Here is a 72,089-nt window from a genome sequence, read left to right as displayed (position 1 = left end):
AATTATAATTAATAGTATTAATGTTAAATTGATAATCACTGAACAAAGATGTTGAACATTCATCTCTCATAATTATGTTACAAATATATTACTAATTCAAAATACATTAATCAAATAAATACTATCATAAACTATACATTAACCTTTACCATTGCTATAAACTATAAATACTTTCAATTCAATTCAATAAAATAAACCTAAACCTAATTAATTATATAACATTCAAAAACTTTGGTAAAACATATATTGAGACATGATGTTTCAATCATGTCTACCCTAAACCATATTTATTAGGTTTAGGGCTAATTCGAAAAGGGGTAGAAGAGAACAATTACAACGGATATCATAAGTGTGAAAAAGCATAGTATGAATGTGAGGCAAGTGAGCATCCTCCACGTCCGATATAGATCTACACACAAGTACTGTTATCTTCCAGCGCTAAATGTCTAACAACCTCAACATTACAGTTTTGTCAACCTCTACGTACAAGGAGGTAGTACTCACGCTCCCTGCACAAGGGCTGACGTCGGGTACAACAGGTATGAATGCCATCAATTTCATACTATTCTATATATATATATATGAAACGATTGACATTAATGCATGGAAAAAGATATAAGCATTAATTTGTATTTGAAATTCCATTCTTGAATTATACATTATGAAATATGATAATTCATAAACTCATCCAATTCTATGGCATTCAGAAAATATAGATAGAAAAAATTAAGGAATTATACTAAGAAATTCATATGAGTAAAGGAGTAAACATTAAAGTGATCTTGGATCAATACATGCTATAAGTTATTGAGTATATATATATATATATATATATATATATATATATATATATATATATATATATATATATATATATAGTATTTTAGGTTAAGGGGTTAAAAAGGGGTCATCACAACTTCTTGCTTGGTTAATATTTGAACGGGGGAGATGAGATTAGAATATTTCTTAGTTATCACCTAAACATGAACTTTGACTTGATTACCCTTGACTGGACAATAAATTGAAGTTCAAAACTGGGGAATTGAAAATGCTTTAAAAGTTGGCTCTAACTTGGGGACTTAGGCATGTGAATGCCTAAGAAGGAACCTAGATGTCTCATGGTTTTGCAAAGAGCTCCAAAAAAATCACACACAACAACACTATCCTACTTCCTTTATTATAGAAAACACCAAATAGAAAAGATCAATGCCTTAGTCCATTGGGTTGCAGAGTCTAAAATAACACAGGAAGATGTTATGCATTTGGGTGGTGGAGAAGTAGGATATCCAACATAAAGGAAACACAATCACATAGAAAGAAGGAAAGCAAGAAAAATGACTAAACTAAGAAAGCAAGAGAGCACACAGACTACACTAAATAACACACCCTAAAAATTAACTATAATATAGAAAGGTGGAATGAATCCCACCTTAAAACTAGTAGTTATAGATTATTCAAATGAAACCATTCACTAGCTCAAAGAAGTATGAGCCCTTCGTTTGCAGCTGCTTTCATCTTTATGATGTAGTTCCTTTAAACAACATGGGTAAAGAAAATTTGATTAGGTTCATGATATGTAGGAAACACTTGAGTTCTCACTCTAGTCCGAACAACCATGCTTCATCATATACTTCAATATCTTTATTTGCACCTTTCATGTTATTCTTCTGATGGGATTTTGTTGTACCATGGAAGGGGGGAAAGACATACACTTCTTCTAAGAAAATGAGCCCATTGTTATAGTTGTCTATACTTTCCTCATGAGCCTAAGAGTAGGAAGATGCCACCTTCACCATAGGATCCACTAATTGATGACTAGTCACCACATTTATTTGAAGAACCAAATCATCCTCATATCAATGCTAGTTTCATTCCTTCCATCTTTTAGTATATCATAATTTCTTTCACAATTTGAATGCACAGAAAGAGACTCACAAGCCAATGACCTTTCTTCAAGTTTTAGTTCCATACATGGGTCGTCTATTTTGAGGGATGATAGGAACCCACAAACAATCTCCTCTTCCTCACTATAAGAAAAATTTGTATCTACTAATGAAACTAATTCTTCTTCAGACTGACAGTTGATTCCAAGATTCTTTTCCTCAACCACTTCTTCATCATTGACAAGAGTCTTACCAATGGGTTTTTGAAGTTCCTCTCTATTATTTCTTCCTTCTACTAGAGGGAGAGTTGCAGTTGTTGACTATTGGATAATGAAGATATGTAATTGTTGTCATTTATGGAAACACATGATGTAAATGCTTGTAGAAAACCTTAGAAATTTAGTATGTCTAAATCGTAAAAATCTAGAGAATGTTTTTCTACACGTGGAAATTACAAAAGTCATGAAAATTTGTTGAGAATAAACTATGGAGAAGATTTTGTTGGAATATTTAATTTGTCCCACGAACCTTCTAGGTGCCCACCTACCAAGTCTGATGGCTTGTAGCTCCAATAGACATAAAATTTAATACGAGTAGGTGAGTTCAAATTTTGAAAATGAGGGGGAAAATCATGAGTGGGAAAATGGAAAAATGAGGGAATGTTCCTTCATTGTATAAGTCAAAACCCAAACATTGTGAAAGAGAGAATTGTTTAGTAGAATAGTAGAAGTAGAAAGTTCTATTGGAATCAATAATAGCATGCGTGGATGACTTTTTGAGGGTTTTTTTTGTGAAAGTGAAGTTTTATCTTATATGAGTAGTGATTGCTCCAAGTTTATTCTATGCAGTTATACGTTGTTGTAAGTTTGATTTAAGTTTTTTAGATATTTTTTCTTCTTCTAGGGTTTGTAATTCATTCTCCAAATTATTTCAATTTGATTCAGTTAATGGAAAGCAAGAAAACATACTTGAAAATTTCCAATATATTGTGTTTATGATCTTATCTCCATTCATATATTTTGTCATGCATGTTAGTAGTTTTGGAAAAATGAAGGAGATATATATAAGTTTGCTTACACATTTTTTTTAGAATGCTTCAAATTCTCCTTGCGTTACTCAGCTTGCATTTGAGCTAACTCAACTTCCATTGACTGAGAATCTTAATCTCTACTTCTATCAAGCTCCCTTTGGTGACCAAGAAAATTTGTCCCTATTGGTGCCAAGCAACTTGGCACTGATATGTCTTGGCTCCTTATAATGTAGAAGCATCCTAGGCTTACTTGCAATACTGCAGGGTTGGAGCTATTTTGACTAAGTGTTGTGAATTCAATCACCAAATAGTGATGCTCAGTCACTGAAGGGTGTACTTGTGGCTGAGAAGCTTGGTCATTGAAGGGGTCTTGGTCATTGTTGGAGATTAACACTCTCTATAATGCTTGGCTTGTACTAGGTGCTCGACACTCTCTGTAGTTCTTGACATGCATTGGGAGCTTGACATGCTTTAGAAGCTTAGTAGTGCGTGGTAGTTTATTGATGCTCGGCTTGGTCTTTCTGACGCTCAGCCTCATCTTGGCTCCTTTAAGGGTCAATTTTTCTATGAGCCAACCTTTGGTATTTACTTCATGTTGTAGTTGACTTTGGGGTATTTAATTTGTGTTGTAGTCGACTTGTGGCTCAACATATATTTAATGTATGGGTTTTAATTTAATTTTTAATGATTGATGAATTGGTATGAATTGTGGTTTAGTGGGGTATAAGTGACGTATTGCAAGGCAAGAGTATCCCCAAAAGAGATGTCCTAGCACCCAGCTATACAGCCATACAACGGAAACACAATAACAAGAAGCAATAATGCAAGATCTGATACCAAATTACAATAATTCATTCATAGAATATAACTGATTACGTGCAATGTCTTGAGCTGTAAGGCCTTTCTGATTATAGCCAAATATAATAGCAAGTGATAGTTTTGCAACATTCCTCAAGATCCAAATCAAACCCTAGCTAGTCTAGATCCACACTCTGGTAGAAACCTCCAAGGAAGATCTCAACTTGTGCTCGCAAGCACACCAAGAAATCTCTTTGTTTTCCAAGCCATAGCTACTAGCTTTTCTCCAACTTCATCCATTGTAAACTGCCTCACATTTGGCACTCTATTCATAGACTCAGGAAAAATTTCTCTTCAGCTACTCCTCTTCTCCATGATGGATGAATAATGAATAAAGACTTCCCCACAACCCCTACTTATACCAATATAATCCACAAGTCAGCCCATAACACAAATTAAATACAAATACATAAATTAAATGCCACAAGTTGGCCTGCAACAACAATTAAATGGCCAAAATCAATATCTGAGTTAAATCATGATATCTCGTAGCTCCGAAGGAGTTAGAACTCATGCTTCAAACCATAGGTAGAAATCTAGGCCCTCTTCAATCTTTGAAATTTTTATCCTCTAACTCAATGTGGAAAATTAGTTACATGGCCTAAAATAGGAACCAAATTCCTAAGCAATGTTGAGCTCCACAGACCATGTCGAGCAACCAAAGACCATGACGAGCTCCAAGACAATGCCAAGATCCAAGACCATGCCAAGATCCATAGACTAGGATGAGTTCCCAAACCATGCTAAGCTCCATAGACCATGCCAAGCTCCAAGACCATGCTGAGCTCCATAGACCATGCCGAGCTCCAAGACCATGCCGAGCTCCATAGACCATCCGAAGCTCCAAGACCACTAGACTTATAGAATATAGGAGGCAATTAAGCCATGTCACAAATCCTAAAGGGGAACATTTCCAGTTAGTCCAACAACAAGTGTGGATTCTTCTTGGTGTTCTTATCCAGTTGTGGATCTTGACTAGCTAGGATTGGGATTATAAGTTGGATTTTGCAGAACTGATATTGTAATTGTTGTTTGTAAATGCCCTAATCTAGAAGGCCTTGTAGCTAGGCATATTGCATGTAATTAGTTAATAAAGAGTTGTGATTTGGTATCAGATCTTTCTTTTTTGTTGCATTATTGTTATATTTCCACTATGTGGTTATTTTCTGGGGGCTTGGACATCTCCTTTGGAGAGAGCCCTATTAGAACTAGGGCCAGTCGATTTGCTAGACCTAGATCTTAGTTGAAGCTAAAGCACAAGATGGAGGTTTCTAATTTCTCAAGTATCAATACTACATTTGGACCCGAATTGTGATGGCTAACCATTGCCCAAGCGATACTACAAAGAATTGGCTCCCATCGGATAGGTATCAAAGTTTTGGCATTGGACATTGTAACGACAACCTTGTCCATCAAAATTACAATGCTAAAAGTCATCATAATTTGGCAAAAGGCAGGGCCAATAGGTCATTGTGACATTGTCATAATTGTGATAGGCTAGCATTGCAATTATGACATCAAATAGTTTTAATTTGTCATCCTAATAGCGATGATAGTGTTGTATGGTTGACAGTCAAGTGTCGAAATGGTCGTCACAACTATGATAGTATGCAAAAATAGTGTCGTGGGTGCGACAACTCTCTATCATCTTTTTCTATCACAAGTGCGATGGATATGTGATGATAGTGCTCTTGTTCCAATGATGTTCCATTAGACCTGACTGTTGCAATTGTGGCAACCTTTTGATATATTAAAAAAAATTGTTCTTTGTTAGAAATAAATTTTACTATGTTGATCACATGCTTACACTATTTAGCATAGGTCATGTAGTTTCCTCTTTGGCCCCGCTCATGGAGGTTATGTTTGACATTCTTCCAAGTTGTCTGATTGATACTGCTTCTACTCAAGAATTTCATAGATAGTGTTGCATTTCCATTCCTTTTTATATTGTTGTAGATAAGAAGCCCAATGTCATGATTATTTCTCCATGCAAGAAGTCGTGGATTCGACATACATTTTGTGTGTAACATTAGTTTATTGAGGACTTCACATGAAAATAGGTGGATCACCGCCAAATGTTTCCAAGTGGCCTTTTGGCAATGGTCCACCTATTTTCATGTCAAGTCCTCAATAAAGTAATGCTACACACAAAATGTATGTTAAATCTATGGCTTCCTACATGGAGAAATAATCATGATGTTAGGATTCTTATCTACACTAATATAAAAAAGGAAATGAAAATGCAACACTATCTATGACACGCTTGAGTAGAAGAAATATCAATCAAACAAATTAGAAGAATGTCAAACACAATCTTCGTGAGAGGGGCCAAAGAGGAAACCACATGACCTATGCTAAACAACATACACATGCAATCAACATAGTAAAATGTATTTCTAAAAATGAAGAACAATTTTTTTTAATATGTTCTTCAGATGTTTTCCTTGTGGTATACTTCAATGTTATATCTCATGTCTTGAGACATGATGAGATACTGTGTTGTATTTACTTATCTACACATCTCCCAAGGGATTTACCATGCCCTTTTATTGCTTAAAATTGCTTTTATAAGGTCCTTTCAATGTGGTGTAGTTTCATTCATGTAGCACAAATTTCCTCCTTTTGAAACACGCTCCATTTTGTCTTCGATAGGTCCACCTAATATTGCAAACATCCTCAATTGTACAAGGTTTAATTTAACTTTTTTCTTCTAAATCTATTTTTCTTTTATTATCTTTTTATAATAGCTGATTTCAATAGAAAATATTTAATACATAGCATTATATAAGTATCCCCTAAAATCAATGAGCAATGAATGTGATTTTTTGGAGTGTTTTCCAAGAATCACTTGCCTCTAAATAATCTATACTAACATATTGTGAGTATGATCTTAAAAACATGCTTAATAACTCACAACATTATGTAGAAGGTTGTGTGATTCAAGAACCCATTGTGATGGTTCTAGTTGCTTCTATCATGATTCGAGTTCCTCTTGTTATTGATGGTGTCACTAGAGCTACTTTTCTTTTGTTGATCCACTCTTCCTGTTGGTGTTTCAATGGGGGATGTGTGTCTTCCTTCCTTTTCTCTTGCTTGGAGATTCCTCTTTCTCATATGGTTTTGGTCTCAACTTCTATTGGTGTGGCTGTCAAGGCTCATTGAACAGAACATAGATCTAATTAATATTCAATATCTAGGTTATATGAAATCAGCTCACAAAAATTAATCAAAATGTAGTAAAAAGATAATATAGACATATAAAAAGGCAATATACAACAAGGTATGAATAGGTTCTTGCTTTAGTGGTAGGTACAAATTGCATGTAGCATGTCTCATAAGATCTATGCAATAAACTCTTCATCTAGAAAAATGACTTGTTTTGAATGTGAACATGTTCAATAGAGTGATCAACCATGTACTCCATGATTGTCTAGATTAGAGGCCTCTCAATAATAGTATAAATCTTCTTCAGCTCAGATCCCCCAAAATTATCCAATTACAGTTTTCTCTTGGAATAATTTTGCTATGCTGATACCATGTGAGACTTTGGGTAGAATTATGGAAGCATGCAAAAAAATTTCACAAATAATATCTCACTTTGATTCTTCATCTCATTTTAATAAGAATAAACATAATTCTTTTCTTTTTCAGATCCTATATTATAGAAACCACCCTAAAAGGACTCCCTAATATATGAATTATTTCAAAAACTCAAAAAAAAATCCTATTTAACCTTAAAATAACTATGAGAATGGTGTATTATTCCCAACACCTGGTGCATGCATTCAAAATTTCAAAGAAAGTAGAGACAATACATTTTAGACACCTCCCAAACAACCATCTGTCAAACACCACGACACTTATGCCATCCATTCATGCTTTCTCCATTTTAAATTCATGATTCAAATTTTAGACATTATCAATAATTGTAAATATAGGTCTACACACTTTATAATCTCCAATGACATTGTAAATAACAAATATACAGAATTACGGTAGCATTCTCTGCCATTGAGTTCAAAGGGGACCATAAGTTTTTGTGGAAGGTGGCTAGATGGTGTTGTGATAGGGTCTTGATCAATATAAGTGTTTGCCAAAAAAGCTATTGGGTTTTCCCGACTTTTCCTTTATTTCTACTCTATTGCTCGTATCATTTTCCTTTGTTTCTATTATGACTGACATTTCTTTCCAATTTTCATGGTTGGGAAAGTTTTCTATATCTTTGGTGTAGGAGAACCTTAGCCATCTCCTTGGAATTCATACCATAATTAGTATTTTTTTTAGTCTTCATAGGTTAGTGTATTAGTTGTTTCAGTTCATGTTATTAAGTGTTCGATTAAGGTCATGTTGACCCAATTCATGTTTTAAGCAATGTGGGTCAAAGAGAGTCTAAATATGGAAAATGTCATTGTAAGGCCATAGGTGTAGTGTTAAAAAGTCATAATAAGATTTTGGAGCTATTTAGGATGCCAAGAAAGCATGTGAAATCCTAAAATACAAAAATATACAAAAAAATAATAAAATTGTCAAAAAAAAGTTGGTGTCAACATTTTTGTAAAATGACAAGTTTTGGGGAGATGGAAGGTCATCCATCTTGGACGAGCCCTTAAAGGAGGTGAAAGGTCATGTTTTTGTATAAAATAGTGTAATCTCATGTAGAAGATATAAAGAGATGAGATGTGGAGAAGAAAGATGAAAAAAATATGGTGTGTAATCTTGTATAATAAATTAGTTATTTTGTGAAAGTCTACTGATGTACTGGTGTTTGAATTACAATCCTTGTATCTTCTCTCATATCTCATGGCTATGGTGATTCTTGAGCTCCTTATGTGTAGTAATTAAGTTTAGAGTTATTGTTGATGTTATAGGTGTGCATAACATCATTGGTTTTTGTTAAGGTTCTCACTGTTCACTGTTTTAGATAGTAAATTATGTACCTCGTTAGAATGAAATACATCTCTAACTTCATATCACCATTGAATGAAATTAAGGGAGTTGAGAATGTGTTCTTAGTTTCTTTTTATTTCCATCTAAAATTTTAACACCAAAACCTTGTTTCTTGTATTGGAGGTGGTCGAGAATTAGTAGATATCTAATGTTGCATGTGTAATACAACAAAACAACATTATGGAAAAAAACGATAGAAGTTCTCCAGAGTTGCATGTCAAAAGGAAAGTTTTTATCCACTCGTGGGATGTTGGAGAATCTAGTGGAAGGGTTGGCAGTCAAGATAATGGAGGTTTGAGATTGGTTTCTTAAAATAATTGTGAAACCCTCATTGAAGGAAAGGGTTTGAAGGTTTGATTATCTCCTCAATAAGTAGGAGTCCACAATTTGGAAGTTGAAAATCTTTTGGTAAGGTAAATGCATATGCAAGTTCATTTTTTAGGATTCTTTGAGATTTTGGTGAGTTGGTAGCTCAAATATGGGTTTTAGGTAGGTATTAGCCTAGAATAGGGCCTATGAGTTATGTGCCTTACTGAAAAAGTTAAAACCTAAGATTTTGGAATTGGAGAGAGTTCATTTATGGGTGTTTGAATCTGCCTCTAGTTTTGGTAGATGTTTGTAAGAGTTTGATTTCTTACCTAAATCCCAAGGTAGGGCTACAAGGAAGAGCCCTAATTAGGTCTGTTTGCAAGAATTGAAGTTTGAAGCCCACCAATGTGTGTAGAACCTTATGTATGCTTGAAATCTCTTTATTGGCAATGTGTTAAGGCTTTGAAAGTAGTTTTTATGTATGGTGTTGTGAACAATATTGGAGGGTGTAAGGTAGTGGAGGTGTTGTGTGTTGTGAGAGATAGTCAGTTGAAGTTAGTGAAGGTTTAGGTAGAGATATTTGGAATAGGTGAGTGTGGCATGAAAAATAGGCCAACCACCTAGTCTCTAGCTTGGAAGAATCTTGAGGGTTTGATGGAATGTGTTTGGAAGGTTTGGAAGAATCCCAGTTATAGAGTTTTGGTAATTAAAAAAAGTATAACATCTCCTCCTTACATCAATCTTTATGTTGAATAGTCATGTTTTAGTGATCAACAGTCTTCAGTGTGTGTTCAACTCTATTATGGAAGTTTGATATATGGTAGAATGATTACTCTAAATTGATATATAGTAGCTATGATATTTTTCATGTTCATTATATTGAAGGAGATCTCCAATGGTCCAAATGAATTTCATCTTTTCTATCCACCATCACATCCACAATTTGATAGACTTTATGGGCATTAAGTCTCCTCCATATTGTTTATATAATGTTTTTTATGTACTTCTAGACAGAAGCTGTGAATGAAAGGTTGTAAGTTGAATGTAGAAATATGTAACAAAGTTATAGAATGTAAGAGTTGAAGCTCAGTCAGATGTTCAATCAATGTAATGCTTTATTTTGATATGTAAGCTTGTGTGTGTCTTTTTGTGGCCCCTCTTCATTCCTACATTGTAGATATGGAATAAAAAAGGAGTGGAGGATCCATGAACATGGTCTTGACAAAAAGCAACAGATACTTAAGGAAAAGAAAAAGATATAAACATGACCTTTGTCATTGAAAATGGTAGAAAATGTTGATTAAAAACCCTTGAGAAAGATCAAAGATTAAAATATGATCATTTTTCATTGAAAGTGATTTAAGATATTACTTAGAAAACTTAAGGTGGGAGGATTAAAAAAGAAACATGGTCTTAATCTAGAATCATGTTGATCAGAAAGCCAACACTATGAATTGAAAAGAAATCTCTTTTGCATCAAATCATTAATGAAAATAAAATAATTATAAATTAATGAATGTAGACAGCTAAATCAAAAACTAATCTTATAATGATACTTGATGAAGTGAAGAATTCACAGAACTCACCGATTCCTCGGTACCCCTAGAAGACCAAAGAAGAAATTTCTTCTTTCTATATCATCTGTGTTAGTTGGCAGCATATTGTGCTCTCCCTCGAATGTCCCTGAACTAAAAAAAGTTCAAACCTTTTAAAGAGAAATAAATGTATGGGTAAAGAGAAGAGACCATACTATACTTTACTGTATTAAAGATAGGTGCCAGATTGTACCTCCTGATAAATTTGGTGACAAGAAGAACATAAAGGATGGGAGAAGTGTCTCCACCTGCAATGCATTGAATGTGAGTTTTCAAATCTATAGAAGATTGTGATTTTGACTATTATGCAAGGATATCAGAAATTTCAATGATATTAGTCTGCATTTGAGTGTGGCTTGCAAATTGACCAACAGAAAATAATGAAATATCATAAAAGATTAAAATGAAAAGGTGAATTTGGCATTTGGAAACAGTAACTAAAATATTCACATATAAATTAAAATTTAACCAAATTATTTTGAAAATAAAATTCAAAATCCAAATAAGTAGATATCATATATAAACCTAGGTAGAGATATAGCCAATGAAGTTTGACTTTTGCACATTATAATTTGCAACAAGGATTATAAATTGTGAAATAATAAATGTTACCAGTTTTCTCCATTAATCATTGCATGTCATATAGAATTTATGATCCTTTGCTTCCTCCCTATAATATTATTCAACATATCACCACACTCAAAAGAAACAATGAGAATAGTTCATGAATCAATGTGTACTTTAGAATGATCTAATATAATTTGTTTCTACTATTCAAATTATTCTTCATGTCTCCCAATTTACAACAAAATTTATCAAATGCAATCAAACATTATTGTAGATAAATAGAAACAATAGAGTAACTTGGAGATGAATAATTTGAGGCAATCCCATAAAATGCCATTCTTTTGAATACTTCATACACTGCAACTAAATTTTAGAAAATAACAAGTTTGAATATGACATCCTTCTGCATTGCCTGAAACCAAGAGATTCACATAGTTAGTTATCACACAATAATAAAATGTAACATTCATGAATTATCACACGATAACATTCATTAACACATTAGTTTCATTAGAACATTCACATTAACATTGAAACATAAGATTCATTAGAACATAAATAAAACATCTATACATAAACATTATTCATTATCAAATAAGTTACACAACTTCACATGAATATTTTTTTTTTGTCCTTCCCTATATTGTTGCAGAGGCATATCCATGTCATCATTGATATTTCTTCTCACCCATGGACATACACTTATTGCCCTTCACAAAGGTTGGTTCTCTGCAATAACAAATAAAAGGGTTAATTTTTTTTAAAAAAAATTGAGACTTTAAAGATTTTAAACAACATTTTAGTACTCTTTACCTTGTCCAACCACATCATCTTTCCTTCTGGCTTGGACCTCAACACGCTCATCATCTGCATCCCTTGCAACTGTAATATAAGATGTTTTCTTAATCCCAACTCATATTATAGTTAAATTTGTATTACTACACCAAATTCAATTTAAAATGTTTTATTGAATTAATAATTTAGAAATAAAAGATCAAATAAAAAATGTCTACTTGTATATAGATTGATATTATTCTTCATCCATCTCATCATTAGGATCATTGTTATTGTCAACGTTGTCACCACCACTATCCTAGTCATCATCATCATTGTCATCACCACCACCACCACCACCACCACCACCACCACCATCCTCCTCCTCCTCCTCCTTGTTAGCTTCTGATTTAACAGTTTTGAAAATAACCAAGAAACCAGACCAATACACCTAAGGTTAGCAAATTCCTATCACGGATGCACTTGACTGCAGTCTTGGGCCAACTATAAGGATAAATCCTTCTTCGTCTTCAGGCTCTGTTAGACCTAGGAGGGTGAACCTCAGATTCTTTATATGGTACCAGTGCAAGGCATACAACTAAATCTGGAAAACAGATAAAATCCCTTAATCTTCTATGTTTATGCAAGCATTCATGGGTGAAATAGCTAATAACAGAGCACATGAACCCGATAAACCAAGTGAGGGAAAACCTTTTAACTCCTTAAACAGGAAGGAAAAGATATTCAATTAAAGATTTTGATTTAAGATTTTTATCTTAGCATAACCTGGTATGCAACAACAAAGAACATGCATCCTTCAAGCTGACCAATCCCTTATCCATTGGGCATCAACTGAACCTTCACATACAGATGGGAATATGAAGTATACTCGAATATCCAGAAATCTAATCTATCTATTTGACTTGCAAACAGACATCACTATTCATAACAACTCTCATACTTATGAAATATCCTCCTGGTGTAACTTGCAACCCTATCAGTATAAACAAACATTTACATGAATTTTTGTTCCACTAGCAAATTCATTCTGATATACAACCTTAAGGGATTGCAATTGAATCTAAGCTCTTCATTCTCAGACACAAAACATTACAGATAACATAGGAAAGAGACGAGAATCAAAATGAAACTAAAGAAATGAAACTCTTTGTATGAACTTCCTTGAAACTAATACAACATCTGCATATCAAACACTCAGAAACTACACAAAGAATGACTATATATTACAAATGCCTCAAAAGAAATACACTGTGCTGTTCATAACAGAGAAACACTAAGAAACATGGTATCTCAACTCTCAGAAAATCTCCAAAAAGTTGGAACCTTTACAAACAGAAAAGAGGAAGAATATATAAGAGAGAAAAGAAGATATTTCAGAATTGTAATCTGGCTAAATATCTTCAATCTGAAGGTGCTGGAACTGATCTTCCTCCAACTGCCTGCAGCTGAAAACATTAATTGATGCACAAAAATATCTGATATCCCCTTTATAATCTGCAAATATCTCTATAAGAAAATATCAGATCCATATTATAAACTATCCTAAAGCCTCAAAATCTGATCATGCATGTCACTTCTGCCCCTTTGTCAGCAATACTTCAACTTGCAACCTGTTGCATTTAATACTATCAAATCTCCCTTAAAGTTTCTGATGAAGTCAAATATGATAAAGTTATGACCAAATCTGATATTACTTGAATCTGGAAACAACAAATCTGAGTTTTTCACTGAGAAGCTCCCGGGAACACAAAATTGCCTGTAGCCGTTACCTGCTGATACCTGCACCAAATCTGTCCTCGGAAACAAAGAGCTCGTCTTTTTCCGATTCCGACGGTATATCACACTTCATATTTTTGACAAAAATAGCCCCCCTACGAGCAATTTGAAAAGCTGACTCCATGACTGAAATGCGCCCAGTCGTATTATCGCGGCCTCACGATGGAACACACTGCATTCAACATTAAAAATTCGCCCCTTTAACCGCCGCCCGGATGGGCCACTCCACAAGCAGCGGCCTCAAACATGGAGGCGTGTCTCTCAAGTAAACTAAAGGTTCGCTTAAGCAGGTATAAAAACAAAGCAGAAGTACATTGCATTGCGTATGTGGGATAATGACCCCTGCGTTTTGTTTACTCTGCCCTTGCTGCGTGGACGTGGGCTCCCTGCTCCCTCTCTGCCATGCTTCAAAACGTGGGACTGGTGACTTCCCTTCCGCCTGCGGCTTCACCTCCATCTGCCCCTGCAACTCTGCCCTTCCTTTTGACGTGGAGTGCCTCCTCTGCAAGGAACTGGACGCGGACGCCATTGATGAAGCCGTTGAATGCAATCTTCAAAGGTGGGAGGCCCTTAATATGGGCGTGAGACTCCCCATTCCTGTCGATGCAATGTGAAAAAATATATACACATACTCTCCCAACACTAATCAAGCCTGTACATATGCGTGGACTGCAGATTTGGAAACATGGGCATTGCCTGCAGATGTGGAAGCATCCCTTTCTTGCGTGGAGTGCAGATCTGTGGGTACTCCCCTTATCCTACGTGAATTGCCCCTGTTTTGGTGATTCCTTGCTATCCCCAACAAAACTGTAGAACTCCATCACTGAAATCGTGGGTGCCAAGGTGATTTCAAACGCTGGCTGCCTTGTATGTTTGCTTAGCTGCCGCCTTCCCTTCCATGCGGCTTCCACTGTTGCATGAGGTGTTTATTATGCAGCGGTTTGCATAAAATACGTGGGATGTCTTTCTTTCTTGCCTGCTGCTCAAAAATGTGAGCCAACCACTACTATGAACTATGGGCAGCCATATGCAAGGCGTGGGCCCCCTTTATGACATGAACAGGTCACTTATATGAAGGCTCCCTTTTCTCCAAGCCTGCGGCTTCCAATATTGCAGATGGTAGGGTGGAGTCTCATGCTATATTTTATTTTCCAAATGAAAAACTTTAGACTTGTTCATTAGATGGAGTGCTGTGTTAAGAAATTCTCTTGCCACGTAGATGCACTGTGTTAAACAATATCCTTCATATTGTAAGCTTTGCATCTTCAAATGCCAAGTGGGGATCACCAGAGATACATTATGTTCAGAAAACACACAATCCTTTAAGGAAGAATCCATCGAAAAGGCCGCACACATTATTATCATAATAATCTGGAAATCATTATGCCAACCTTTTAGAAAAACTTGGAAACCTGGGGCATCTCATCAATATCATAACACACAGGCTCATCAAATGGAATCAGTTGGGCTCCAAAGTGGGTTCAGCTAAATTTTTTTTCACTTCTGAACACCTAATCTCTGGAATTGATCCACTGACATCTTCGAATTGTCTGGCATCGAACTTGATCACAAATTGATCGCTAAAAACTCATTTTAAATCATTTTCTTATCACCATGAAATTTGTGTTAGGAGGTCTGTTGCCTGGCTTTAAAAACTGATAAAAACACTTGTTCAGACTCTGAAACTTAGGATCTTTGTTCTCTCCGACATGTTCAACAAGCTTGCCAAAACTTATTACATGAGGACATCGGAGTCAAAAGATATCAACCTCCGAAGTTTCCCAATTAAAACTGCCTATAGATAAACATGTCAGAAAGGTAGAAATTGTGTTTGGTTTGAGTTCTGAAAACTAGGCAAATGGATACTTGAGGTGATGAAAACTGGGGAATTTGTTCTTTTCCATGAGGAGAATGTAACTCTGTGATTTGGGCTCATGAAGAATCATGGGGCACATTTGGCGAACGTCTGAAGTTGGCTACTTGGAATTGCAAGACAGAGACAACAGCAGAAAAGATGTTTTTTGCAAATGAAATGGCCTTGGAAAAGTATGCAGACAGATTCATCAAAGTCTATAAACTGGCACACTTAAAGTATTCTTGGAGTAGAATCAGGAGAATAAACCATTCTAGCCCACCAATCTCGAATCAAAAGTTATAACATCACGAATAGGGCACTTGAACAATCTGCATCTTCTGGAACCAGTAAAAACTTATAAATTGCATTCGAAATCGCATTTGAAAACTGATCAAACAGATTCGTCATCAGCTCAAATTCGGAACATAGCAAGTCTCTGACCCCTAGAATATGATGCAATAAGAATTTTAGTATTTGGGTCAACTGGTCAAAAGTTATGATAGGTCAAATAGGGCTACCTGGAAATATGCACAATATGCAGATATACAATAAAGGCAACTGACCAACTTTGAGAGGTTCGAAACCTAGTCAAACGAATTCAAAATGAATTGAAAATTGAAACATAGGCTCATTGGTAAGCATATTTAACATCCTCAAAGTGGTGAAACATGAAAAATAACCGGGTACCAGATATTCAAAGTCAAACATGCCCTCCGACCACTGTTTGACACTTAGGCAAAAAATGCAAAACTGAAGACGCTCAAAATGGGACTTCACAGAATGGTTTGAAATGTCAGTCTGCCATCATAGAATGCATATGCAGGTTGAATGAAGGGTGTTAGAAACATAAAACACCTTTTAGGCAATAATACGACAGCTGGGGCACAAGCATAAAAAATGTTCATAGGGGGCAAAACTGACTCAAAATTTGGGATAGGCACTCAAAACTAGACTGCAATTTTGAGTGCCAACACTCCTCCTCATCATCATCATCATCGTGAATAGTAGAAGCACCATCATCATGATTGGTAGTAGCATCATTTTCTTCAAGAACATCATCGAGTAACTCTCGATCATGATCCACTTCTTCCTCTTCCTCAATATCTTCTTCTTCCATAGCATTATACTTTATTGGCCTTCCCCTTGGATCATGTCAAAAAAAAAATGACAAACCTAATTTATGTGGAACCTCTAAGTAAAATACCTTCTCACATTTTCTTGGAAGAACATAGGGCTCATCCCTAATTGGCTCAAACAACCTTGTATTAATTATTGAAAATCCATTCTCGTGCTCAATAATAGTTCTATTGAGATCATTTTGATTGAGTTGTAGTCTATACCATTTGATGACAAAGAGAACTAATTTGAAGAAATTAAAGTCATAGTCAACTATATCAACCAAAATGCCATAATATCTATTTTGAGATTGTCAAGGATGTAAGTTATTTCTAGATGAAATATTGGTCACCTAGAAGAATGCACTTATCCTAGAATAACAAGTTCTCTTCATGTCGTCTAAATCTTCGATGCAAAATTTATAACCATTATAGAACATAGTCTTGTGGTGTTTCACCTACAATAATGTCAAACATGCATAAATTATTCCATGAGGAGTTCAAAAACATATAGTTGATTAACAAACTTATAAGTACTTGGAGATCTCTTAAACCATATGCAAAATCTATTTCCTTTTGTGTAACATTGGATCTCCATTAAAATGAGCTTGTTTAACCAATGAAGACATGGATTCTCATGATTTTAATACATGACCAGAATGTTGACATCGTTCAATACATACTGTCATCCAATCTTTGATTGTTTACATTAAAAAAATGTATTGCATCCCATTCTTTAGTGGTTGTACGAAAGTAAATAGATGACTTATCTAACAGATTTATTTTGAAGATTAAGAATTAATTAAGTACAATAAAATCTCATAATTTATTACCTTTCACTTTCCTAAATCTACTTTTCCCCATGAAGTACTCCCTTTCTGATGAAGGTACACTCCGCTACCACTGATGAAGGTAGCTCTGCTACCACTGACAAAGGTATGCTCTGATACCACTAATGTAGGGGCACTCTACTGCCACTGACAAAGGTATGCTCTGATACCACTGATGTAGGGGCACTCTACTACCACTGACAAAGGTATGCTCTGATACCACTAATGAAGGGCCAAGCACCACCAGTACTAACTCACAACCAAAAATGCAACAAGATGGAGACAAAGAGATGACAAAAATGCTTCATTAAGCATCCATTAATACTTGAAATTCATTACAATGTTCTCCAAGTAAAAGGACTCAAAATTCTTACAATATAAGAGGTATTTTCTCACTAAGAGCTTCTACAAGAAAAAGTCTATCCTTCAAGAGGTTATACTCAAAGAGCTTCTACTTCCCAAACTTCTACTTCTCGAGTTTCCTTTCAAGAGATTACATTAGAAGAGCTTCACTACAAGAGCTTACACTTGAAGAGCTTGATTACAAATGAACATAAGCCTTCCTTAAATAGACACTTACCACCGAAGGCATGCTTTATCCACAAAATTCTAGAATTTTCACAACCTTCTACAATATCCACAACCTTCTAGAATTTCCACCTAAATACAACTAAGCACCACCATGTGGCCCAATTAGAAAATTACATTTTCTTTATGGATCACAACAAATATTAAATGCATGATTAAAGAACTTTCCACAAACTTCTTAAGATGCCACCTACACACCTCGATTAATCGAATAACAACTATTTTTATTATTTTTCTATTTACGCCACCTATGCACCTTGAAAATAGAAATTCCTCTTTTCTCCCCTTTTTTCCTATTTTTCAATTTTTATTATTTTCTTTCTATTTTCATCATTTTCTCTCTCCTCCAAATCTTTTTTTTAAATTTTAAATTTAATTTTCCCATGAAGATGCTCCTGCATCAGACTCCCTTGGTAGATAGAAAAGTGTGTCCCACACTTTGATGCCGAAAGAAAGATATACAACCATCTTCATCTTCACCACAAGCTTCCTTCTCAACAAGGACAAGAAAACCAACATGCAAATCTTCCACATTTTTTTTCTGATGAATGATGCTCCTACATCCAACTCCCATGGTAGGAAAAATATTGTGAATATGGATTCACAAAATGAAGTAGCCACTGTTAACATTTTTAAAATTTTTTTTTCTCTTCCTCCAACACATAGCAGGAACAAGTATCCGATGCCGATATATTTCCTTCTTTCTTCTTTTCCAACACCTAGCTGGAACAAGTGTTTGTTGCTGAAATCTCTCTTCTACAATGAACTCTATCCAAGTATAGCTCTCATCCTCATCAAATCTTGTTGAATTAATCACACCTGTAATAAACCTAGCAACACCATACCAATCTTTCTTTGCATGCCATACATCACGAACAAGATCCTCATGCAAACCATCATCAATATGTTTTAAACTCATCTCAAATTCAACATCATATAATTCATAGAAATTTACCTCTTTGACATCTTCATCTTTGCTTGCCTCTTTCATGTCATCAAAAATGCATGTAATAACTTCACTTTCTTGAATGGCACTATACTCTTCCTCCATTGCTTTAGTCTTCAAATCATCTTGATCTACTTTAGGTTCATAAATCTTGTCATCTTCATGCTCTTCCTCCTCTCTTTCATCTTCTTCAACTTCTGGTTCACAAATAAATTCCTCTTCATCCTCTTGCTCTTCTTTTGTATCACACGTCTGATACTCCACTGGATCTTCTACCTTTTTCGCATCCAAGGAATTATCAACATCTTGTTTTTGGTGACATGCTCTTCGTTTCCGCAACTCAGCTTCTAATTTATTCACTTGCTTCTGCAAATCAACTATCAATGCCTCTTGATTTCTTGCCCTAATTTTCTCTAGTCTAAGAATCCTCAGAATCCATCCAATCAAAAAAGTCATCTTCTTCTTTCTCTTCTCCATAATTAAGTCTTTAGAAGACAAATCTAGTGCAACACAAGAACCTTGTGCAAACTGCCTCACAGTCGACGATCTGTCTACACAATTGAGATCCCAAATACAATCTATATGGGTCTTTGTTGTAGGATTAGGAAGATATTGAGTAGTATACACCATCATCTAGTATGCCATATATCCCTCAATCATAGAACCCTCAGGACGTGCTCTTTATCAAACCAAACCCTTTCAAAAATTTAAAGTTTCTCTCAACCATCCACATTGACCTAGGATGTACAAGTCCACACAATTCAATCTCCTCAACTTGGTGTATGAGGTAGTGTTCTTGTGCATTGAAAAAAGTTGAAGGTAAACACTTTTACATTTCACACATTAGTAGATGAATTTTTTTCTTCCAATATTTTATATCTTCTTTATGGATTTCTTTAGATGAAAACCACCTAGAATGGATTCAAGACACAAAAATATATAATTATGAGACTTTACAATATATTAATTGTTTGATATATTGAACAAATATCACTTCTTACCTCATGTATTTTCCAAGATCATTTATCACTGGGAGTGATAGGGGTAGCACCTACTACAACAATTGTCAATTGATCATTTCATTCTTTTTTAACATAATAGAATGAAAATTGAATGTAGTTTGACAAATATATTGTAAATACAAAAGACTGTAACATGCCATGATGAAGGTGTGCCAATCATGCATTTTCTCCCTGGGCCAAATTCACTTTTCTTTGATATGATATTGCTTATATTCACAAAAAATCTTATAAGAAATATAATTTTTTGTATGACTTCTTTTATGACATTACTTTGTTTCTTTGTTAATAAAAAAGGAAGGGCACTTGCATTAATTTGGTCTCCATTGCTATTTGATTCAATGATATTTTTCATTGCTTGATTGGAATCATGAATGTCATTACAATTTTTGGCAAGTTTTTCTTTGTCATGCCTTTCATCCAATATTTTTCATAGTGTCTCTGTTACATTCTTTCCAATATGCATGGTTTCAAAAAAATGCACAATTTGTAGCTACTCATAGTAGGGCAGCCTACTAAATTCTTTGGGATAACATTTTAGTCCCTTTGGAAGGTGTTCAGTAATAATGCCTTGACGGCCTCAAATTCTATTATATTCCAACTGCTATAGGTGAGGTGTCATTATTTGTAGCTTTGATGTGGACTCTTCTTTCCCATTTAAAATATTTTTTCGGCACTTTGAAACTTATGTTTTTTGTGGAGGAAGTGTCTATTCTCATCAAACATCTACTTTCTTAAACTTTTGGAATGATGAGATTTCATCTTTGGACCACACATTGGAAATGCAAATTTTCTCTTTGTTTGAAGACCTACAAGATAGTGATACATTTGGATTAAATATGTTCATTTTCAGAATTTCTATTATTGAGTACAACTAGATTTCAGCATAACATACCATAGAAATGTGTCAACCCTGGGGCATCATGAATTGTCCACACAAGCATTGCATAGAATTGATTTTTTTTTGTTTAATTGGTCTAGAGATGTCATACATAGTTAAATCATTCCATAATACCAGCAACTCATCAATAAGAGGTACAACATATACATTCATATCTTTCACTTGGTACTTACCTAGTTTAATGAATAACATTAGATAATTATTGTGATCATTTCGCTCCAAGACTTATAATTACATGTAGGTAACAATAAAATAAATAAATGCCTAGAAAAATCTTTGCTAACATAATGTGCTCCCTCTTTATTGACATCCATGGGGGAAGGTTATTGTTGATAACAAAAATAGGCAAGACCAAGTAAATGTATCTCATCTCTCCATATGGATTGACACTGTTAATTGCTAGAGAAAGCCTAAGATTTTGAGGTTCTTTTTAAAGTGTGGCCACTTTTTCTCTATGTCCTTAAATGTTGAACCACTCATAGGCATTCAAATAATGTGATCTCGACTTCTATTGTGTGCAAGGTAATTCATAAATTGTGCCAAGCTACTACACCTAAATAATCATTTAAGACGTGAAATAATGGGGATTTAATGAAGAACCTTGCAAGGCACCTTTTTTTGTCACTTGATCATCTCAATATCTACTCATATGGCATTGGGGGCATTTTGTTTCATTTTTCGTGTTCTTCATGATAAATTATACAATCTTGAGGAGAAGCATCTATTGATTGATACTCCATTCCAATATGTCTCATAGTGGCACATAATTCTTGGTTTGAGTGAGGGAGAACATTTGACGGTGGTAAAATAATGGTCACCTATCAATCTATAACGAAAAATATTAGTCATTAGTATAAACAATTTTAATGGTACATATTTCACCTTTTATAGACTATAATGATTTATATCACAAACCTTAGCATATGTGGCATTTTTATGTTGGATAAATCATTCATAACCTTGAAATTCACCAACAACAATACATAAGAGAGAAGAGTTGATTGGGATCCTTTGTAAAGGATCGTGTTTTCCTTCTCAAGTAGAGGTGTATCATGGATGGTCTCAATGATATCCTCATCATCATCAACAACAACAACACTAGTACTAAATGTGTCATGGATCAATGCATTCGTACCATCATCTTCAATTGTGTTTTTTGGCACATGATCATCATCTTCCATGGGATCATGATCTTCTCCTTCAATTATCACACCTCCATGTTCCTCCATATTCACACCTTTGTGTTCCTCTGAGATGTGTTGGTCCATATCATGTACTACCCTGGGGAGATTGGCCTATATAAAAATGATGATAATCAAACCCCCATTCTGTGGTTCATAATTAAATTTATTGTGAAAACAATATAACATACGACTTACCAATTGATGATAAACTGCCCTTTAGTTTGACCATTCTCCCAACAATGTCTCTTAGTTGTTTTTATTTTGATTGTTCTTGTCTTTAAGTCATTACAATGCTTACAAGGACAATAATATTTGTCATCACTTGGTCTTTTAAAGTTAGATAACAATCTAGCAATTGTCTCCCTATTTTGAACAAACTCCTTTTATTATCTAGAATGATCCTTCTTCAAAGGAATAACTTATTTGTGTACCCTTATTGAGTTGGTTGTATTTAATGTTTATATCTGCACATATGGTTTTGAAAGAAATATTTAGTGTAATTAATGTGTATATCTACAAAAATATTTTATATTTTGTACTTAATATTTATATCTACACATATGTTTTTGAAAGAAATATTTAGTGTAATTAATGTGTATATCTACAAAAATATTGGGCATGTTGTCTTAATGTTTATATTTGTAAATATGATTTTGAAAAAAATATTTCATGTAATTAACATGTATATTTGCAAAAATATTGGACATGTTGTACTTAATGTTTATACCTACACATATGGTTTTGAAAGAAACATTTGGTGTAATTAATGTGTATATTTGCAAAAATATTGGATATGTTGTACTTAATGTTTATATCTACAACATATGGTTTTGAAAGAAACATTTGGTGTAATTAATGTGTATATATGCAAAAATATTGGACATGTTGTACCTAATGTTTATATCTACACATAAGGTTTTGAAAGAAATATTTGGTGTTGAAACAATACAAAAAGTTTTACAAAATTAATGTTTTACAAGATAATGCACCTAAAGAGCTATTAGCTCAAAAGCAAGAACATGGTGTTGAAATAGTATAGAAAGTCCTTGACATGAGAGGTTTGCAAGTGAAGATGTTGACCAATCATGAAAACTTGAATGTTGAAATGAAAGCTATTAAGGATCAAACACCTATGCCAGAGTTATGACACACTATGAAGTTGAAAGCTATCAAGGATTAAACACCTATGCCCCTTGTCCTCTATCCCCTTTCTCTTCATTTTTCTTCTTGTTTTGGCCTTCTTGTTTTCTTGAAAATTCAGGGAGTTGTTCACATGATTCCTCATTAGTTCATATTTCAATCAAATTCTTTTTTCCTTCAACTTAGCCATCTATTGGTTTATCCATGTGTGAGTGAATGGTGTTAAACATGAGTCATTATTGTGTCAAAAATTCATCTTTGTTCAACAAAACTATAGCAAGAATCATATTCTTTCTTGTTTTGTCATGATCACCTTGGAAATAGCATTTGCATTTGCTTAAACTAGCATATCCTAATATCTTAAATGTTGGTTTCTCATATTTGTTCATTTGAAACATTTTGCTAGTTTTTGTGTACATTCTTTATCTTCTTTCTCCTTTCAAAGTTTGTGTGCATGGGATCTTTAAAGAAAACACACTGCTCACAAGACTCTTACCCTCTAATTTATTGCATTTAAGATATTAAGATATTAGGATTTGTCATGATCACCTTGGAATTTGTCATGTATTGCATCTAAGTTTTCTTTGCCATTTCTTATAAGAGTGTTTCAAGGTTGGAAACCACTTCAACATCCTTTGTATGGTTTAGAGGTAATGTCATTGTGGAAGAGGATTCTACAAGGGATTAAAGCTTGTGATTATGGAATTTACATAGAAGCAGAACTTCCGTCTTCAACTCCTTTCACTTAGCTCTTCATTGAAGTTATTCTTCCAATAGTGAGAATAGGTGCTACAAATTCTTGGGAGCCAAGGGACCCTAAAAGCTGTGCTACATTTTCTGGAGAGATGGGAGAAGTTACTATTGGGTTTAGTACTTCATAACATTTTGTATCATACAGTGATGCCCAAATTAACATCAACAATAGATACTTGGGATTGTCATAGGGAGAATATGCCAATACATGCATGGTTATATCCTTGGCTTCCATTGTTTGGCTAGCATATGGAACCTTTATATCCAACCATTTTTTATAAGTTGGGGAATGCACTTAATGCCTAGCATGCAAGAGATACATCTTCATATAAAATTTTATCACCTTGAAAAATTGTATTTGATCCTACTAGCAGGGAACAACTGATTGTTTAAATTACTTCTCTATCTTCAAGTAACCTAAAACCTTGCTTCTCCCAGCTGTATTGTTTCTCTATTGTTATATATTCTATAACATATTTTCAATTTCTTTCTCCATGTTTTTATGATGCATATAAAAGCCCATATCATCTTAGGATAACACTAAGGAAAGTGGTTGCAAATATATGAATAAAGAACTAAAAAAGGAGTTCAATTAAGTAATTAATTTGTGTGCCTGATGCTATTTAATGAAATAGTAAACTAGCTAATCATCATATACTTATAATGACCAAAGTATGCACAAAGTAAGATCTTGGTACATAAAATTTCAGTAAAAAATAGAGGGAACAAAATTCAAATAAGGAGTCATATAGTATCTAATTATCATTATGAATTAAACATAATATCAAATACAACCCTATTTACAATGTAATATCATTATGTGTATTTTGTTAGTCCACACCAAAATCAATAACCTTGATTTTACTATACAAACTTTTTGTTAGTCAATAACCTTTTTCTTTTTCTTTTTTAATTTGAGAAGTAATCCCCTTTAATTGGGCATACCATGTTTTCTATCCAAGTAGTATTAGGACAAGTGCAAAAAAACTCCTAAAATTGTTGTTCATAGACCCAATGGATATTCATGCACACCCAATTCAAAAGCTGCTACCATTAAATCTCTCCATTTCTGATAATCATATAAGAATTTGGGTTATGGTGCTCAACCCATGAGCACTCTAAACCTTATCTTATACCAGATGTCATCCAGGTACATTTTATTTCTCCTTTAATTAAATTAAAAAAAAAACTTAATCCCCACATGCCTTTCAAGAATCAATTACATTCACTTTTGAGATCATTGCAATTCTTTTTATTAATGGTAGAATTTAGTTTTTATAATTACAAAGGAAACTATTGGAGTGAATGTGTTTCTTGATCAGCATCAATAAGCTACAGGGTTAAAACTCATCCATACCACAAAATGACCAAGGAAATCAAAGGCTTAAGAAAACAAAAGATGAAGCACATCTTAGAAGTAGAAGATCACCTAGCATTTGGTGGAGCTAAAAAAAGAGTCTAGGGTTGATAAAATTGAACTAATATTGCATAGGTCATGCTTTCAACCCTATTTATTTTTCTATTAAACAAAATAGGAAGAGTTTGTATAGTAAAAAAAGTCATTCTATGTATTCTATGTATTTCATAATCTGTTATGATATGTTTTTGTAAAATTTCTTATGAACACTGCCCATTTTTCATGGTCTGCATTATTTTTGTGTAGGATCTTGAGATAAGTCACTTAGCATGGGTTGAGTGAGTTTTATCATTTTATTATTTGGATTTTGGAATATGTATGCAGTTGGATCATTTTTTCTATTGTGTAGATAACATGTAATAAGCACCTTTTCAAAGTTCTCTCTGAATATATAAAGATATATGCTAATATATGTTTTTGTAAAATTTCTTGTGAAAACAACCCATTTTTCCTAGTCTGCACTATTTTTGTGCAGGATCTTGAGGTAAGTCACTTAACACGGGTTGAGTGAGTTTTATTGTTTTATTATTTGAAGTTTGGAATATGTATGCAACTAGATCATTTTTTTCTATTGTGTAGATAATATATAATTAGCACCTTAAAAAAGATCTCTCTGAATATATAAAGAGATACATGTTTAGAAGGAAAGGAAAAGAACATTTACATATGTACCTCTTCTCACCCTAGAAGAAAATCATAGAGAAAGGGCATGTCACAACAATCAAATCACAAAGCAAGGGCATGACACTACAATGAAATTGCAGAGCAAGGGTACGACAAAATAATGAAATCATAGAGCAAGGGCATGACAATGAAATGTAGGGATCATGAGGGAACAATAACCAAATGTACTGATCACAAGGGCCATGACAAAATTCACATCACTACACCTCTTTCGCACCCATCTCACTCCACCTCTTTTGCATGTAGCTCTCCACAATCAAAATCAAATGGAAAATGATTGTCATGTTTTTTTTTTGTGCTTGTAAGGATGTCACAATTATAATGCCAATGTCGATATTGCAATGATGTTAGGAACAATTGTAGAAAAAACATGAAAATCACCACAAATTACATTGCTATCAAAATTTGACCCTAAATATTGTAGTGTACTTTTTACTCCTGAAGACCTAATTGATTGGATAGGTAAATTGGAAGACTACTTTGGGCTTAAGGATATTAAGGATCCACTCAAAGTGAGGTTGGTACAAAATAAGTTGAAAGGACATGTTTCTCGTTGGTAGAAAGAACTACAAAGAGATAGAGAAGAGGAAGGTGAAATGAAGACCACTAGATGGAGATGGATGGTGACCAAATTATAGGCTAAGTTTATTCCTATTGATAATGAACTTGAGCTTCTTAAAATCTTGCAAAATCTAAAATAGAAGGATATGTTTGTGAAAGATTATACCGAGGAGTTCTACAAGTTGATTATTTGGTCTAGGCATAGAGAATTGTTAAAGGAGAAGGTAGCTCAATACATTAATGGTTTGAAATTCAATATTCAAGATGAGGTTGGTATGCTAAATATTTCTTCAGTTGAGGATGTTTATTAGTATGACCTAAATGTAGAAGGTAAGTTAAAGAGGAAACTTAAGGTAATGCTAAAGGGAAGGAGAAGCAGGATATCTCAGAAAAGGATAAATTGAGTGCAGAAGGTGAACTAAAATCTATTAGAAGGATAGGTGGAAGTGGGTTTAGTGGTAATTTATTTTGATGTGGTGAAGAAGGGTATAGATCTTTTGAATGTCCTCATGGTAGGAAAGTTGTTGTTGTGAATGAGGTTATGGTCTAAGACAGTCAGCTTGAGCAAGGAGAGAGTTTGCTAGCTTGGCGAGTACAGGTTGGTCAGAGGACACTAGAATCTTGTCAGAGGACTAGTTTTTTTAGGACTTGATGTAAGTCTGGTGGTAAAGTTTGCAAGGTGATTATGGATGGTGGTAGTACTAATAAAATTTCTACTGAGGATATGGTTTAGAAACTTGGTTTGAAGAGAGTGAGATATTCTTATTCTTATAGGATTGGTTGGTTGCAAGGTTAGCATGCTTTGGAAGTGATGGAGAAATGCCTTGTTTATTTCCAGATTTGGCAGTATAAGGATCAAGTGTTGTGTAATATTATGAACATGAATAGTTGTCATGTGTTGCTTGGTAGACCTTGGTAGTATGATTGTAGGCTTGTGCATGATTGTGTCAAGAATGTGTTTACTATTGTGAAAGGTGGAAGGAAGCATGCCCTAATTCCTTTGCATAATGAAGAGCTTGATAGGAGGAACCTAAGTATCGATAGCTCTGAGTTGAGTTGAGGGATTCTGAGAAGGCTAGAGATAGACATGGAAAATAGACCTATAGCACACCTAGGATGGATGTGAAGAAGAAGAAGAAGAAAAAGGGAAAGAGTGTAAAAGTTGAAGACTTCAAGGATATGTATGTGAAGAACTAGTTTGGGATTTATGTGTTGCATCCCAAAAGATGTTCTTCCATCTACTGAGAACATCTTTTTGAACCTCGGGTATTTGATACAGAAGCATCCTAGGCTTGCTTGCAATCCTACATAGTTGCAGGTATTTTGGCTAAGCATTGTGGACTTGGCCACCATACAGTGATGCTCATTCACCAAAGGATCTAGTTTTGGTTGAGTAGCTTAGTCATTGAAGGGGGCTCGATTGTCAATGGAGCTCAACACTCTCTATGGTACTTGGCTTGTACTGGATGCTTGACACTCTTTGCAATGCTCGACATGCACTAGGAGCTTGGCATGCTTTGGGACTTCAGTAATGCTTGGGAGTAAACTAATGTTGGGCTCAATCTTTCTGATGCTCAACCTGGTCTTGGTTATTGTAGGTACCAAGTTGTCTGTGAGCTGACCTTTGGTATTTAATTCATGTTATAGCCAACTTTGGGGTATCTAATTTGTGTTGTAGTTGACTTGTGGCTCAAAACATATTTAATGTATGAGTTTTAATTTAATTTTTAATGAACTAGGTTGACTTGTTTCTTAGTTAGGTATAAGTAGCGGGTGTTGTAGAGTCTTTAGGAATAATGATAGGGATCTACCTTGGAGAAGAGGATGCAAAATTTGAAGAGCTAGTAGCTGCAACATGATAACCATAGGATTTCTTGGAGGACCTAAGGGTAAAAGTGTGGATTCTACTTGGTGTTCTTATCTAGTTGTGGATCTAAACTAGTTGGGATTGGGATTGTAAGTTGGATCTTGTAGGATCTTGCATAACTCATATTGTAATTGTTGTTTGTATTTGGTCCCAACTTGGAAGGCCTTACTATTGAGCATATTGCATGTAATCAGTTATGTTATGAATATAGAGTTGTGATTTGGTATCATATCTTTCTTTTTTGTTCCATTATTTTTGTGTTTCTACTATGTGGTTATTTGCTGGGGGCTTGGACATCTCCTTTGGGGATTCTCCTACCTTGCATTGCATCACCTTATCTTGTTGAGTAGCTCAACTGATTTAGCAAGTTTTGCAATTTTTTTGAAAATTTTCATGGTATTAGAGCCATTATGCCCCACATCCCCATGAGTTTGGGCATTTTTTATGGGTTTTTAAGTTTGTTGTGTAGGAGACATGGTTGATGATTTAGAAAAGACTTGGAAAAACCATCATCCTTTAATGGAAAAAATTATGACACTTGGGCAAACAAGATGAGAACCATTATGGTTCCAAATTGTTGGCATCATATTGTATTTTTCATTAGTGACAACACTTATTCTACTCTGAATGATTACCGAGCTCATCACTCAGTCTACAGTGTATACCGAGCATTCAATGGTTATCTTGTAGGTTCATCACTTAAGTAGTTCACACCGAGTATTCCTGAAGCTACCAAGTGAGTGTGCAGTCCAGGAGTATCTACCGAGCCTACAGTGTTCACCGAGCTTCACAGTGTCTACCGAGTCATTAGTTTGAGTGATGGAAGCTTGTGTTTATCAAGTGATGGAACTGTAGTGTTTACCAAGTGAAAGCAAGGTAAACAAATGATTTAGTTTTTACCGAGTGACACTATATCTACCAAGTCTCCAATGGTTACCAAGTTCCAAGCTAAATTGTGTGATTAGTATGGATTAAGCTTCTATTTCTATCGAGTGCATGACTATGTTGAGTAACGTAGTGGATGCCGAGTATTAGAAGGTCACCAAGTTAGCTTGAAGAACCTGAGTTTTCTACTGTTTGGCCAAATCAATAATATTTTGTGTGCTTTTGTTTTGGCCAACCTTGCAATTGTAATTATTGGAATGGTATATATGTAATGTATTATATCATTTTCAATGTGTGATATATGAATGTTTGTATTGAGGAATTGACATGTAATGCTTTGAGAAGAATAAATGCGAATCAACAACAGAGCAGAGTATTCAACAAGATCTACAAGGAGTAGTAAAGATTCATCAATCACAAGAGGTGATCTATAGTTCAAGGATCTAATAAAAAATCAAGTTGTAAGTAGATCCACTATTTCATCCTAATGGGTGAATCAGTTTTGTAAATCCTTTAATAGGGTAGAGTTAACAGTCTCTTTATAAATCTCCTAACAGAGTGCATACTTCATTGTATGTTTGTAAATCCTCTAACAAGGTGGATCTAGCAGTCCAAATTGCTCTTAACCGGGAAGATCATCAGAAGTGATCAATGTAAGCCCTAATAGGCTAACTTCATACTGTAGTAGCAAAGTTTTGCGGGTATCATCCCCACCCCAGTTTTACTTTCTATTTGGAAGGTTTCTGGGTCACCAAAATTCTATGTTCGTGTGTTATAAATGTTTATCTTTCTCGTGCATACAATAGATTAGATGAATAAATGATGAATGGATTAAGTATTGAATTGATTTAAAGTTGTTGAGGTTACTAATTCACCCCTCCCCTCTCAGTAACCTATCTAGTCTTGATTATTTCCAACAATTGGTATCAGAGCATTGTGGTTCTCAGGATAAAGTTTGATAGCTTGAGCAAAGATCTAAAGGACAAATGGAGATATTCAGACTTGACAAAGTAATTGAAAATGAAAAGCTAGATCTAGAAATGGCCATGGCTCAACTCAAAGAAGCAAAGGAGCATCTTTCTCAATCCCCGAAGAGAAGGAAGAAACTTTCAAAACAAATGAATGACCATCAATATGTTGAAGAAAAGATTGAAGACCTTTTACCATCAAGTAGCTCAAATGAAGCTGATAAGGCAATCAAGGAACTCCTAGCAAAGAATGGCTCTCTATAGGAAGAAGTAAGAATGCTAAGAAGAGAACAAGAAATTCAGTCAGCAAGGTTATGTGAAATTTTGGAACAAAGAAACAAATTGGAAAATGAGATAAATGAAAGGATCAATGAAAATCAAAGTCTTATCAATCATCTATCCAATGCAAATGAAGAAATCACGAATTTGAGATCTAAAAATGAAAGCATAAGGATTGATTTAATCACTAAAAGACAAATCACTGAAAGTTTGGAAAAATGACCTAAATGCTGAAAAGAAAATTAATGAGAGAATGATGAAGTCTCAAGAAGATACAAACCAATTAAATCAACAAAATGAGCAAAATCTTCATAGACAAAAGGGTAAAGCAGGACTTGGATATGATGAAGAAGGTGAATCTTTCAAACAAGGTGCTCAAAGGAATCAAAAACTTCATTGCAATCATTGTGGTAAGTTAGGTCATACATCAAACAAATGTTGGAGTAATGGAAAAAAAAAATTCAATGGAAAATGCTACAACTGCAATCAACATGGTCACAAAGCTAATGAATGCAAGAAAAAACCAAAATTTGAAGGTAAATGTCACAAATGCAAGAAGCATGGTCACAAGGCATTCCAATGTAGATCAAAATCATTCAATCTAGCTGAACAACTTGTTAAGGCAATATTTGGATGGGATTACAATACCTGGTGCAGATGTCATTATTGTGGAGAATATGGACACATTGGCAAAGACTGTTCAAGGCATCACTTGAGAAAAAGAGATACAACAATAAGATGTTATACATGCACTAAACTTGGTCAAAGAACAACCCTTACAAATTTGGTTCTTTATTGACATGTCTTTTCTTCTATGTAAAAAAATTCTTTCCATCCAAAGGAACTTTTGTGTGGAGAAAAGATATTCCTATTCTATATCAGATAAATGAGTTTGTAGTAGAAATGGGTATAAACTTTGATAGCATCATGGATAATTATTTTGAAGATTTTAAAGAAAGAAAGAATAATAGGTTTCAAATTCCACCAAAATTGGTTGAAGACTACAAAGATGATGTATGCTTTATGGTTGATTGTGATAGAGTATACATTCAAGTAGTTAGGCCCCAAGTTGCATGGGTGAAACCTCTTCCTTATGAGGTCAATATTGATGAAACCAGGGATATTATTGAAGCACTGGTGAATGAGCCAGTAGATCCAAAGAAACCAATTTTTGGAACATATGATGAGGCAAAGGCTAGAATAGAATTGGAAATCAAACTTCTTCAAGCAATTAATAAAGGCAAGAGAAAGGTTGCCAAGTTAAAAAATGCTACCAGGCCCTTAATGATTACTGAGGGACAAGGTGAAGATGAAGAAGAGGAGCAAGAATCAGAAGAGGATGAATCTAAGAAAGAGGCAGAGCCAGTCAGAAAGAAGGGCAAGGTAATCATTACCAAGCCACCCAAAGCCTCCACAACTGTGTTTACCAAAAGATCAAAGAAGAAAGGAGGTAGTGAAGTTGTATTCAGTAAGCCCCCTCTCACCTTCCAAGAAAGATTGAAACAAATGGAAGAAGGTACAAGCATCTCAAACTTCAAGGCTTTAAAATATGAAACTAGAACAGATGCTAAGAAAATGCAAATTGAGGAGCTAGTACTGGAAATATTCCTCTGATCAAATTGCCTCTCAAATTTCTAATGAGTTACTAGCAAGATTGTAACCTAGATGGGAATCAACTATGCAAACTGTAAAAGATATATATGAACAATCTTTGAGATAGTTGCTATCGAGCCTTACCAATGCAGAGGTAAAGGAAGCAATGAAGAAGAATGAAAACAAGATGACAATCAGGTTTCATACTTGTTTAATTTTGATAAAAGATATTGAGCGTGTAGTTAAGGATGCTACATAAATGTGGAAGAACATCTATCATCTGCATAAGCCAAGTAATGATCTTGTAGAAATCAAAGATGATGATGATGAAAGTGACAATGATGAAGAAGATAATGCTCCATGTGTCACTTTTGATGTTGAGGACTATTAGGCACTATAGGATGATGATGAAGTTGAAGAGGAAGACAAGGATGAAGAAGATCTAGTAAAAATTGTAGCAGAAGTTATTGCATCCCTTCCTCACTCTCCACCAAAGACTATTACATCTACTATGGAAATAGCTTCTGCAAGTGAGATTGTGAGCATAATTGCCGCATCAATAGCTCAATCCTCACCTATCACCTCCAACTACAAGTATCTTCAATGGAAGTGTCAAGCACTTCATCTACTGAGCTGCAACCCTCTTTATTAGCTCCTGAGTCATCTATTGCAACATGTACAATAAGTTTGCCAGTGTGTTCTATAGTTTTGTTATCCATAGCTTCAATTGTACCAATTTTTGTCCCAGTTAGTACTTTAGTTGTAAATATTGTAGTTGGTACATTACCTATTGATACTTCATTTTTGGGAAGCACATCAATTTTGGATATAGTTAGTACCCCTCTTAGTTTTCCTCTAGTTGGATCAATTCAAGGTTTTTCTGCTAGTCCAACTTCATCAACTATTATTTTTGTTTCTAAATCCAAGGAAGTAAGCACTGAAGTAAAACCAAAGACTCCACTAAAACTTCTGCTCATTGGAAAGGCAATTGATGAGGATATAAACTTAGACAAGGAAATTATTATATCTAAGATAGATATGGATTCTGCCATAGTTGATGAAATGAGACCAGTTAGTTAGCTTTTAGAGAAAAGAGCAAGGTAGAAATAACATAGAGATGAGAGAGATAGAGAATTTACTATAATTGAAAATGCTAAAAATATAATTATTAAGGCAATAGGTGTTGATGTGGATTCATCTGAGCACATTCTGTTACAATTAGAGGAGGCCGTACAAAAGTTCAAAGAGGACACTTCTGGCCAAGAGAAGCTTATAGAAAAGGTAGAGAAAAAGTTTGACAATAAAGTGCTCGAGCATATTGCTCAGCAAATAGCCATTGAGCAGACATAACTTTCTACAATTTTGGCTAATCTTGAAAATTCTTTTACAAATGTAACATCCCTTTTTGCCAAGCTATGTGATGTTACCGAGCACACAAAAGAAATAAAGGTAAAATTGAATAAAATTGATGAGGATCTGAAGGCCTATGTTCAAAAGTTGTAGCTTGACCCCAGTTCAAGCTCTGCACATCACATAAAGATTAGATTCCTATCAGACACGTAGGCAGAACTCTTGAGAGATGAAGCAAGGATCTAGTCTACACTAATAGACATCCAGAACATGATCCTTCCTATCATGGACACAATGCAGAAGCACATTGCTTATTCAAAAGCATTGATCCATGATAACAATTTTTTAGTTGTAGATCAAATGATAGAACTATCAGCAAAAGTCCAGGTTGCACTTCATATCTACAAAATTTTGCAAGAGAACTAGGATAAGACATTAGCTCTTATTCTTAAGGTACATTTTGAGTTTTTCTCACATTTTGGTGTCTCTGTATAAGTATGGTTACCTTTGGCATTATTATCAAAAAAGGGGGAGATTATTGTGAGTAAGAGATAGTAAAAGTCAAGAGGAGTAAGAGATAATGGAGAAAACAAGGGAGAATATAATAGATTGATATATGTACAGTGATAATCTATGTATATACCATGCCATATGTATGGGGGAGATATGTAAAGACATGTAAGAAATGTATATACAATAGGTTTACAAAGATCAATTTTGAAAAATAAAATCCAATATGTCAGTATACATAATGTTTGGCTCATAAGTGTTTTTTTTGTCACTAATGCCAAAGGGGGAGATTGTTGGCATCATATTGTATTTATCATTAGTGACAACACTTATTCGAATCTGAATGATTACTGTGCTCATCACTCAGTCTATAGTGTATATTGAGCATTCAATGGTTATCTTGTAGGTTAACCACTTAAGTAGTTCACACCGAGCATTCTTGAAGCTACAAAGTGAGTGTGCAGTCTAGCAGTTCACATCGAGCATTCCTGAAGCTATCAACTGAGTATGTAGTCCAACAGTATCTACCGAGCCTACAGTGTTCACTGAGCTTCACAGTGTCTACTGAGTCATCATTTTGAGTGATGGAAGCTAGTGTTTACCGAATGATGGAAGTGTAGTGTTTATTAAGTGAAAGAAAGGTAAACAAAGGATTCAATTTTTACCGAGTGACACTATATCTACCGAGTCTCCAATGGTTATCAATTTCCAAGCTACATTATGTGATTAGTATGGACTGAGCTTCTACTTCTATAGAGTGCATGATGATGCCAAGTAATGCAGTGGATGCCGAGTATTAGAAGGTCACCAAGTTAGCTTGAAGAACTCAAGTTTTCTACTATTTGGCCGACTCAGTAATATTTTGTTTGCTTGTTTTTTGGCCAACCTTGCAATTGTAATTATTGGAATGGTATATATGTAATGTATTATATCATTTTCAATGTGTGATATATGAATGTATGTATCAAGGAATTGACATGTAATGCTTTGAGAAGAATAAATGTGAATCAGCAGCAGAGCAGAGTATTCAAAAAGGTCTACAAGGAGCAGTAAAGATTCATGAGTCACAAGAGGTGAATTGTACTTCAAGGATCTAATCAGCAATCAAGTTGTAAGTAGATCCATTGTTTCATCCTAACAGGTAAATCAGTTTTGTAAATCCTTTAATAGGGTAGACTTAATAGTCTCCGTATAAATCTCCTAACAGAGTGCATACTTCATTGTATGTTTGTAAATCCTCTAACAAGGTGGATCTAGCAGTCCAAATTGCTCTTAACCGGGCAGATCATCAGAAGTGATCAATGTAAGCCCTAATAGGCTAACTTCATATTGTAGTAGCGAAGTTTTATGGGTATCATCCCCACCCCAATTTTACTTTCTATTTGGAAGGTTTCTGGGTCACCAAAATTCTGTGTTCATGTGTTATAAATGTTTATCTTTCTCATGCATACAATAGATTAGATGAATGAATGATGAATGGATTAAGTAATGAATTTATTTAAAGTTTTTGAGGTTACTGATTCACCCCTCTCCTCTCAGTAACCTAGCTAGTCTTGATTGTTTCCAACACAAATAACTTGTGGGATTTTGTGGTAAATGGGTTCAATGATGTAACTAACCCATCACAATATGATTCCCTCACCAACCATCAAAAGACTCAATCGAAGGAGTCAAGAAGAAGGGATGCAAAAGTTTTATGCTTGCCGAGGTAGCTATGAAAAAAGTAAATTTTCCTAAGATAACAATTATTCAAAGGAAGTGTTGGCCTAGTTTTTCACCATTCTTCCTTTGTTGCATTTAGCAGTGAAATACCCTAAGTGTGTGTTTTGAAAGTCTTGAATTTTGACCAAGACCCTAGGTAAGATTCATGAGAAACCCTAAGGCCTTATTTAATTTTTCTCTAGCTCTCAGACTTTTCTAAAGGCAATATTTCAAAAGGATTTTGGTAGGATAAATTTTCCCTAAAGAAGTTTTATGTTGCAAGGTTTATTATATATTTTTACATTATAAACCCTTGCTAACCCAACTTTAGTCACAATTACTATTTTGAATTGTTTTATTTAAAAACCTTAATTGTAGTGAGATTTTGATCAGTTGTCAATCTTGATAAGATTAAAGGCTAGTGCTTTCCTACATTAAGGATGTGCAAGAACTTTAAGTATTGTAGGCAAGCACCTTTTTGACACCTAGCTCTTGCTAACGTTGGAACCTTAGTACACCACAAAGTCCATAGACTATCAGACTTGTCAGTGCATGTTCAATTTTTTTGCGATGTTATTGGTTGGCTGCTTAATGAAATTATCACTCTTTCATCAATTATGATGCATGGTTGATCTTAGTAAGATTGACGGAGAGCGCTTCCCTACATTATCAAAATGCATGATAGTTACACAAAGTGGGGAAGCGCCAACAAGACATGTAGCACATAGTGATGTCATGGACCCACTTTATCAGAAGGTAGTAATGATGTTCTCTTGTGGTAGTTGTTAGATGAATTGGAGCCTACAACAAGTTTTTCATTGGTTGACAATGCTGACTAGATCCTAATGATTTGCGATTTTGATTCACCATCAATCTTGGTAAGATTGATGGATAGCGCTTCCCTGCATTACAAACATGCATGAATTTTAAGCAATGTGGGCAAGCACCAATGCATCGTGTGGCATAGTGGGACCAAGCTTTGAGGAGGATGCTAAGTCATGCTAGGTTGTAAAGCCTTGCTAAATTGGAGCACATTCATTGGTGGAATGTGACACATATATGCCAAGTTACAAATGATGTCATGGGCGTAGAAATTCTCAAAATTAATACTGCAATCTATGCCACTATTAGACTTGTCAGAGCATGCTTGTTTAAAAGGTGATATCCTATTGGACAAGATAGGTAACTGAAAAATATAAGGGTACAAGTTTGTGTGATTTTTAATTTGTGCAAGATCAAAGGCCAGCGCTTGCCTGCACTTTCAAGATGTAAGAGATTTAAATAATGTGGGGAAGTGCCTTGTGGACACCTGTCCATGATGATGTTAGTGTCACAAGATAAACTAGCATTGCTAACAACGGTTCTCCTTCTGTATCACAAGTGTCAAAATTCCATAAGCTATTTTTATTAACATGGTTTCCATTAACATTGCTTGGCTCCACCGTTGATCTTGATTTAATCAATGGATAACACATTCTCACTTGGTGAAGTTGCATGATAGATAAATAAAGTAGGTAAGTTCTTACTGACATGTGTCCTCATTGATGTCATCTTTTTTTATCTTAGATTGTCAAATGGGTTTAAGCTATTCCATTGTTGATCTTTCAAAGATCGATAACTGGTGCTTGCTCGCATTTTGAAAGTGCTTACTGATTAGATAAAGTAGGAAAGCACTAGCCTGACGCATGGAAAATGTGACATCAGAGACCCACCTTTTCAAAAGATAATAAGGAACCTGACTTTGTCAGAATGTACAACTTCACATGGAGATTTTCTATTCGTTGATACAATTGATTGGGTGTTATGGTAGAACAAAATGGTATGATTGTCAATCCTACTAAGATCAAGGGTTGGCACTTACCTACATTATCAAAATGCAAGGATTTTAAGCAATGCAAGGAAGCGATAATGTGACATGTGGCAAAGTGGGACCAACTATAACCAAGGTGGGCTGAGGTGTGATGGGTTGGAAGAATTATTATGCTAGTTGTATTACATTTTTTCACATATTGCTATAAAATTATTTTATTTTTCATGACCATTGATCTAAAGGTAGATCAACGATCGACACTTACCTGCATTATCAAAATGCAAGAAGTTTAAGCAATGCGGGGAAGCACTTTTTCGACACGTGGCCTTATCTTTAAAGCTATAAAGCAATTCTACTTTTTTGAATTAGGGCCATCTGATCTACTAAAATCAATGAATAAGATTCAAATTTTAAAGCAACATGGAAATACTGGCTAATGGAAGTTAATGTTTCTTAGAGCTCATTCGTGTGATGTCAATGCATGAATATAATTCATGAAGCCACCATTATTGAATCACAAAATTGTAAAAGGTCATCAGAGCACAAAGACTTTTTGGAGCTAGGGCACATAATTTTACTAGGTGATTCAATGAATTTTAGTGAAGATTCTATAGAAAAGAGGCACAATTCAGCGAGTAAGTGATCTACAACTTGTAAAAATTAAGAAATTGGTGTCGTGAAAGTTTAAAATCTTCAAAAATGCCTCCATGAAAGGAATTATCTATTCAAACTAATTACCTTAAGAGGTCTATACATGATGACTTTCTTGAACAATTTCCACTATCTGTAAATGAAATAACTAAGGGGAGAGAGCTTATTCCAAAGAACCCTAGGTTAGTTGTAGCAAAGGGTTTTTATGATAGAGCTAATTGGGTAAGAGATGCCCAGGTTTCTATGGGAGGACTGGAATTATTTTTAAAATGATTTTCTGAGAGAAACCTAGATACCCCTTTGAGCAATGTCTGGGAATTCGACATTGGGAAATTAGTAGTCCCTAGGGTTTTCTTTGACAGTGATCTACTTGCTGATTTGGCTAAGAAGTATGATCATCTTACTAGATGTGTAAAGAATTATGTTGGAGAAAATCTTTTTAAGGTTTCTCTTGAACTGATTAGGGAAGTTTTCAACCTTAACCCTAACCATCTTGTGCATGAGATCATTGACATGGATGACCTTTAGGCAAGGTATGATGCACAAAGAATGTACCTATGGATAGGGCCTCTACAACAACATTTTTCCAGGATTGGTACATCACCCTTGGTTACAACCAATACTCAAGAGCCATTAATGATGAAATATTTCAATCCCGGGGCTCAAGCATTATACTTCACCCTTTGGGATGGACGAGGAGGAAAACATCAAAGGTTTTATTGTTCTTATCATGGCTCATACATTACAATTTAGAATGAGCAGTATTCTTGATTCTGCCACTTTTCTTGCACAAGAAATTCATAATGGTTTGGTAGGAATATCACAAGGAAAGCTAAAACAACCCTTTTGTTGGTACTCATTGCTCATGCACATATGTCTATTTAAGGGAGTTACCTTTTTCTCTAAAGGTATGGAACTAGAATTGACAAGGGATGGAGAAAAGAATCTAGTCCAATTGTGGAGTGTTGATATGACTGGGGAGGCTAGGAATGCTGGCTATGTAAGGTTTCATAGGTATTTTGCATCCAGACTCAGGTTTCTTTTGAGAGGGGATAGCCCTAGAATCCCACAGTCATTGTTGGAATTAATTAGACCCAAGGATCATGCAAAAGGACTCTTGGTTAGTCACAATTGGGGGGATATAATCCCATATAACGTTTCTACAGTGATAAGAGTGTATTTTTTTTTTGGAAAACCTCATGTACTACCTTTCCATGGACCATTAAAGATAGGGATAGCTAAACTATTGTGGCAGATCAAAACCATAGAGGAGAGAGAAATGACTAAAAAAGGTACCTTTTTCCTAGTAGTCACTGTGGCCCATAATTTTTTTTTTTGTAAAAAAGGGATGGAGGCACCTCAATTTATTTTTGGATAGATACAACATGACAGAGTCCTATGAAAGATATATTGATCCAGAGGGATTTTATGATCTTTTGAGAGAAAGAACAAAAGTTGCTCGTATGATGTAACAAGTATACTTTCTTGAATATATTATCAGAAATATTTTCTCTTCATAGGAGTAGGAGGTTAGGAAAGAAAAGTGGATAGTATTCAACAAAGTTTTGGAATTCATCAATGCATTTGACTCTAATTATGATCCTTTAAAAGATAAGAAATATTGGGGAGCCAAAATGAATGTGTTGATGAATAACTTTGCTACAATAATGCAAATAATGAATGAGAAGAAGGCTACATATGTTAAATCCTATCCTAATAGAGTTGCAGAGGTACATAGAAGAATAAACAACAGAATGATAGTTGCTCCCAGTCAATATACATTTAAAAAGAGGGTTGGGTATGTGATAATTTAGAACATACAATAGGTCCCCCTCAAAGAAGACCAACACTAGAGAGCCCACTTGTAGCTAGTGCCCCAAAGAGGTAGAAGTTGGAACAAGTATCCTCTTCTCATGTAGAAGAGTACTCCCTAAGCTAGAACCCAATCAGAATAGATGATGAAGCATCCTTAAGGAAGCAGCTAAGATAGATTGGTGGAGAAGGGGATGTAATTGTTACCACTATAGACATGGAAAGAGGAGTGCCTCAAGAGCATCCTATACCCTCCTTAGACCTTACAATTTCTGATTATCAAGGTAAGGAGATAGACCCAATTATAGCTCAAGCTTTATAGAAATTTATTGATGATAAAATTTTTGTTAAATCTAGGGCATTTGCACATTTTTTGTGGAGAAAGAACATAGGAAAATTTGAGAAAACATGTGAGAAAATAAAAGCAGAACAACCTGAAAAACCAGACTATGTTATTAAGGAAGAGGTAAAAGCCAAAATTTTGAGTGATTTTTCCTAGTTCACACCTGAGGTTAGGAGGCAATTAGTTAAGCAGTCAGGGGTCCTAATTTTGCCTAACTGAGACATAGGTAATGCTATGATCTTTGACTTAGGAAAGAAAAAGATGTATAGTATAAAATTGAAGAAGGGATACTATAGGCACATAGGGGAGTTAAACTCAGTGATGATCACCAAGCCCTAGTAATCTGGTCAATTGAGAAGAGAGACAAGACTAGGTTAAAGGAAATTTCTAGTGCATAACATACTGGTGCTCTTACAGTATATAGGGTTGGTGAAGTAAGTAGTTAAAATTTTTTTGGAATGGCTTTAGAAGTGGTGAAATTTGGGAATGTGGTGACTGGACAAAAATAGGATAGATTCTTGGAACTCAATGCCAAATTTGAAGAAGTGCTTAAGGCATATGAGTCATTTTAGAGTCATTCTGAGTTTTACTACAATTGTATACAATTTTCAAATAAAATTAATACAAAATTGGGCTGCTCCCATATATGTTCTTGTTGAATTTTGTCTCTTTTGTTATCACCTAGTTATTTTGATATTGTGTGAGTAAAGCTTGTCCAATTGAATGCAATTCACTTAGGTTGTATGCCAGTTCATTATTGCTATTAATTCAATGTATTAAGTAAAGGCTTTAGTGAATTTGATGGGATTGCTATGGTAATAAAAGGATGTTTGTAAGAATGAATTTTAGTAAGAATTACTAATAATATTTTTTGTAAGGCAACAAATCAGATCTATAAATTAGAGTAGACTCTGCATCCCAATGGAATAGGCACTGATCTAGTTAATCTAGTCTGCAAATAGATAGATCATGAATAAGCATCCAGTCTAAAATCAAAATCATTTTCATTCCATTTCGTTCAAGGTTATAAATGCTAGTCAGTACTCATTTATATCTATTTTTTGAGTCTTAGGTATTTGCTATTTACAAAAATATTTGTAAACTCATGGAGAATTGTGACCAAATCTGCTTATGAGGGATGTATATGAATTAGAGAATGTCAAGAAATGAATAAATTGTGTATGTGTTTGAAGATAGAAGATGACAATTAGAATGAAACTAATATAATTATCATACAATAGTATGCATTTGAATCATTCCTAGGTATACCCACCTTGGTTTTGCAAAGCCTAAAGAGTAGAAAACCATCTTTGGTTTTGTTGATTGTTGAAGTTGGGTCCAAGTGGTTTGCAAATGTAATTGTTAATAGGAAATGACTAATCCTTAGATTATGTGAGTATTATCACTTTGGTATTAAGCATTTTATTGTTCAGTAGTTTTAAACACCAATAGGAAGCATGGGATATCCTTGAGATGAATTTCAAAGGGACTAATAAAGTCTGTGTAGTGATCATATGGATGATTTGAATGGAGTTTGAGAACCTTCAAATAAAGGATAATGAGTCTATTGTAGACATTACCTCAAGGATCTCTAGTTTGATAAACCAATTAAAATCAAATGGAGAAGATTATAAGGAGAAGAGAATAGTGGAAAATATTTTGAGGAGTTTTCCTCCAAAGTATGTCAAGAAATGAATAAGCTATGTATGTGTCTGAAGATAGAAGATGAGAATCAAAATGAAACTAATATAATTCTCATATAACAGTATGCATTTGAATCATCCCTAGGTATACCCACCTTGGTTCTATAGAGCCTAAAGAGGAGAAAACCATCCTTGATTTTGTTGAAGTTGGGTCCAAGTGGTTTGCACATGTAATTGTTAATAGGAAATGACTAATCCTTAGATTATGTGAGTATTATCACTTTGGTATTGAGAATTTTATTGTTCAGTAGTTTTAAACACCAACAAGAAGCATGGGATATCCTTGAGATGAATTTCAAAAGGACTAATAAAGTTTGTGTAGTGATCCTATAGATAATTTGAATAGAGCTTGAGAACCTTCAAATAAAGGATAATGAGTCTATTGTAGACTTTAGCTCAATGATCTTTGGTTTGATAAACCAATTGAAATCAAATGGAGAAGATTATAAGGAGAAGAGAACAGTGAAAAATATTTTGAGAGTTTTCCTCCAAAGTATGATAATCTTATGATGATCATTGAAGAGGCAACATACCTCATTACTTTGACAATGGACGAGTTGATGGGTACACTTCAAACCCATGAGCATCAGATTGATAGATCTATAGCATCTTCTCAAAAGAAAGCTTTCAAAGCTGAGTCCAATACAAGAGGCAGGGGGAGAGGAAGAAATGGCTCTGATAGAGGCTCTAGAGGTAGATGTTGTGAAAAATCTAGACAAAGGAATGCTAGAGGAGAAAGCTCAGGATGAACAAGGAATCAAGAGGGAGCAAGAAACTCTCAAAATAACTCTAGAAGAGTAAGAAGAATAACAACTCTAACAAGAGTAATGTAGAATGTTGTTATTGCCATAAATTTGGGCATTATACAAGTGAATGCTAGACAAATTAAGGTGATTAGTCAAGGTAAAATGCAAATGTGGCTGATGTGAATGTGGGTGAAGTACACAATCCCATAGCCTTCATCATATGCAACATTGGTGAAGAAGGAAGCCCCAAGGTATGGTATTTGGATAGTAATTACAATAACCACATGAGTGGTAATGAAATTATATTTTCATTTATTGATAAGAATTTCAAATCTAAAATTAGAATGGGAAACAATGGAACCATTACTATTGTGGGAAAAAGATCCATAATGGTCCACACCAAGAAAAGTGAGAAGAGACAAATCTAAAATGTTTATTTTTCCCTAAGCATGAAGCAAAATCTAATGAGTGTTAGATAGCTTATTCAAAATGGTTACAAGGTACTGATGGAAAATGATAAGTGTGCCATTCATGAAAAATATGGGAGTAAGAAGATTCTAGTAGCTATTCAAATGATAAGGCACCAGATGTTCCCCTTGAGGATAGAGACTTTTTTCTCTTCTAAAATTGTTGTTGCACCTCCCAAGCATGCATGTATAGCAGTACATTAGAAATCATCTCTAAAAAGTGTGATTGAAGACCCCTCCAAGCTATGGCATCTCAGGTATGAACAGATTGGTTTTGTTGGTTTAGATTTATTATCCAAGAAAAGAATTGTAGATGGTTTTCCTAATATTGTAGAGTCATGTGACAAGTGTGAGGCTTGTATTTTGGGTAAGCAACATAGGCTTTCCATTTATTCTAGTAATTCTAGATGGTCAAGGGAACCATTAGAGCTGGTCCATTCTAATTTAGCTAGTGTATGAAAACTACTTCTATTAGAGGAAGTACTAATTTTACGATAGTCCTAGATGATTTTAGTCATAGGACATGGGTGTATTTTTTGAAAAGAAAATCTAACGCATTTGATAAGTTTGTTGAATTTAAAGCCTGGGCTGAAAAGGAATGTGAACATTATGTAAAAGTCCTAAGGTTAGATAGAGGAGGGGAGTATACCTCCAATTCTTTTGTAATTTTTTGTAGAAAAAATGGCATCAAGAAGGAGCTTACAACTAGCTATACTCTAGAGTAAAATGGAGTGGCTGAGAGGAAGAATAGAACCATTGTTGAGATGGAAAGGAACATGATGCAAGTGAAGGGACTCCAAACTGAATATTGGGGATAGGTTGTAGCAACAACAATATATTTAAAATTGGTGTCCAGTGAAGGCAATGTGTGACAAGATTACCATTGAGGCATGGGCAAGACATAGATGGACAATTGAGCACTTTAGAGTATTTGGGTGTGTAGCATATGCACAAGTGCCAAAGGAGAAAATAAAAAAGTTGGATGACAAGGGTTTAATGCCTACCCCTAGTTTAATTTTCATGTTATGTTGCAGAACTCTTTTAGGCCAATTTTATGATTATTTTTTATGATTTTGGTACTTGGTTACTCGATTTAATTTAGATTTTTTCAGACTCAGTTATATATTTGATGAGCTACTTGATATATGGTTATTATTTTGATGATGATATATGTATGTTCATATAGTGATTTTAGTTATTTCATGATGATAGTTAGATGGATGATTAATATGCAATTTCTAAGGTTACTTATCCCATACTTGCATGTGTATGGTGTACTTGTATGTTTTACTTTATGTTTGACATTTTTTATATGGTTGAGGGAGGGAGTCGTAGTCACTTGTTAGTCAGGATCTACATGATGTACCACTTCCCAACATTGACTAATTAGTTTAGATTATATGTGTATGTACATGCTCAAAGTTTATGCAGATTGCAATTATTAGGTATTGAATTCCTTGAATTGCCATGATGAGCATGCCCTATCGCAGTATCTCAATGGTAAAAGAGGGGAGATAATTCTTGAGTCCAAATCCTAATCCTAAGCCAATTTTCCTCGAAAGTAGGACAAGTATCTGCATTTTACCCTTCTAAATTTTTCAAGTGATGTGAATTCATGATTTTGACCCTTAAGTCTGATCTAGTACCCTATTCTTTAAATTGGGTTTCCGTATTTAGTTTTATTGGCTTGTTGTGATTTTTGGTGATAATTAAATCAAATTAAAAGAGTATTTAATGATTTAATTTAATGAAAAATTTATAAAGAAAAATCAATATATAATTATAAAATTAATTAAATAAAAGAATTAAATTTAAAGATTTAATTAAAGTTCTAATTTTGGCGTAACTATATTTATTCAATTTACTAATAATTTATTTAGGAGTTTCATTTTTATAATAAATTCTAAATATCATTATTAGTTAAATTAATAAATATTTTATATAAAAACATCTTGTGATTTAATAAGAGAGAGAAATAATTAATTTAATAAAGCTTATTTTAATTAAAATGCAAAATCATGCACATAAAATTAAAATATAATAAAATAATTAAGTAAAAAGTTTGCATGGTTGTAAAACCAAAACCCTAAGAGGGAAAAAACTCTTTATTAAGAAATTAGAGTGCATTTATGCACACATAGATTTGGAGGAACCAATTTCTAAGAAGATGGTTTTCGAAAGAAAAGGAATTTGCTTGCGAGCTTCGTGCATCTTTTTTTTAGCATAAGATCCAAGTAGTATCTTGTGGGTTTTGCACAATAGTTTCTTTCTTTGAAATATGTGTCTTCTTCGTGTCTAGATGGAATTGTTTTCAAAATTTAATTAGGTTGAAACCCTTGTTTGTGAATTTATTGTTCTTCATTTTAGAAACATCTATAAATGAGTTGAAGATTGGAAACCCTTTTTTTGTAAGTTAAGAGATGCATATTTTGATTTGAGTAGGGGTTGGAAAAGAGATCAACATTTGATATTAAAAATTCAATTGTTTGTTCGTATTTTTCCTATCATAACTATTATGTAAATTGATATATATATATATATATATATATATATATATATATATATATATATATATATATATATATATATATATATATATATATATATATATATATATATATATATATATATATATATATATATATATATATATATATATATATATATATATATATATATATATATATATATATATATATATATATATATAGTTTTTGAAACTACCAATTAAAAAAATAGGTTTAGCAATTTTAATGGGGGCAATTGTATTATGTTTTTTATGAAACATATTATAAAAAATATATTAAATAAAAAATGAGAGGAGGGGCTGGGAACTACGCCCCCCTCCCCCGCCCCCTCCCCCCCCCCCACAATCGGTTGTAATGGCAAGCTGCCAAAGTAGCAGACGTTGCCAAGCCAAGGCAACAAGCGTTGCATAGGTAGCATATGTTGCTAAGGCAATGAGCTACCAAAGGAGTTAGGCTAGAAGCGGCCTCCCCTTAATAGGGGTTGTGATGTTATTAAATCATATATGATTATTATTTTTTAATAGTTTTAAATTATATTTAAATAATTAACATTATTATTATTTAAATTAATAGTTAATAAGTATTTTATATTATTTAATATTTATTAGTAATAATATAATATATTTTATCATATTAATAATATCATAAATATTATAATAAATAATTATATTATTATTATTAAATAATAATAATATTATTAAATTCAATTTTTAAAAATAAATTATTATTTACTTATTTAATTTCAAAGGAAATATTTATATACTTAGAAAATAGATAAATGGATTTTGAATCATATTTAAGAGAGTAGTATTAAATTGAGGGTGATATTTTGTTTATCCAAAAAAAGGAACTTAACAAATCTATTAATTGAAAAATGAAAACAATTTACAATCTTATATTTTTCAAACCAAACAAATCTTTGAAACCATGCTTGCTTTGATGTATGGTTTCCTTTTGTTGGATTTGGGGTTGACTTAGTTCGTTGACTAGTCAGGATATTTACCAGAGGCTTGGGGGTTTTTGTTCTATGATGATGTTTTGTATATGATCTCTTATACCCAACCATGGTGATGTGTCACATGTTTTCTATGATGAGTTTTGATCAAGTGTTTGTTAGTTCTTTCCAGTTGCTTGTATAGAACTAAGGTGATGATTGTGACTTTCTTGTTGCAAGCTTTAAGTTTTTGATCGATTATCTTTTGGTGTTTTCCAGTTGCTTGTATAGGACTGAGGTGATTATTGTGATTGGTCTTTAAGTTCTTTCTAGTTGCTTGTAAAGGATTGAGGTGAATACTATGTTTTATCTATAGATTCTTTCCATTCTCTTATAAAGGATTGAGGTGGAAATTGTGATTTTATGACTTATAATTTTATGAGCCCAGGGTAGGTAATTTGTGTGTATGTTGGGAAGTGGCTTGCAATGGAGGTCAAAGCCCTAAAGAGGCTTCTTGGGTAACCCATTATAAGCTGTTTTAATAAGTGATAACATTTCATTAAATGAGAGTAAAATGAATTAATAAGAGTTAGTGTTTTTCCTTTCCCATGCCTTGAGTGCTAGTACAGGCTAGGATGGGAGTAGAGAGGATGCTTGGTTGTGACCTTGCTTTGTTAGTATGCCTTGTCTATATGAAAGGATACTGATGCCACATAGAGACACTGGGGGGTCAGAGTCTAGAGAGACTACTAGGATAACCTTAGAGTTGGCTCATGTGATGACACTTGCCCACTTACATAGTAGATTTCTTAGGTGTCTTTGTTGCCTCTAGGATTAGATTATACTTGTGTCTTGGTACCCTTTGATATAGATTACTATCAGGATTTCCTTGACCTAGATGATGGTTATGACTTGTGTATTGATATTCATATGGGAATTGAGACTATCTCCTCAACAAAGTGAGAGTGGGCTATTCAAGTTACATGAGGTCATGTGTGCTTTTTACTCATTGAGATCCAATAACTAGATGTTGATGTTGGGTGTGCTTGTGTAGTTGTTCCTTTCTTTTTGATTTTTTATTTTCTTTGGATGGTGCTATTATATTTGATTATCATAGATCTTATGAGATGATGTATATTTTTTGAGCTTTTCATACCCTATGACTTGTATAAGATGATTATGCATTCTAGTTATGCCAAGTGGCATGTTATATAATTATATATTATTAGATTCATACTTGTAATGTTCTATCTATGATGCACATTTGTTATGTATCAAATTTAATATTAATAAAACTTATATATGTGATTTAGTGTCATAGGACCCTTAAGAGATGTAATCTATACATGATGGTTATATGTATGTGAGTTATTGCTTCTGCTATTTTATCTCTTTTTGTTATCATCTTTAAAATAAAATGTTTGAAAAACTTAGTGAAAATTTAGATTAATTTCTTTTGGATTCCTTGGCGAGGCATTCCATTTGGTATCAGGTGTGAGTTTCTATATTGGGAGCTCTAGGTATATTGAAATGCCAGTAGTTGTCAACTAGTTAAGGTGAAATGAAACTTAAAGATTTTATGTATCTATTACAACTTGAACACTTGAAACTATAGACTTGATTTCTTGAAACATAGAAAAAGGCAAAAATTGAATAATTTTTGAGTTAGATTTCAAACATGTTTTTCTTATGATTGTGTTTTAAGGTGATATGCCTTTGTTGACTTTGTGAGTGATTTTTGTGTTCTTTCTTAGGTGTTGTCGGAAGATGGTATCTAAGACTAGATCCACTATTAGGGGTCACAGTGGAAGAAAAGTTAGAGGTTGTGGGAGAGGTAGACTTGATAGTCCTCTTCTAACTACTAGAGATAGTACTATTTAGGAGGAGGATAGGGAAGAGAGCTATAAGGAAGAGCATACTAACTTAGAGGAGACTAATTTGAGACAGATTATGAGGATGATCTTAGAGAACCTACCTCCTCCAAGGGGTGCTAATCAGGAGGGATTGCATCATGCTAGGAATGAGGAAAGGAAGAGATCCAAGAGTCCTCAAAGAGACCTCCATATTGATAAAAAGAGACTAGTTAAGGCTACTTAGGTGAAGGACCTATATAGGTCCAAGATCAAACCCTTCAATGCGGTTGGTATAGGATATGTGGAAAAGCAGTGGTTAATTTCTCTAGATAGATGTTTTTCAATGTAGGACTTTGACTCTAATGTCAAAGAGAGGTATGCCATCACCCACCTAGAGCTCTTTGGGGCTACATGGTGGAACATTGAGGAGAAGAAACAGGGGATGAACATGAACACCATTACATTGGAGTTATTCTTTGAGAACTTTCATGAATTCTTGCTACCATAGGAATGGCACCAAAAGAGGGTAGATGAGTTCCATGATCTAAGGTAGTGTACCTTGATTGTGGTAGAGTATGAGCCAAAATTCTATGAGCTCATGCCTTATGCAAGAACTAGTGGTAGTTCACCATTGATGGTTCAACACTTTATTCAGGGTTTCAACAACCATCTCATTAGGGGTGTAAATGTTTTCCAACCTAAAATCCTCAAGGATGCAGTATATTAGGCTATCTGTGTAGAGAAAAATGTCACCTTGCGACATGGTGGTTTTACAGGAGAACTTGTAGCATCAGGGTCGAAAGGTAACCAGGGAGTGGGTAGTAGTAGGAAGCCTTCTTCTTCTAGAGGATATCAGTAGAATCAACAAGGAGGATCTTATCCAGGATAGCATGGAGTGGTGATGGTAGTTCATACTCTAGGGATTCTCAGTACTCTCAGTGCAATAAGCATAATGAGTATGACTAACCATCGCAAAGTACTTATTATTTTGCTAGTGGGGGTATTTTTCAATAATCCAGTTCACCTAGAGTGCAAAGGAGTTTTGAATTTCATGTAGACAACCTAAACACAAGTTGTCCCATTTTTCACAATGGAAGTAATAGTTCTCGAATCATAGACCTACAGCTTCAGAACCCATGGTTGGAGATATGGGTAGATCATAGAAAGTGTTTTCAGTGGAGTCTTATCCTCCTATAAGGGGTAAGGGTCCAATGGGACCCGCATAGTGAGTCTTAGAGTTTTATCTTTCTTGCAAACTTCTAGGAGTAAGCCTAAGTCTAAGGGGGTGGATGTAATGCCTACCCTTAGTTTATCTTTCATGTTATGTGGTACTTGGTTACCTAATTTGATTTAGATATTTTTTAGACTTGGTTATATATTTGATGAGCTACTTGATACATGGTTATTTCAAGTGTTTATGGTTATTCTTTCAATGATTATATATGTATGTTCATATGGTGATTTTAGTTTTCATGATGATAGTTAGATGGATGATTTATATGTAGTTTCTATGCTTACTTACCCCATACCTGCATGTGTATGGTGTACTTATATGTTAAATTACTTTATGTTTGGCATTTCTAAGGTGGTTGAGGGAGGGAGTCGTAGTCACCTACTAGTCGAGATCTACATGGTACACCACTTCCCACCATTGTTTGTTTAGTTTAGATTATATTTGTATGTACATGCTTGAATTTTATGTAGATTGCAAGTATCGAGCATTGACTTTCCTGAATTGCTAGGATGAGTGTGCCCTGTCACAGTATCTCAATGGTAAAAGAGCGGATATAATTCTTATCCAAATCCTAACCTTAAGACAATTGTACTAGAAAGTAGAAAAAGTATCTAAGATTTACCCTTCTGAATTCATTAAGTGACGTGAATTTGTGATTTTGACCCTTGAGTCTGATCTAGTACTCAATTCTTTAAATTAGAACTTTGTATTTAGTTTTGTGGGTATGTTGTGATTTGCAGTGATAATTAAATCAAATTAAAAGAGCATTTAATGATTTAATTTAATAATAATTTTATAAATAAAAATCAATATTTAATTAGTTGTGAAATTAATTAACTAAAAGAATTAAATTTAAATATTTAATTAAAGTTCTAATTTTGGCGTAATTATATATATTTAATTTTATAATAATTTATTTAGGAGTTTTATTTTTATAATAAATTCTAAATATCATTATTAGTTAAATTAATATATATTTTATTTAAAAACATCTTGTGATTTAATAAGAGAGAGAAAGAATTAATTTAATAAAGTTTAATTCAATTAAAATGCAAAATCTTGCACATGAAATTAAAATATAATAAAATAATTAAGAAAAAGGTTTCACATGATTGCAAAACCGAAACCCTAAGAGGGAGAAAGATCTTTATTAAGAAATTAGAGCTCATTTCTGCACACACAAATTTGGAGGAGCCAATTTTCAAGAAGAGGGTTTTCAAAAGAAAAGGAATTTGGTTGTGAGCTCCATGCATCCATTTGTTTAGCATTAGATCCAGGTATGATCTTGTGGGTTTTGCACAATGGTTTCTTTCTTTGAATTTTTCTTCTTCTTTATGTCTGAATGTAATTGTTTTTAGAATTTAATTGGGTTCAAACCCTTGTTTGTGAATTTATCATTCTTCATTTCAAAAATATCTGTAAATAAATTGAAGATTGGAAACCCTTGTTTTGTAAGTTTAGAGATTCATATTTTGATTCAAGTAGCATTGGGAAAAGAGATCAAAATTTGATTGGTTGTTCATATTTTTCCTATCAGAACTATTATGTAAATTGATATATATATATAATAATACTTAAGTGTGTGTGTGTGTATATATATATATATATAGTTTTTGAAAGTACCAATTAAAAAATATATTAAGTATTTTATTTTATTTAATATTTATTATTAATAATATAATATACATATTATTTTATTAATAATTTAATAAATATTGTAATAAATAATTATATTATTATTATATAATAATAATATTAAAATTCATGGTTTCTTGTTTTATAAAGTATTATTTACTTGGTTTATTTCAAAGAAAATATTTATATACTTAAATAATAGATAAATGGATTTCAAATCATATTTAAGAAAATAGTTTTAAATTGAGTGTGATATTTTTTTAATTCAAAAAAAAAGGAACTTAAAAAATCTGTTAATTGAAAAATGAAAACAAGAATTTTGTTTTAAATTGAAATCTTATATTTTTCAAACCAAATAAAATCTATGAAACTACACTTGCTTTGATGTATGGTTTCCTTATGTTGGGTTTGGGGTTGACTTAGTTCATTGACCAATCAGAATGTTTAGTAGAGGCTTGGGGTTTTTTGTTCTATGATGATGATTTGTATATGATATTTTATGCCCAACCATGGTGATGTGTTACATGTTATTAATGATGAGTTTTGATCTAAAAGGGTTTGTTAGTGATTTCCAGTTGTTTGTATAAAACTATGGTGATGATTGTGACTTTCTTGTTATAACTTTAGAGTTTTCAATCGATTATCTTTTGGTGCTTTCTAATTTGTTGTTTAGGACTAAGGTGATTATTGTGATTAGTCTTTAGGTGCTTTCCAATTGCTTGTTAAGGATTGCGGTGAATACTATGTTTTATCTATAGGTTCTTTCCAATCTCTTATAAAGGATTGAGGTGAAGATTGTGATTTTATGAATTGTACTTTTATGAGCCTAAGGTAGGTAATCTATGTGTATGTTGGGAAGTGGCTTGCAATGGAGGCTGAAGCCCTAAAGAGCCTGCCTGGGCAACCCATTGTAAGTTGTTTTAATTATAAAATTTCATTAAATGAGAGTAAAATGAATTAATAAGAGTCAATGTTTTTCCATGCCCATGCCATGAGTGCTAGTATAGGCTAGGATGGGAGTAGAGAGGATGCTTGGTTATGACCTTGCTTCATTATTATGTCTTGTTTGTACAAAAGGATACTGATGCCGCATAGAGACACTAGGGGGTCAGAGTCTAGAGAGGATACCAGGGTAACCTTAGAGTTGGCTCATGTGATGAAACTTTCCCACTTATATAATAGATTTCCTACATGTCTTTGTTGCCTCTAGGATTAGATGATTCTTGTGTCTTGGTACCCTTTGAGATAGATTGCTACCAGGATTTTGTTGACTTAGATGATAGTTATGACTTTTGGAGTGATATCTGTATGGGACTTGAGACTATTTTTTTAGCATGTTAGGAGTAGGCCATTTAGGTTCCACAAGGTGGTAGTGCTTTTGACTTATATCATTGAGATTCAACAACTGGATGCCGATGTTGGGTGTGCTTGTGCAGTTGTTTCTTTCTTTTTGATCTTGTATTTTTATTGGATGGTTATATTTTGTGGTATTATATTTGATTATCAGAGATCTTATGAGATGGATGTATTTTTTAATGATGTATATTCTTTGATCTTTTAATACCCTGTGACTTGTATAGTGGAGGATTATCTAGTTATGCCAAGTGACATCTTATAGAATTGTATATTATTAGATTTGTACTTGTGCTCTATTTATGATGTGCATTTGTTATGTATCAAATTTAATATTAATAAAAATTATATATGTGATTCAATTTCATGGGACACTTAAGAGATGTAATATGTTTATAATGGTTGTATGTATGTGATTTGTACTATTTTATCTCTTGTTGTTATTATCTTTATATAAAAAATGTTTGACAAACTTAATGAAACTTTATGTTAATTTCTTTTGGGTTCCTTAGTAGGGCGTTACAAAGGGTGTGAAATGCATCTTCATAGGTTATAGTTCCAAATCAAAGGCCTATAGATTGTCTAATCCAGTCACCAAGAAGATCATCTTTTCAAGATATATGAAGTTTCTTGAAAATCAATCATGGGATGACTCGATGGATGAATCTTCAAGCACAACAAGTAAAGTACCAACTATTGATGAAGAAGATGAGGTTGGTGATCAACAAAATAAAGAAGCAACATATATAGATAGCTCTAAATAGAGACAAAAAGGCAAGCAATTTTCAAACATGCAGTAAATCAACTCCTAGTAGTTCTAGATAGCTCTAAATTGGTATGCAAAATAGTAGCAACAATAGTACTAAATTTTTTGATCCCACTATTGTCTCCTTATTGCCAAGAAAGACTAAATCTAAGGGAGATATACCAAGTTGAAAGGTATGATGAAGACTATGATGAGAGTGTTAATTTTGCATTATTTTCTCATAGTGGTCCAATCTATTTTGAAGAAGCCATGAAAGAAAAGAAATGGTGCAATGCCATGGATGAGGAAATAGATGCTATAGAGAGAAATGAAATATGGGAGTTAACTATTTTACTTTCCAAGAAATAAGTAATTAAAGTTAAATGGGTGTATAAGAGCAAATGCAATGTTGAATGAAAGATAGATAGGCATAAGACACAATTAGTGGTCAATCGGTACAAACAATAGTATGGTAGAGATTATGATGAGACTTATGTCCCAGTTGCAAGAATGGAAACTATGTGTGTTGTCATAGAAATTGCAGCCCCACACAAATAGAAGGTATGTCAAATGGATGTGAAGTTTTTCAAGTTTTCCTTCTTGAGTGAAGTGTTAAAAGATGAGTTGTATGTGGAGCAGCCACCTAATTATGAAGTTCTAGGTGAGGAACACAAGGTGTATAGGTTGAAGAGAGCTCTTTATGGGCTCAAGCAAGCTCCACAGGCATGGTATAGCAAGATTGACTCATATTTGATGAGTAATGGCTTTAACAAGAGCAATGGTGAGCCCACTCTCTACATCAAGGTAGAAAATGGTAAGGTTTTGATTGTTGTCTTGTATGTAGATGACTTAATTTTCACTAGAAATGATCTATTTCCTAATTGGTGAGTTCAAAGAGGCCATGAAGAGTGAATTTGAGATGACAAACTTGGGTCTCTTGAAATACTTTCTAGGTATAGAAGTTTAAAAAAATGCATGATACCATCTTTATCTCTTAAGGAAAATATGCAAATTAGATGTTAGAGAGATTCCAAATGAAAAATAGTAAGATGACCTCAACACCAGTAGCCATAGGTTTGAAGTTGAGTAAGGAAGATTGTAGCAACAATGTGAATCCAACTTTGTATAAAAGTATGGTTGGAAGCTTGATGTGTTAGAAAATAAATCAACTTGATATGATGCATGTAGTAAGCCTAATTTCTAGATTCATGTAAGCTACAAAGGATTCCCATTAACAAGTAGGAAAGATGATTCTAAGGTATGTGAATGGTACCAAGGGATTTGGCATTTTGTATACTATTGATAATGAATTTAGGCTAATTGGTTACACTGATAATGATTGGACTAGAAGTTTAGATAAGAGGAAGAACACTTCTATTTATATGTTTCATATGGGTTCAGGTGCAATTCATGGGCATCCAAGAGAAACCTATTGTTGCTCAGTCTACAATAGAGGTTGAATATATAGTAGTAAATAGAATAACATGTCAATCTATTTGGCTAAGAAAAATCTTTATAGATTTGAATGAAAAGCAAGAGGATGGAACCATAATCTTTTGTGAGAACATTTCCTCAATTTCATTGACAAAGAATCTAGTTTTCCATTGCAGAAGAAAGTACATAGAGATTAGATATCATTTCATTAGAGAGTTAGTGGAAAAGGATAAATTCAAATAGAATATTGTAAGCCTGAGTAGCAACTAGTGAAATTTTTTACTAAACCATTGGGTATAGCAAGTTTTGTGTGCCTAAGAAGTCTTGGCATAGTTTATTTGGATCAGTAGTGATCCTTTTTTGTCAGCTTGGGGCAAAGGGAGTGTGTTGGAATATTTAATTTTTTGGTTGTCTTGTGAGCCTTCTAGGTGCCCAGCTACCAAGTCTAATAGTTTGTAGCTCCAATAGACATAAAATTTGATATGGGTAGGTGAGTTCAAATTTTGAAAATGAGGGGGAAAATATGTGAGCAAGAAAATGACAAAAGGAGGTAATGTTCCTTCATTCCATTAGTCAAAACATAGACATTCTAAAAGAGAGAAGTGTTCTATACAACAACAGAAGTAGAAAGTTCTATCACACTCAACAACAACATATGTGGATAACTTTCAAAGGTTTTTTTTTTGTGAAAGTGAAGTTTTTCCCTGTATGAGTAGTGATTGCTCCAAGTTCATTGTATGCAGCAATACATTGTTGTAAGTTTGATTTAAGTTTTTTTAGATTTTTTTTTTCTTGAAGGGTTTGTAGTTCATTCTCTAGATTTATATCAGTTTAATTCAGTTAATAGAAAGAAAGCAAGAATACTTGCAAACATCCAATCTATTGTATTTCTAATCTTGTCTCTATTCATATATTTCATTGTGCATGTTAGTAGTTTTGGAAAAATGAAGGAGATATAAATAAGTTTGTTTACACATTTTTTTGAAATGCCTTTGATTCTCCCTGCATTACTTAGCTTGCATTTGAGATGAGTACCTTAGATTCCATTAACCGAGAAGCTTGATCTCTACACATGCCAAGATACCTATCTACCAAGCTCTCTTTGGTGACTAAGCAACTCAATTTCTATTGGTGTTGAGAAACTCAACACTACTCTATCTTGGCTCCTTACCTTATCGAGCAACTAGGCTACTTTAGCAAGTTTTGTGAATTTTTTGAATTTTTTCATATTTGATTATGGGTTTAAATTAATTTTAGCACCATTGATATGGAGAATCAATGCCATATGGGAGTCAAGAAATAGCTTACAACAATGCCATCACAATGGGCTATCTCAATTCTTGTCAAGTTTTTGCTAATTTTTCTATATACTAATTATAGATTTGAAAAAGAATTTAATAGCAAATGATTCACTAGTAGTTGTGTTTGGAGGATCTCTTGGTAGAAGTAAGTTTTATTAAATAATTTTTGTGATAAGAGTTTCAAATTTACAATGATGAACAATGTTTATATGTGTATATATCAAATAATTTTATATTGAAATACACTAAAGTTATTGGAAATAATGTTGCCAAAATTGGTTGGATCTATGATGAGATCAAAAGACAAAATAAGAGCTGATGAAGCCAATTGCCCAATTGTAATATGTGGGCACTTCCATCTGAACTAGGCTGCTAGTTCACTATAAAATTATTTTGTGATAAGAGTTTCAATTTTACAATGATGAACAATGTTTATATGTGTATATATCAAATAATTTTATAGTGAACTAGGTGCCTAGTTTAGATGGAAGTGCCCACATATTACAATTGGGGCATTGGCTTCATCAGCTCTTATTTTGTCTTTTGATCTCATCATAGATCCAACCAGTTTTGGCAACATTATTTCCAATAACTTTAGTGTATTTAACAATTGTTTTTGTTTGAGTTGTTAGTTTCCATGGTATATAGAAATATAGTGTTGGATTATAATGTGTTTATTTCCTCCATATGATTTTGGATCACATTTAGAAAGTGATTTATCTAATAGTTTAAGTATCCCATATAAAGAATTGATTTCTAGCTTAAAATTATTTCATAGTCAAAATTCCTTAGTGTGTGATGTCTAAAAATGATCTAGTTTATCTACATTTTCTTTCATTCCTTTCTCATTTTCATCTTTTTTTAGTCATAAGTCATTGAATGTGATTTAGAATGTTGATTACATAAACAAACACAAAATAGCCTATTTATTTCCTTATCAATATATTTATAGTTCTTAAGATCAAACTCAAAATATTGGTTACTAAGCTTTATCTACAATTATTTAGATTTGAATCTACATCATTATATTTTTTGATTTAGGAATTATTTTTTATTTATGAATTTTATAGAAAGAGCAAAAACTACTTCAATGTGATAAAGAAGTCATGAGAGGTAGTGGACAAGAAGTTATATACTCCAAGTGAATGGTGTAAAATATTGGTTGAGTAGAGCTTATTTTGAAGCTATAGAAGTAGATTATCCAACCCCTTCTAACTTTATTCAAAACTTTCTAGCTTATCCCATAAAACATGTGATTAAAAGTCATACACTCATCTTAAAATAGCAGAGTAAGAAAATCTTCTTTCTTTACTTTTAAAATATAATTATGATAATGATGTAGATGTGCAAGGCAATAGATAGTCCATCTAGTGAGACCAATATCCTAAGTCAATTATATGGAGTAATTGTTGACATTAAGGTCAATTTGTCTATCAGTGACTCACACTTAGTCAATCTATAGTTTCTACCAAACTCCAAAACCTATGTATAGTTCATGCCAAGTGTAGTAGTGGCTATTGAGCTATTCAGTGCAAGTGGTGGAAACTCTAGTTTTAACCAAGCTCCACAGTTTCAACTAAGTTACACAATATTAACCATGTTCTCTAGTATCTACTAAGCTTATAGTGTTAATGATGTTAATCTAGCATTGATCGAGCCATGGAGTGTCAACCAAGTGATTTAGTATATACTAAGTTTTGTAGTGTTCATCGAGTCACACAGTTTTGACTAAGTTCAAGCTACTTGGAAGTGATCAGTATGAACTGATCCTCTTTATCAACCAAGTGCTAGATTATGTCAAATGTTGATAGTGGTTGTTGAGTATCAAAAAATCACAAAGTTTTTCTTCAAAACCCAAGTTACATCAGTTGGGCCAACTTTGTGGATTTTGGTGAAACTTGTATTGTAGTTGACTTCAGTAGGTTATGATTTGGACTAGTATATATGTAAAGCATTGTATCATATCCAAATGAATATCACATGAGAATGGAATAAGAAAAAGTGTGAATCAAGAAGGCTACAGGTAGTATAAGGGACACCAAGTATTTATCTATCATACAAGGTGATAATTACAACTCAAGGAATGTCAACCAAAAAATAGAGTTATAGATCAGAGATTAGTCACTAGTTCATCCTAACAAGTGTATAAGTTAAATCCTTTAATAGAGTAGACTTAATAGTCTTTTGCTAAATCTCCTAACTAAGTGCATACTTCATTGTATGTTTTGTAAATCCTTTTACAAGGTGGACTTCATAGTCCTTATTGCTCCTAACAAGGGAGATTATCAAAAGTGATCAATTGTAAGCCTTAACATACCAACTTTATACTATAGTACTAAACCTTGTGAATATCATCCCCACCCTAGTTTTACTTTCTATTTGGAAGGTTCCGAGTTACCATATCTTGTGCCAAATTTCTATGATGTTTATTTGCTTTCATTATTTCATACATATTGTATGAAGGATCAATTGGAAAAATAAGATTAAGTTTTATTAGTTCCTGATTCACCCCTCCCCTCTCAATAACTTTCCTACCTCATATTTCTAATAATTGGTATCAGAGCATTGTGGTTCTCATAGAAGAAGTTCAAAAACTTGAGCAAAGATTAGAGGCAATGGAGGTATACAAGCTAGATAAGGCTATTGACAATGAAAACTTGGATCTTGAATTGGCCATTGGGCAATTGAAAAAAGAAAAGGAACAACTTTCTTAATAATTGAAAAGAAGGAAATATCTTGTAGTACAAATAAATGACAATCTCTACACTGAAGAAAGAATTGAAGATATATATCCTAAGAGAAATTCAGATGAAGCTAATGAAGAAATCAAAGACCTATTAGAAAATAATTCCAATCTTAAAGAAGAAGTTAGAAAGTTGAAAAGAGAACAAGAAATCCAATCAGTGAGATTATTTGAAGTCATGGAAGAAAAAGAAAAAGCTAAAGAAGAGATCAAAGAAAAGAAAAATGAAATTCAACATCTATCCCTTTAGGAAGAAAATTTCATTGATTAACTCACTAATGCAAATGAAGAGCTTATGAATCTAAGATCATAAAATGAAGGACTATAGAATGATCTAAACACTAAAAATAAAACCAATGAAAGGATGATGAAATCCCAAGAAAGCATGAATTAATTGAATGAACAAAGTCAATACAAACATAAATGAAAAGCTAGAATAGAATACACAAAAGAAGGTGAATCATCCAAGCAAGGAGCTCAAAAGAATCATGGGCCTACTTATAATCATTGTGGTAAGATAGGTCATACATCAAAAAAATGTTGGAGTAATGGTAAAGTGAAATTCAATGAAAAATACTACAACTGCAATAAGCATGAACATAGAGCAAGTGAATGAAGGAAAATGCTATAGTTACAATAAACAAGGACCCAAATCCTCTAAAAGTAAAACCAAGAAATTGAATCTAGCAGAATAGATTGTGAAAGCAATATTTGGACGGGACTACAACACATGGTGTAGATGCCACTACTGTGGTGAATTTGGGCACATTAGAGAAAACTGTGTGAAACATCACATGAGGAAAAGAGATACCACTAAAAGATGTTTCATACGTATAGAACTTGGACATCTTGCTAAGAACTGTATGAACATAGGAAGAATTGAAGATGAAAAGAAATCCAAGGTTGAAAATATCAAAAGTAGATGAAGTAGCAGTGGATACCAAAATCTCTTGAGAATGCAAGCCCAAGTTGTGTAGTTGATGTCACTCAAGAGTTGGGTGAATTAATCATTTCATCTTGAATCCCTATGGGAATAACTAGAACTAAAATTCTGAAGCAGACGTCCCTCATCAGTTCTAACTAGAAAAAAGAAGAGATCCATATCAACATTGAAGATGCACAAGGATCATTGAGTGGTTGTAGAAATTAAAAGACCTTACTGAGCTAGGTTAGGTCACAAGACCCTTCCGAGCAAGGTTGGGATACACTAAAGTATTGTATATGGACAATGAGTTATGAAAGACTCTACTAAGTGATAATGATTATGCTAAGCTATAAATTTTTGCTGAGCATTAAAGGTTGAACCAAGTAGAAGATAGTCTATCACTAAGAAAGTAAACATACCAAGCATTAATAGTGATTATAAAGAGGAAATTCATTAAAAAGGAAGAAATTGAATGCATTGTTTCATCACAAATTTAAGGAGCTATTCCATGAAGAATGATTTCAAAGAAATTTGAGTGTTTGTTGTTGAAGAAATTTCATGTTTCCAGAAACCCTACCAAGCATGGTGTCTTCTAGCATACAAATCAAGAAAGGGTCTGAGATGTTGGTTCAAGGAGTCCATTGCAAGGCACCAAACTTCAAGTTGAGTCCAATAATTGTAAAAGAACTTGACCCAGCTAGTGCAAAATTAAAAATTACACCCAAGTTATTGCTTGTGCATGATATCCATTCATATTATCAATGTTCTATTCAATAGCTAGGAACTCATGAGATGAATGAAGTACTAAACAAGTTATGTCTAAATGGCATTCTAAAACCTGAGCATCAACATTTGGAAGCCAAGGGCTTGACACAAAAATCACATATGCCAAGATAATTCTAGATCAAAAGGATAAGATATATTTTGAGTTGTGTAAATAATGGTCAGTTATGGTTGGAGAAACCTATTCATATATCAAAAAAAATGATTCATAGAATCACTGGTCTTCTAATGTTGAACAAAGCCAAAGCAACCAAAACCCTAGGTCAAGTTGAACTAGAGAAGCAAACTCTTGCCAAGTGGGATGGCAGAGGAATGAAGATAAGAAAAAACATGGACATAGAACTAAAGTTTGGAATTCACGTGATCATTCACAAGATTTGTACAACTCTATCCATCTCAAGAGTGTGCAACATGAGGTAGTTGATCTAGCTCTCAAAGTAGTGAATAATAACATGGCATTCGACCTTGCTGAGTTGTTATTGAATCATTTCAATAAGAACATGAAGGGCATCATAGGTTACAAGAACAATCCATGTAAGTTTTTTTCACTCTTGACTTGTTTATTCTTCTTTGTGCAAAAATTATTCCCTTCCAAAGGTATAGTAGTATGGAGAAAAGATGTCCATATTTTATATCAAATAGATGACTATATAGTAGAAATGGGTGAAATTTTTGATAGCATCATGGACAACTACTTTGAATCATTCAAAGAGAAGATGCAAAATAGATATAGGATACCTAAGAATCTTGTAGATGACTACAAGGATGATATATGTTTCATGGTGGATTGTGACTAAGTGTTTATTTAGGCAATTAGACCAAGAGTGGCATAGGTTAAGCCTTTAGAGTTTGAGATTAACATTGATGACACCAAAGATATCATTATGGCACTACTGAATGAGCCCATGGATCCTAAAGCACCTTATTTTGGGACTTATGAAGAAGCCAATGCAAGAATAGAACTTGAAATTAAGCTTCCTCAAGCAATTGACAAAGGAAGAAAGAGGATAAAAAAACTTAGACAAGCAAGTTCTACTCTCCTACTGATAGAATGAAAAGGTGATGATGTGTAAAAAGATGATGCAAAGGATGAAAATGAGAAAATCAAATCTAAGGAAGAAGAGCTCATAAGGAATAAAGGTAAGGTTATCATAACTAGACCTAATAAGTCATCCACTTTTTTATTCACAAGAAGGGCATCAAAGTCTAGAACAAAATTGAAGTTAGGTGAAGAGGATGCCAAATAGATTATCTTCAAAAAACCTACACTTACACTTCAAGAAAAGTTAAAGAAATTGGAGGAAGGAACTGGCATGGCATGTTTCAAGTTTCTCAAATATAAATCAAGGAATGAAGATGAGAAACGATAGATTGAAGATGATCTTATGACCAAATTTAGAAAATGCAAGTATTCTCTTGATGAGTTTACTCAGAAAATTCCTAATGAGATTATGCAAGCAATTAAGCCTAGATGGGAGCATGCAAAGAAGACTGCAAAAGACATCTTTGAATAGACTCTAAGGCAAGTCATCCTAAGTATTAGTGAAAAGGAGGTGAAACAATTTTTGAAGGAGAATGAACATAAGTTCACTCTCAAGATGAGCACATGCATGATATTGATAAAAGATATTGAACATGTGGTGAAGGCAACCACAAACACATGGAAGAACATGATCTACAAACTACATCAACCTAGTGATTTTGTTGTTCATGTTAATGAAAAAGATGATGATGAGGATAATGATGAGGATGAGGATGTGGAAACAAAATATGATGAAGTAGATGATGTAAATATGGATGATGAGGAGGAAGAATAGGAAGCTACTAGAGGAACTCTTCTAGAGATTCAAAGCATTGAGGAAACTAATGCAGAAAAGATTGTAGTAGCAGTAACATTTGGCCTCATTTCCTCATTCTCTGAGAAAATCCTTAGTGCAATCTAGAGTAGAGAAAGCTTCTATCAAGTTAGTTGTGGGTACCACTGCAACACCAAGCACCCAACCAAGCTTGAGACTTGTTTAGCTGAGTATTCCATTGATTGAAGTGACCAACACTTCATCTACTTAGTAGCAAGTGCCTCCATCATCAGTTTTATTCATGCATCAAAAAGGTATTTCTACTATTAGTGCCATATCTATATTTTTTGGTAGCCCTTCAATTTATAATACTATTTCTATTCCACATGTTTCTATAGTTAGTACAATGACAGTTGAGAACAAGTCTCAACCAAGTACTAAAGTTTTAGATAAGGGTAAGGGTAAGGGTAAAGAAGAAGAAACTGTTGATCTTGATAAGTATATAGTTATTCCAAATTGGGATATCTCTACCCTCACTCCTGATCAAGTGAGCACCATGGCTGAATTATTGCAAAAGAGAGCTAAGAAATAGAAGCTTAGAGAAGAGAAGCAAAAGAAAACCCAAGTGCTTGAAGATATAAAGGACATATCTATAAATGCACTGAGTATTGAGGTTGATAGTACTCAACCTATTTTGGACCATATAGCAAAATTTTTCTAGAAATTCAATGAAGACTTGAATGGATAGGATAAGTTCCTACAAAGAGTAGAAAGAAAGTTTTAGAACAAGGTATTGGAACAAGTGGTGTAGAAAATTGCAATAAACCAAGTAGAATTATCTATTATTCTTATTTCATTGTAGACACTTGTAAATAATCTCACTTCATTATTTGTTAATTTGTGTGATACGTCTACCTTCACACAAGGAATTAAAGATAAACTATCAAAGATAGACAAAGACATGAAGGAAAGTGCACACCAGTTGTCACTTGACCCAAGCTATAGCTCTGCTCATTATTAAAAGATTAGATTTTTGACAAATTTCCAAATAGAATTATTAAAGGAAGAAGCTAGGATCAAGGCCACACTTACAGAAACCCGAGGCATGATTCTTCCAAACATGGATGTATTACAAACACACATTGCACACATTAAGATACTCATCCATGACAATAAATTCTCCATAGCTGATCACATGATTGAGTTATCAGTAGAAGTTTAGATTGCATTGCATGCAAGTAAGGTGTTATAGGAAAATTAGGACAAGAAAATGGCATTAATCTTGAAGGTATCCTCTAAATTCTTGTCACATTTTGGTATTAACACATAGTATACACCATTGGCATTTATGTCAAAAAGGGGGAGAAGTATAGATGAATGTATATATGTATAAAAAGGGAGAAGTATATGTAAAGACTTGTAAAGAATATATGTATGGGGGAGCACTGCTCCAAATATATAAAGTTTATGTATTGGGGAGCAATATAGTATTATACAAGATACATGACCAGATAAGCAGAAAACATCTTTTACAAAAATAATTTTGAAAAATTTGAAAAAAAAAGTATGTTACCAAGTTGTAGACATAGAATGGTGATAAAAGAAAGTTTTGAATTGTAATTTTGAATATTCAATTTTTGGGATGATAAGTGTTTTTGTCACTAATGCCAAAGGGGGAGATTGTTGACATTAAGGTGAATTTTTCTATTAGTGACTCACACTTAGTCAATATATGGTTGCTACTAAGTTTCTCAGTTGCTACCGAGCTTTAGAACATATGTATAGTTTATGCCAAGTGTAGCAGTGTCTACCGAGTTGTTTAGTACAAGTAATGGAAACTCTAGTGTTAACTGAGCTCCATAGTGTCAATTGAGTTACACAGTGTTAACCATGTTCTCCAGTGTCTACTGAACTCATAGTATTATCAATGTGAATCTAGTGTTGACTAAGCCATGGAGTGTCAACCGAGTGATTCAATATATGTCAAGTTTCGTAGTATTCACTAAGTCACACAGTGTTGACTAAGTTCAAGCTACCTAGAAGTGATCATTATGAACCAAGCCTCTTTGTTAGCTAAGTGCTAGATGATGCCAAGTGTTAATAGTGGTTTTTGAGTATTAGAATATCACTGAGGTTTTCTTTAGAACCTGAGTTATAGCAGTTGGGCCAACTTTGTGTATTTTAGTGAAACTTGTATTGTATCTGACTTCAGTAAGTTAAGATTTTGATTGGTATATATGTAAAGCATTATATCATATCCAAATGAGTAAGCATCACATGAGCATGAAATAAGAAGAAGTGTGAATCAAGAAGGCTACAAGTAGTATAAGGGATAACAAATATTTATCTATCATAGCAAGGTGATTATTACAAATCAAGGAATCCAAACCAAAAAATTAGAGTTGCAAAATAGAGATCAACCACTGGTTCATCCTAATTGGTGTATTAGTTAAATCCTTTAACAAGGTGATACAGGAACATCTTGGATTTACTTGGAGACTACTTTGGAGTTCATGGGAGAAGGCTTAGTAGTTTCTTTGGAGGGTGTTTGGACTGGTACTCGGTCAAAGAAGGATTGGTTACTCGGCATGGTCTGGGAGCTCAACATGGTGTTGGGAGCTCGGCATGGTCTATGGAGCTTGGCATGGTCTATGGAGCTCGACATAGTCTAGGGAGCTTAGCATGGTCTAGGGAGCTTGGCATGGCATATGCAGCTTGGCATGGTCTTGGGAGCTTGACATGGTCCTTGGTTGCTCGACATGGTCTTTGGTTGCTTGGCATGGTCTAAAAATTTGGTGTCTATTTCAAGCTGTATAACTAATTTTCCACAATTATTTAATGGATGAACCTTTCAAAGATTGAAGAGGGCCTAGACTTCTACCTAGGGTTCAAAGCTTGAGTTCTAATTCATTTGGAGCTAGGAGATATCACAATTTTACTAAGACATCAATTTTGGGAATTTAATTGTTGTAGGAAGCCGACTTTGACATTTAATTTATCTATTTGCATTTAATTTGTGTTTTGGGTCGACTTGTGGCTTAGATTGGTATAAGTAGGGGTTATGGAGAAGTATTTAGTCATTATTCATTCACTCAAAAGAGGAATGGGTGTGGGAAGTAGCTGAAGAGTGAGTTTTCCTGAGTCTGTGAATAGAGTGCCAAATGTGAGGCAGTTTATAGCAGGATTGTGATGGAGTTGTGAATGTGTGAACAGAGCACCGAATGTGAGGTAGTTTACACTTGGATGAAGTTGGTGTAGAGCTAGTAGTTGTGGCTTGAAAAATAAGGAGATAGCTTGGTGGGCTTGTGAGTACAAGTTGAGATCTCCCTTGTGGGTTTCTACTAGAGTGTGGATTTGGACTAGCTAGGGTTTGGGATTCGATCTTGAGGGATCTTGTAGAACTATTACTTGCTTTGTATTTGGTCATAACTGGGAAGGCCTTACAGCCTGGCACATTGCATGCAATCAGTTATATTTTATGAATATATTATTGTGATTTGGTATCAGATCTTGCATTATTTCTCCTTGTTCTTGTACTTTTGCTGTGTGGTCGTATCGTACTACATCACAAGGTAGACTTAACAATCTTTTTCTAAATATCCTAACCAAGTGCATACTTCATTGTATGTTTTGTAAATCCTTTCACAAAGTGGATCTCACTATCTTTATTTCTCCTAATAGGGTAGATCATCAGAAGTGATCAATTATAAGCCTTAATAGGCCAACTTTATACTATAGTACTAAAGCTTGTGGGTATCATCCCCACCCAAATTTTACTTTCTATATAGAAGGTTTCTGGGTTACCATATCTTATGTCAAATTGCTATGAATGTTTATTTTCCTTCATTCTTTCATGCATATTATATGAAGGATTAATTGGTGAAATAAGATTAAGTTTTATTGTTCTTGATTCACCCATCCTCTATCAGTTACCTTGCCTACCTCATATTTCCAATAGTAATGAACATTTATTATGACTATACAGGGAACTTGAATTGTTTTGATTTGATAAATACTGATCCCCATGGAGGGAGTGGTTATAATTTCTAGGTTTTATTTTTTATTATTTAATTGTTATTCATTTTTTTTTAACAAGAATGTTAACAAATATTTTTTTTGGTTTCTGTGTAGGCTTGTATAGAGATGGTGCAACCATTTAAGGATGATCCAATAAAGTTTGTTTCCTGAGTTAATACCATTTGATTACACATAAACTATATATTGAACATTGTAATGATAATTATGGTATTCCACCAAGGTTACATTGGATCACCAAAGAATTCGATGGTCATGTAAGTATGGTCTAATTATCATCTTAATGATAATAGAACAATTATGAAATCTTATCCTCAAATGATTTCAATCTATTTCAAGATTTATGAAGAAATTATAGGTATCATTCAACATAACTTGTGTACATTTGCATTGTAGAACATTAAGAGAGTTCTCAAAACATTTGGAAGTAATATAATATTTTTGAATGGATTGAAATATTCTTGGAGTAGTGGAGGGTGATATGGCACCTTATTTTTTCTATTAATTTTGAATTAGATAATATTAAGCTATATTAGATTTTTTTTTAAATATATTGTTTGAGGATTTTTTGTTTCCCAGTTTTGAACTTCAATTTGTTGTCAAGTCAAGGGTAATCAAGTCAAAGATCATATTTGGGTGATAACTAGGAAAGATTTCTATCTCATCTCCCCCATTCAAAGCTTAACCAAGTACGAAATCAATGTTTATTTTTCTTCTAGGTGTGTCCGGAGGGGTGGGTAAGTTTCAAGCATATCCCACAAATGAGAAGAAAGCTATCTAATAAACTCCAATATGTGGCCAAAGACTCTCATCCTAATAGGGTCAAGAAGTTCAAAAGGTCATGGAAACAAGAAGAGAATATCACAGTCAAAGAAAATAAGTTCATCTCTAAGAATGGAAGGAAGGAAATTGAGATCATTGAAATCAAGAATGGGGTCATGAAAGTAGGTTGAAGTGAGTGCAATTCAATCAAATGTAGAGGAAGCACTATAAATATTTAGAAGTGGTTGATCTTTTTAACAATGGTAGATATCCTGGTCAAAGGTGGTAAGAATAAATGTTGAAATCAAATCAACAACATGAATTACATCAAAATCCTCCATGTCATGGGTTGAAAAGTTAGTTGCCCTAGGAGATTAAGTTTGGGTCATCATATGAGATGTTGATCAATGGGTACGATTTAAAGGTCAAACTTAAAGTTACCAAAGTGTGAAGCTAAAGACCATGTAGATCCGATAGTGCCTGTAACCCCATGAAGGAAGATGATCATTAGTTAATGTTCACTATGTCATGAGAGCCATAGATTTCATCATGCTTATAGAAGATGGGCCCAGTCTAATAGTTCATCTTGAGCATCCACCTAAGATCAAATCAATGGATGATAATCCACATGAAGATGTACATCATTGAGGAGTTGATAGTCAGCAAGCTAATGTAGGAGATCCATGTGTCACATGGATCCACAGACCTCATGAAGTAGTTAAAAATGACTCAAAACTAATTTCCCTTTGGGGTCCCCACAATGGTGAAATATTTGATTGTGACTATCAATTGTTCTCAGATCCATAGTTGTGGTTAAAAATGCGAAGACTACATGTAAAATGGTGGAAAAGTCAACAACAAATGAGAAGACTCCACATTAGATATGTCCTAGGGAAGTCCTAACATAAGCAATAAAGTCTAGAAAGATCATGTGGCTCTTGTTATCCCACAAAGGAATCTTACACATCAGATAGTAATCATAGGTGAGCAGGGACCATTGATCTCACTAGAGTCATAAAAAGAAAGAGCCACATAATGGATCATGCCAACATCAACATTTCTAAATAAATCATAATGGACCATCTGTCATTCAAAAGGAAATGAGGGAATTAAATGGTGTGTAGATCATGTGGCCCACATAATCTCATGAAGATAAGATGCATGGAAGATAAAGGTTAGGACAAAATAGGATTTGTCGATCCCCCTTTAGTTATAAAGCTATGTTCCTATTCATTGATGCATCTCATCCATCCAATCAAAGGAGATCGGCGATCAATATTTAATCCTAGAAAGGTTGTCAAAGAGAAGAGGAATGTTGATCTCAATCAATCCCAACAATTATATTTCTTAATAAAGAATTATAAGGAGGTGGGCTTGTGAAGTGTCAGCCATAGATCATTATCCAAGTAATGATGGAGATGGAGCTAGTGTTGGAAGATTGGAGAGATTGTTGGAAGATTGGTTGGAAGCATGAATATTGATGATATGTTACATTTATGACTAAGTTTTTCATTGATGTCAACATAACATGTTTGATGTCTTTTTTGTTATCTAAGAAAAGAACAATAGAAAGATTAAGTTGGTATGGATGGCTAGTTGAGCATGATAACCACCCAAGGTTATGGGAGATACTTTGGAGTGTCTGCTATATGCAATTAACATTGGAAGCAAAAAGGATAAGTCTAGAAGAAGTTATGTAAGTTTTGGCAATGTTTGTTCTAAGATAGAGTTTACAGAGGCATGTTTTGGTAAACTTGTTATATCTCTTAGCAAAGTTGATATCTTGAGGATCAAGGTTGAGGACATGGAGAAGACATGATGAGGATGATGTGGCTATGCTCACTTGTCATAATATTGCGTGTATGGAAAGTTATTCAAGTTGCAAGGTGGAATATTCAGGTTATCGCTAAGTGTAACATGTTCTTAATGTGGTCCTCTAATAATTAATTGAGAAGGACTAAAAAATGACTCAGGGAATTGTTTTATGGACTTGATATAAAGAAAGGACATTTTCTATTAGGAATAAGGTGTCTCAACCTTGTATAATTCCTATTCTTATTATTATTTGTTTTGTAAAATGTATTTTTGCAAATATTATGTAAATGTGAGTGTACATGTCTAGTTGGCATGTTGATCACTTACATATGTCGACATCTTGAAGTGTGTGAAGGAGATCATGGCTGAAATGGTTATGACTGATTCCTACGATGCGTAAGAGCTATTTAAGGAATGAGCTATGACAGGTGTAAGAGCATCTTATGAAATGAGGCCTATTTGGGCGCCCAAGAATGAGTGGTTGGTGTGTGTAAGAGAACATGCCAAAAACAGGTTGGTATGACGGATTCCCTTACACTTCTCTTGTGACCGCTATTTTTGGCAGATTCTATGACAAGCTGTCATTGCCTATTAAAGAGATGGACACCCTTTTCTTGGTATTGGATGTACATGTGGCATTGTGCATGTTTCTTGGTGGTTGAGCCATGAAATATGCCCAACTCCTTTGTGGACATTTTTTTGGGTCTTAAGATGTTCATAAAATGGGTATTGCATGTTGTAATGTAGTAGTGTGAGAGTGAGAGATGAGAAGATATTTGCACAGGGTTATGCTGCCAAATTTTTTCTAGAATGGAGCAAGATGTAAATCTCCATGTGAAGGCTGAAAATGTATTGTAACTTGTTACTGAATAATACATTAGCTTGATGGTTTGGAGGGTGGGGTTTTTTACCTGGAAAGGTTTTCCCCACGTATATATGTGTTCTCTATTCTATCTAATTCTTCTAGTTCTATGATTGTAGAGTAATAATATGTATGTCATAATGCTATTGAATTTTGTTTAGATCGATAAATTGCAATCACTTTCCTTTAAGGTTTTAATTGTGGGAAATCAACTATGTCTGTTTTCGCTTTTATGGCATAGTAGTATGCACTTGTATTTGCTGATTAGAAGTTGTACAAGGAACTATTGTATATAGGATGTGCATACTGATCTTAGATGAATTTTTGGGGTGCTCTCATTTCCCTTCAATTGGTATCAGAGCCCATTTTTGTGAATTGCATGTTGTTTGCATGGGAGGATTCACAGAGTTTTTTGGTTTTGGGTATTTCTTCTATTAAGATTTCTTAGCTTGCAGATCTTGAAGAAGTTTTTTTTGAAGAAATTGACTGATAATTAATCCTTTGATGAGTGGAAGTCTTGTAGTTGATTTATTTTTTCAGGAGACAACAAACATTTCTTGAAGGATGGTGAAGATAGAGAAAATAGAGTTGGTCATGTTGAAATGACATTGATCTGGAGCTCTTGGTTGATAGCAAAATAACTCTTGATGCATGGGTATTTGAAGGTGTCTCTTTTGTTACCTAGAATGCATTGGGACTATGGAGTTGATCATTGGATGATCTGGAAGCTTCTGGATAGTCTCTCTCTCTCTCTCAAATGCATGTACTAGTAGTGGTTGTGGGATTGGTCTACAAGTGGGCCTGAAGTTCCAGTACTATGTTTTCCTCTTGGATGTTTATACATGCATGGCTTGGATTCTTGTTCATTGGATTCGAGGGGTTTATATATTTTCCTAAAAAAATCTATGGTGATGTTCATCTATGATAATCCATTATTTTGGGTTCAGTTGTTTTGTATTTTATTCAGACTTTGAGTCTTCCAGATGAGAAGTGGGTGTGGATGTGCATGGGTGTTCTTAAACATAGTGTTTTTGCAAGTTTTGCATGCTAAAATAAAAAGCTTGTGGTTTTTTGTAGATCTACTGATGAGCTATTTTCTGGACTCTTGTTCCTTTAGAGTGGTACCAAATGAGATGGTTGTAGTTCTACATGCATGCATTCTTTGTGCATGGTGAGAGGAGGTGTTTTTCTTTCTTTGCATAGAGATGATGGTATGTGATTAGTCACTCAAAATTTGTGTGGTTATGCTTTGTTGGATTCCTGGACTATGGTGTTTGATGTGGACATAATTGGCAAATCAAATTTGTGCTTGATCTTGTGTTTGAGTCATGTTGTCTACGTGATTATTCTCTTTGATCTCATGTGTATATGTCACTAATGTGATAGTGAGTTTTCATGTTGCAATGATTGGATCTACAAGTTATGCAGTCAGGTGGGTAGGCCGCCCATTTAATTGCAGTGGGATAACTTGGATGTGGACTGTCTATATCCACCAGATTTGATTCAGTGTTAGTACAGACTTGTTAGCTGACCTTGTTTGTAGTCACTTGTGTATTTGTGTGGTTGCTTTGAGATGAGAGGATGGATTTTTTTGAGTACTTGGATAGTCAGTTATGGAGTCCTAAAGCATGGTGATTTTCCTTAGTGTGGAGATCTTGGTTTCACCTAGTGTGATGTGTGGACCTGGATGTTTTTTCAGATTTTGAGGATGGTGTGTCATATGCTTGGAGAGCTTGGTATCATGCTTCAGTGGGAGCTTTAGCAGTGGCTATATTTTTTCCATCATATGGTGGTGGATGATCTTTAGTGTTGCAGATGTTGGAGGATGCCTTAGATCCTGTTGCTGCAGAAGGGTCTTTCATATTTGCTGGTTCACTAGTTGGAGATGGTATCTTCATGCGATTGGAGATGTT

The 72,089-nt window shown here is 34.0% G+C and overlaps 1 pseudogene; it reads left to right on the top strand.

Moving 5' to 3' along the window:
• Positions 1 to 32,036: 32,036 nt before the first annotated feature.
• LOC149567278 (uncharacterized) lies at positions 32,037 to 57,917 on the top strand (annotated as a pseudogene).
• Positions 57,918 to 72,089: the final 14,172 nt, after the last annotated feature.

This window comes from Cupressus sempervirens, chromosome 3, assembly GCF_028749045.1.
Source record: "Cupressus sempervirens isolate cs-2001-9-10 chromosome 3, ASM2874904v1, whole genome shotgun sequence".
Classification (NCBI taxonomy): domain Eukaryota; kingdom Viridiplantae; phylum Streptophyta; class Pinopsida; order Cupressales; family Cupressaceae; genus Cupressus; species Cupressus sempervirens.
Note: the sequence above shows the minus strand (reverse complement) of the source record. Positions and strands in the feature narration are given on the sequence as shown.